At 37.5% G+C, this 71,166-nt stretch overlaps 6 protein-coding genes and 1 long non-coding RNA gene across 7 annotated transcripts; 4 read left to right on the forward strand and 3 right to left on the reverse strand.

Moving 5' to 3' along the window:
* Positions 1–14,891: 14,891 nt before the first annotated feature.
* Positions 14,892–17,620, forward strand: LOC137735506 (digalactosyldiacylglycerol synthase 2, chloroplastic-like). The gene is made up of 4 exons (XM_068474937.1): positions 14,892–15,275; positions 15,663–15,929; positions 16,205–16,554; positions 16,875–17,620. The coding sequence occupies exons 1-4, from the start codon at positions 14,994–14,996 to the stop codon at positions 17,383–17,385; spliced, it is 1,410 nt and encodes a 469-aa protein (XP_068331038.1). The 5' UTR covers positions 14,892–14,993; the 3' UTR covers positions 17,386–17,620.
* A 2,671-nt stretch (positions 17,621–20,291) lies between these two features.
* On the reverse strand, positions 20,292–22,377 carry LOC137735507 (uncharacterized). Its single transcript, XR_011068658.1, has 4 exons — positions 22,245–22,377; positions 21,610–21,664; positions 21,075–21,232; positions 20,292–20,625 (listed from the first exon to the last, which is right to left on the reverse strand). It is a non-coding gene; the product is annotated as an uncharacterized lncRNA (long non-coding RNA).
* Positions 22,378–24,254: 1,877 nt separating this feature from the next.
* LOC137735401 (uncharacterized) lies at positions 24,255–28,824 on the forward strand. Its single transcript, XM_068474828.1, has 5 exons — positions 24,255–24,336; positions 25,423–25,681; positions 27,651–27,752; positions 28,019–28,133; positions 28,496–28,824. The coding sequence occupies exons 2-5, from the start codon at positions 25,610–25,612 to the stop codon at positions 28,630–28,632; spliced, it is 426 nt and encodes a 141-aa protein (XP_068330929.1). The 5' UTR covers positions 24,255–24,336; positions 25,423–25,609; the 3' UTR covers positions 28,633–28,824.
* Positions 28,825–28,984: 160 nt separating this feature from the next.
* Positions 28,985–31,017, reverse strand: LOC137735400 (elicitor-responsive protein 3-like). Its single transcript, XM_068474827.1, has 5 exons — positions 30,808–31,017; positions 29,844–29,909; positions 29,636–29,762; positions 29,394–29,517; positions 28,985–29,281 (listed from the first exon to the last, which is right to left on the reverse strand). Exons 1-5 carry the CDS (start codon positions 30,872–30,874, stop codon positions 29,195–29,197), a joined length of 471 nt encoding a protein of 156 aa, XP_068330928.1. The 5' UTR covers positions 30,875–31,017; the 3' UTR covers positions 28,985–29,194.
* A 5,063-nt stretch (positions 31,018–36,080) lies between these two features.
* Positions 36,081–38,234, forward strand: LOC137735646 (uncharacterized). The gene is made up of 3 exons (XM_068475089.1): positions 36,081–36,430; positions 36,970–37,116; positions 37,939–38,234. Exons 1-3 carry the CDS (start codon positions 36,182–36,184, stop codon positions 38,080–38,082), a joined length of 540 nt encoding a protein of 179 aa, XP_068331190.1. The 5' UTR covers positions 36,081–36,181; the 3' UTR covers positions 38,083–38,234.
* Positions 38,235–38,339: 105 nt separating this feature from the next.
* Positions 38,340–42,116, reverse strand: LOC137734019 (cell division protein FtsY homolog, chloroplastic-like). Its single transcript, XM_068473260.1, has 10 exons — positions 41,781–42,116; positions 41,579–41,683; positions 41,322–41,392; positions 41,188–41,243; positions 40,861–40,898; positions 40,617–40,737; positions 40,444–40,526; positions 40,264–40,346; positions 39,571–39,639; positions 38,340–39,325 (listed from the first exon to the last, which is right to left on the reverse strand). Exons 1-7 carry the CDS (start codon positions 42,084–42,086, stop codon positions 40,513–40,515), a joined length of 711 nt encoding a protein of 236 aa, XP_068329361.1. The 5' UTR covers positions 42,087–42,116; the 3' UTR covers positions 38,340–39,325; positions 39,571–39,639; positions 40,264–40,346; positions 40,444–40,512.
* A 13,883-nt stretch (positions 42,117–55,999) lies between these two features.
* Positions 56,000–56,687, forward strand: LOC137733278 (BON1-associated protein 2-like). The gene has a single exon (XM_068472420.1). The coding sequence runs from the start codon at positions 56,044–56,046 to the stop codon at positions 56,581–56,583; it is 540 nt and encodes a 179-aa protein (XP_068328521.1). The 5' UTR covers positions 56,000–56,043; the 3' UTR covers positions 56,584–56,687.
* The last annotated feature ends 14,479 nt before the right edge of the window (positions 56,688–71,166 follow it).

Consider the following 71,166-nt stretch of genomic DNA (forward strand, 5'->3'; position numbering starts at 1 on the left):
TTTTCAAACGTGTCCAAAGGAACAAAACCAAATAAAGCGTATCAAAACTTAATACCGCACACAGATTTATGCCCATTGTTTTTTCGAAAACGATATTCTAAATCTTTCCTCTTCAATATAAAAGGGACCTAAGGCTAGTTTGTTTTGTACATGATGACAAACAAGAATACCATGATCTATAATTTCTTTAGATTTTGATATATGTAGAGAAAATGATGAAATTTTTTGAGGCATTTGATGACCAAGATGAAGCGGAATACGGTGATAGCTTTGAAGAACTTTGATCATTTGTAGTTCTAAATAATCGTATCCATGATTTATGAGAGGTATACTAATTTTTATCGCTCTTCTATTCACTTTTCACTTTAATATATTTAATTTTGATTTTCACAGTTACGGTTTATCTATTAACCTTCATAACTCTTTTATTCACTTTTCATTTGTATCTATTTGCTTTTTCTTTCAAGTTTTATTTATCCATAAAACTAGCACACTTGTTGGCATATTCACTGATATACACAAACCAATTTTTGGGAAAGCATTCGTAATTTCGAATCAGGTCTATTTTAGGTCCTCAAGTAGGCCTGGTAAACGAGTCATGTCTGTCGTGTTCGTGTTGTTTTCGTGTAACACCTGTTATCTTAACGAGTCACGTTATGTCACACCCGTTATCTTAACGAGTCCTTAATAGGTCTGGTCACTTTACCCGATGGGTAAAGTGATCAGACCCCTTATGACCCGCTAAAAAAAAATATTTTTTTTCCCTTAAATTTGCACATACCACACATTGCCACATAAATATTATTTCAAAACATTAAAACACAATTGTCGTTTAAGTACTACATCTGCACTCGAAAATAAAAGCCTAATAAACAAACATCCATACACTATTAGTGTATTACAAAATATTAAATGTGCAAAGATATGCAAAATGAAAGAGTTTTTGTTTTCAAGGTTGTGAAGCCTTTCTCAAAAGTTAAAACCTTGCCAATGGAACTCAAAGCTTGCATGTTATTCCTTTTATAAAATCCTCAATTGTCATCGATCATCATGACATAAGATTTTGTGGTATCCACTAGTGTAAATATTTTAAATTGAAGATCGAATTCATTCATTGTATTCATATAGGGTCAAGGAGTGTAGCTGTAAAAAATCATAAAAATCAGAGTTCAAATAGCCGTTAAATCGTGATTTTTCGTTGATAACCGTCGAAAAGTTTTGTCCCGTTACGTGATCTCTGAATGTTTTTTTTTTATGATTTTTGGCGTATGTGATCTTGAAGCATATACAAACAAGTTTGATGGTTGGATTGTTGAAATTAGTTTCATAGAATGCGTATCCCATCAAAACGATACTTGGAGTTTATTTATACTTTTCATTAAGTATAACATAAAATATTTTAAATTGAAGATCAAATTCATTCATTGTATTCATATAGGGTTAAGGAGTGTAGCTGTAAAAAAATCATCAAAATCGAAGTTAAAATAACCGTTAAATTGTGATTTTTCGTTGATAACCGTTGAAAAGTTTTGTCCCATCACTTGATCTCTAAATGTTTGTTTTTTTCGATTTTTAGCGTATGCGATCTCAAAGCATATACGAACAAGTTTGACGGTTGGATCGTTGAAATTAGTTTCGTAGAATGTGTATTCCATCAAAACGATAGATTCGCTAACACTTTCATTAAGTATAACATAAGATTTTGTGGTATTCACTAGTGTAAATATTTTTAATTGACGATTGAGTCCATTCATTGTATTCAAATAGGATCAAGGAGAAGAGTGTTAGAAAGAAATCAAAATCCTTTGCAATCAAGGTACAGAATAGGCAATGGCATGTATAACGTATATTGCAATTGTTTGATTGATTTTCTTTCCCTTTATTGTATAGCTGTAGAGAACTTAATTCCTAGTTTATAGTTTCTTTGCTATATATAACTATTCTATCATTAATAGAGTAAATTCTTGCTAAATACTTTCTTTGCCGATCCTAAATTTACATGGTATCAGAGCAGGGTTACTACTTACTCTGCTCTACCTATTTCTTCCGCTGTCGGATTCCCTCGTGCATATAAGGCGAACATGCTCTTCTATTCCATTGTGTGTCATTGGTTCCATCAATAGATGATGCAGTGCATAAGGAGTTTATTCAACAGGGCTTTTGGTATTTTGGTGTTTGGTCACTCCATTAATTATTAATTTGAGATTCATGTATCTTAGGCTGTGATTTAATATTTGTAGTAATTTTGATGCATTGTAAGTTGTGTTTTAAATTAAGTGGCTAGGTGGAACAATTGTCATTTAATATGCTTTGGTGGCTTAGGGAGTTGTATCTGCATTGATGGAGATGTTTTGGCACATTAGTATATTAGGGAGGGAGTTTGATATGTTAAAGGAAGATAATTGGAATTATAACTTTATGGTAATGAAGAATTGAGCATTGCTCTTCTATCATTTTTTCTGTCAAGCCTCATGTGTCTTTTGATATATCCTTTATCTCTTTGTCGTTCTGCATTATTTGGTACCAGAGCTTCGCTATGCTATTTGGGTTGCTTTCGTGTTATTTATCTAAATGGCAGCGATGGAGGTAGAGGAAGGTGTGGTAACCAAGAACCTGGAAATTTGAGAGTTGAAAGAGATGACAAGATTCAAGAGTTGAGACAAGAAATTGAGTTGCTTGCCTTGCGAATTGAATGCTTAGAAGCTCGTAGGAAGCATGGTGGATCAAAACGCAGGAAGCACAACCAACAATGGTGGGCTACCCAAATGTCAAGGTTTGGTAGTTGGCTTGAGGATGCTAGGTCTTGCACCATCGGATGTGAATCTGATGAGGTGAACCCAAATACTCATCAAAATGAACAAATGGTGATGCCTAAAGTTTCAGATTTGAAGGTAACCCCATTAGTACCAGTTATCTTTGACAATGAGTTTGATAATGATGAATTGGGCTATACTTATGATTGCACCTTACCACCTATCTATGATGAATATCATGAAGATGGAGATACATGTTAAAAAAAACAGGTCATTGATGAATCTCTTCATCACAACAAGATGGATTATTCATCAATTGATATATTTGATGTTGGCGAATCAATTTCTCTACACAATTTCGTGTCTTACTCAAAGGGGGATCTCGAAGTAAAACGTTTTGCCAATCCATCTAGTGGCTCTAATGACGTCTTCTTGGTTCATGGGAGAGATGGAACAATGAGTGCGGACCTGATTCCATATAATATTAGTTCGCTGGATGCTTCAAACATTACAAATTATATTACTTATTTGCCTACGGTTGAGGAAAATGCTCCTAACTTTCAGTTTTATGATTCCATTGGTATGACTTTATCTATGGATCCATCAACAACTATTTGAATGCAAGGAAAGTGTTAATCATGATTTTGAAGCCTTATATCTTTTGTGAAAAGTTATGTAGATTACTACAATTTTGGGAAAGAACGAATCTTTGTTTCTACCATGCAAGTAATATTTTTGTTAGTTCGAAGAAGAAAAGAAAGAGAAGTGAGGCAACATGGTTTCTGAACTCGGCGATTTGGAAATAGCTTGGCTTGAAATTAGTGAACTCGTGGATGAGTTCTTTCTCACCCGGAGAGTCTGATGCAGTGCATAATGAGTTTATTCAACGGGGCTTTTGGTATTTTGGTGTTTGGTCATTCCGTTAATTATTAATTTGAGATTCATGTATCTTATGTTGTGATTTAATATTTGTAGTAATTTTGATGCATTGTAAGTTGTGTTTTAAATTAAGTGGCTAGGTGGAACAATTGTCATTTAATATGCTTTGGTGGCTTAGGGAGTTGCATCTGCATTCATGAAGATGTTTTGGCACACTAGTACATTAGGGAGGGAGTTTGATATGTTAAAGGAAGACAATTGGAATTATAATTTTATGGTAATGAAGAATTGAGCATTGCTCTTCTATCATTTTTTTCTGTCAAGCCTCATGTGTCTTCTGATATCTCCTCTATCTCTTTGTCATTCTGCATTAATAGATAATGAACAAACCTCGAATGGAGGCAAGTCAAAAGCCTCTAGTCTATTTTTTTTTTTTATCCATACTGAGAATTTCAATTGGGACTCGAACACTTCCTGGAAATTCCTAGATTTTATAATATATTACTTTGTAGTTGTCTTATTTCTTGGAAGATACGTTTATTGTCTCTATGGTTTGGTCTATCCTTCATTAGGATTTTTTTACAAAGATATTACATTACATTTATGTATAGTATGTTAACTCTAAAATATGTCACATTTCATTTTTTTTTATTTGTCCTATTTTTTCGTGTACTGAATCTCTTTATGGAAAATGCATGTAAGATATATTCGTGAAAATTTCTTTCAACGTCTAGTAATTAATAGAAGATGAGGATGGATCATTTCGAAATGTGTCTAATGGAACAAAACCAAATAAAGCCTATCAAAATTTAATGTTGAAATATCTCACATCGACCTTATCTGTGAGACAAGAAGAGATTAAATGTCATAACCCTACTCCAACTAATACCGATGCCTTTTGTGATAAAACTTCACACCTCTAGTACTGTCTAGGTGGTAATTAACAAGTTGGGGACAAGAATGGTTTTGTTGGAAGTGGGTATTTGGCCCGTCTTTTTGATAATTCTACACTTAATACTGCACATAGATTTATGCCCATTGTTTTTTCAAAAACGATATTCTAGATCTTTCCTCTTAATTATTAAAGGGACCTAATGCTAGTTTGTTTAGTACATGATTACAAACAAGACATATCATGATCTAAAATTGCGTTGAATTTTGATTTATGTAGAGAAAATGATGCAAAGTTTTGAGCAATTTGATGACCAAGATGAAATGGAGTATGGTGATAGCTTTGAAGAGCTTGAATCATATACAGTTCTAAAGAATCATATCCATAATTTACAAGAGATATATACTAACTTTTATTGCTCTCCTATTCACTTTTCATTTTAATCTATTTAATTTTGATTTGCATGGTTATCAATTAACTTTCATAACTCTTTTATTCACATTTCATTTGTATCTATTTATTTTTGTTTTTCAAGTTTTATCTATCCATAAAACTAACACACTTGTTGAGATATTCATCAATATAAGTGAGTCTCACATACAATGGAATGGCCTACCTGTGGTAGCAAAAATCTGCCATCATCAGTCTTGACGAGTTTGTACCTACAAAACAATCAACACCTTTAATCAAATACCAAAGCCTCACACACCCACAAGAGGGGAGATGGGTTTGGCCAATGGATATCTGATGCCTAAGTTAGTTTATTTGAAAAGAGTGAATATGTGAAGTCTAGACTTTTAGGTTTGGCTTTCCTTATCAACATTATAATTGTACCATATGCTCAATCTTGCTTTAGGCTTTTCTCTGTTTATGAGCTGTCTGCTAGGAAGAAATGTTCAAGGATGTGGCATATCTCACTTCAAAGGTTTGTTCATGCATGTGCATTTCACGTCTACATTCCTATTACATTCTGACTAGCTTAGTTGTCTAGTCACTCATGTGCACGTATTTCCAGCAAGCTGGGTGAAGGAATAATTTGTGAAAACAAGTTCATTTAAGCAACATCTATGCATGCAAAGGCGGAATCATGCTTGTATGTACTCATAAAATAAAAAAATAAAAAATAAAAAATAAAAAATAAAAAAACTTTACCCATGAAATTCAAGGCGTAGTAGTTGCGGTGAACCAAGACTTAACTCAAATCTTAAAGAAAAGAGTTGAGAAACTTTTATACCTTTCAAGCACCTCTTTGCTTAGCAAAGGATATTCACCCATGTGAGGGCCTTCTTTCCTTAGTCTACTTGATCCTTGGCTCCATGGATGTCGATGGAGGAACTTTGCTTCTTGGCTCCATGACTTCTTGGATATGGATGAAGGCATGGATTCTCCAAGTTCCCAAGAAAGGGAACCTCTAAGTTTCCACACCAAGGAGAGCATTAAAGAAGAGATGAGTGACCTAGGAAGAAATGGATGCTAGTTCATTCTTCCTAGGGTGGTCGGCCTTCTAAGAGAAGAGAGAGCCTTTTATGTTTTTCTCTTTTCTCTCTGGAAAACCCTTAACGAGGGAATGAGTTATAATTTCCTTTCTATAGCCACTTACATTAAGTGGCATAATTGAAATTAAAACCAACTCTCCCTCACAATCTCTATGGCCAGCCATGTGGGTTCATTGGGCTTTTATGCCCTTTGTGTTTTCAAGTTGTCATACAACTTGAGTTATTGGACTTGACATTCGAAATTCAAGGCCCAAAACTAACCCGAGGTCTAAAACGAACTTATTCGTTTGATTAAGTGACATATTAATTAATCCTAGCCATAAATAATTAAACCATTTAATTATCCTTACTCATCTCTGTTGTTTCTTCAATCTCTACCTTACACGGTGTATGATCATTAAGTTCCTTTTAGTGAGGCAGTGGGCAATTAGAATTCGTCATTGATTGTGGATTGAAACTTACTTTTCAATTCTTCCTTTAGTGATTATACATTATCAGGGCTTCCACAAACCATGAGTGACACCTAGCAGTATCCCAACCATAAGACAACTATGTTGCCTCATGTCAAATGACTACTTTGCATTATCCCAACCATGATTTTTCATGTGACATGAGTATAAGAACTCTTTGTTGATCGTGTTCAGTGGACTCATTCTTTATTGAGCACTTACATGCTTATCTTGGTGTTAGTCACACCAATGACTCGAGACCAATCACTCTCTCTAAGAGAAGACATAACACGTACTGATCTTAACAAATTGTCAATGCCTAATTGGCAATCCTATGATCATGAACGTTTAGGATATGTATACGAAAGAGAATGGTCTCATGAATCTAACTTCTTTAAATCATATTTTCCCAATTACATATTCCTTGGACTTATCGTTTAAGCATATAACATTTATATGAGACGGCTTTAAACAAGATTAGTTTAACATGTGAAATGTCCATAAAGTATCATCATATGATGGGCTTTAGGGCACATTTCCAACACTGGGCACGAGATTTTTCGTTGTGCGCTCTTTTAAGGCTTGGTTGATGATTAGCTGAGAATCTGAATGGATTGCAAGCTTTTTTGCCGTTAAGTCATTCTCTAATAAAAGGTTATTGGTTAAAGCCTCGTGTTCTTCTTCGTCGTTGGATGCTTTGAAGCATATAGTGTCGCGGGCCTGGTCAGCGCGGTTGGGAGCTGCAGAACATAGGTTGGTGCAATGGGGAGCCGTGGTCTAAGATAAGCACAGTTGGGAACCGTAGAGCAGGCAAGTGAGGCTGTGAGCCTCGGAGCTGAGGCTGGCTTAAGCTAGGTTGGGCACAACAAGAAGAATTTGGCCACTAGGTCTATGGTGCTCGGTTGCTGGCGATATGCTGCTCTATTATTGAACCGTTATGGGTGATGAGGACAAGACTTGTTCCCGATCCCTGGTGGTTGGTAGAACTTTCCTATAGGTTGAGTTGTTGCATCCTTCTAGTATTCGTCTGCCCCCAGCACGCTATCAGGTTGAGTTGTTATGTTCGTGAGAACATAAGTAATCTTTGCATCTGTCAGTGTATTTAGGGTGGTTCCATCTGCTTGATCATGTCAATTAAAGGTAACCGGCTCATGTTGGCCACATTTCTCTAAAAAGCTTCATCAACGGTTTTTATATGCTGGAATCAGTGTTATTGCTCTATTACAAGCCTTTGTATTTCTTCCTGAATTTCCCCTAATGTGCTAGTGGAAACTCTAGCTTCCATTGGTGTTGACCAGCTGGTTTGTGTTGCGGTTGTAATGTATGTCATTCGTTTCTAGTTGGTAAGCGAGTTACTCACTGTTTCGCTTGGCGTGGGCTGCTAGTTGAACTTGGGTTAAACTGCTCTTATGCTTCCCTCTGTCTATCGTGCTGCCAACTCCAGTGCTTGATAGGAGAATCTCCTTGTGGGCCTACCCGCGAGTGGATGCTTCACTTTGAATATTCGGAATGCTCATCAGAGTACGGATCCAACCGCAAGTGACAACGACTCATGGGCTAAGTCGGGAATGAATGCTTGCGCACTGAGATAGGTGAAGACATTTTGAGTCGATTCTTGTTGGGACGTCATTGGAAAAAATCACGATCATTTGTGTTTATCCTGCTTCTAGACACTTCTTCGTTAACCAGAGTCGTCTGTTGCGCAATGACGCTGGTTAGATAGACGACTTGCCGGGAAAAGTGTATTTCGCCATTCGAGGTGAAAGATTACGGATGACGGTGGTCTCCATGAGTGGTGTAAGTGTAGTGAAATGCATGTGCAAAACTTAGGCCCGAAATGGGCAAACTTGGAAAATGAGGTGAAAACATCCTTGGTTCATCCGTGAAGTATTTTACTTGCTATGATACCAAGTTGAAAATCAGAGCATGCCACGAACAAACGAAATAGAAAACTTTATTAATCAAAAAAAAAAAAAAAAAAAAAAAGCCAAGAAAGCTACACAACCCAAAGAGACTACATATTGATTGAATTGGCAGCTTAGAAGGTTGTATCATTATATTCTTGGGAGTTTTAACGAAAAGCCCGTGGTACTGTTCACTTTAATGAAAAACCACATTTTTACACTAAAAAGTCAATCATGGTACTATTCATTTTACCCTTTATTTTGTCTTTATCATTAAAACTCAAAGTTTTCAAGCCCTTTTCATTGGTTTTCTTTATATTCTTTCCCTAAAATATAGGGACTTACCAGATACTTAATGTATGTACCCACATATAGGGATTGTATTAACGCGGGACCCACAACCTTATTTGTTGTTGTGCAGCTGAAGTTCAATCGCCTCCCATTCTCGGCTGCTGTCCCAGACTCCCAGCACACATGGCCTTTTACCAATGTGAAAAACACAAACTTGTATAATGACCAGCGTCTCCCCTTAAAATTTCAAACATTGTGGATTTTCTCAGGGGCTTGTTTGGTATTTGGCGATCATTTTCCAAGTTGTGGTAAAAAGACAAGCATAAATTTGGAAAGGGATCCTCTCCAGATCATTTCCACCAAATTCACCTAATCAATTAATCCGGGTTCTTAAAATTTGATCAAACGGCTACGAATAGGGGGCTTCTTTAAAAATTTTAATAACTTTAACTGTTGGATCAAATTTTAAGGTTTCAAATTAGGTGATTGGGTGGATTTGATGGAAGGGATCTAGAAAGGATCCCTTTCACATAAATTTAGGTTTTCAATGATGACCAAAAACAAAAACAAAAAATCTAAGTTTTGAATGTGTAGTGTTTTTGGTAACCTCGTCAAGAAGCGAAAAATAATACGATGTCAAAATTTGAATTTTTTTAGTCAAAATGTTTATAAAAATATTTTACGATAACATAATGTTAAATTAATTCAGACAAGGTTAATATAAATAAAAAAATGTGCATATAATCAAATTATCACATAACATGGTAAGAACCTCAAATTTAGGGTTTCTACTTACTCTCCCATTGGAGGCAATATTCCTTTAAGGACACAAATATTTCTTTATTTGTGTCGGTCCGGACAGTTACGGAGATGTTTTTATTGATGGGTTTTCGAGCATCCGGGAATTGGCTTCCATGGTGGATGAAGGGTGCGCGTAAGGTGTTGTGTTAGATTAGGGGAATTGTCAGAGGCGATGAGAGGAAATAGGCGTGGGTGGGGAGGGGTTATATAGGAGTGTTGAGGGAAGGGTGTGAGAAAAGAGAGAGAAACAGCCACCTGGTTTCTGTGGATTTCAAATTGGACTATTAAATAAAATACGCGCCGAAGTGTAGTTTGGTTACCGAGTTGACCTCGGCCCTTTAAATGGGATTTGAGTTATTCAGGAATCAGGAGAGAAGCTTTCATATAATTAACGGACGGTTCATGCCCCTTGTACCGACAGAGAAATTTCTCAGCAAATGGTTTTTACCTCTATTCTAAAAGCCCAATCTATGCTCTATCATGCATTTTCCATATTTTGTAAGCATCTGATTCAATTCCTGTAGAAGAACTACCAGAGCTAGAATTAACCTTAGAATTGCCTAAACCAGTGACAAGATACTGTGTAGGGCACGGATTCGAGCCATCCACAAAATTCATGGTTCTATGGCCCTCAAGTAACAACTGCATCGGAAAATTACATGGCAGATAATTGGAATTATCGAGCTTCAAGGTCATAGAAGTCGAAATTGATGAAATCAGAGAGGTAATTGGAGACTGTACAATCTATAATTGAGAAGCAGTCACCATTGTGATACCAAAACTTCAAATTCAACTCAGAAAATGAACTAACACAGCAATTACATTTGAGTTATATACTTGATTATGTTAAATGTTAGGAAATGGTTTTACTTTCATTAAGTTTCAGTAACTAACACAACAATTACATTTGAGTTATATACTTGATTATGTTAGCTTACAAGAGAAGCTAACATTCTAACAACTTATAACTAACTTCCTAATCTATTGACACTTGTCTTCATCACAACCTTACATTCATTTACTCCTAACATGCTATCCTATTTAATCGCCATTTTCGTTGCGGAAAAACCCTAGTACTTGCTTAGCAAGATATTGGAGATGGTTCTTGCTAGTACTAGTTTCGACGCGCTTTTGGTGATTGTCGTGTGGACAATGGTGACATTGTTTTAAAGATTTGCATTATTTTGATGAACGGTATTTGTCGTTATTGCCTGGAACTCGAGATAGATTGGCTAGATGGTACGTAATTTCTACCTGAACCTATAACGATAATTGTTTTGTAGCTGCCATATCCATGCTTCTGCTTATTGATGTTTTGTTCAAAGTTCAAACACATTGATTTGATATGCATTTTATTTGAGATGTTTTGGGAAATTTGAAGCGTTGTTCCTTCTTCAAATGTACGTCCAAATCCCAAGTCCTAGTGTGTTGCGATCCATTACTTATCTAACTCTTTACTTATGAAGAACAACTTACATGGAACGAATTCCCTACCATTATAGCATCTTGGACTATTCAAGAACAATGTTGAGACATTTAGGGAATAAGTGTCCGAGCATAATCCATAATTTCGTTATTTATGAATAGACGCAAAGACCACATCAGGAAGTAGCTCTCCAATTCTTCGGAACATGACTTGAGATTAAGAGTTGCAATGATCCTTTCCTGCATCAAGTTGTTACATTGGACGTTTTTAAAAGTTCATACGATAGGAGAGGAATAATGGGAATGTAGGGTGGGAGCATATATAATTACCTGCATCATATAGTCTTGCTTGACAATACTGTAAATGACCCCCATCACAACAGCATAATGAGTAGCTCCATGTCTTTTGGGATGGGAGGACGTGATTCCCACCTATAGAGTCAGGTGTCAGTAGTCTGATGTGTTGAAAATTATCAACCATAAGCAATCAGAATTTTGTGCTGTTGTAAGATTTTTTTCAGAGAAATATACAGATCTGAACTAGGACTGAATACTTGTGAGTAATGAAAACAACGACGAAGAGATTGCCAAACATCACACCACTATTCTGGAAGCAAAGTCTATGATTAATAAATTTTAAACTGTAGAGTTTTCAATTTTGTAGTGAATGACGACTTAAGCATGGCCCAAAATATTATATGTCAAGCATTTCAGTCCTAGTTCGACAGTCACAGAGTAATCAAATTTCACAAATTCCATAAAAAATGCATCCCACTTTTCAGTTTGTACATTTACACCTAACACCCACCATTCGGTTCGGGTTTTTGCTAAAACCTGAACCAAACCGAAATTATTGTTCAGTTCAGTTTTTAAGGGTAAAATCAAGGAAGGAGTTAATTTGGGATGTGTGAATATAATCTTTGAAGAAAAAAATTCAACAATCCCCTACATATTTGATACTCTCTCCTAGGGGTGGGTTCAGTACAGTTACTGTACCAAAACACTCATACCAATTACTATACCAAATTTTTTATTTAACAAAATTGATTACCATTACCGTACCAAACTTTCGGTATACCAAAGTTCAGTATTGTCAAATAGTTCAGTTGACATGGTATGACAATGGTAATTGCCACTTTCTTTTGGGACAAAATCTGTTTTTGTTTTTTTTAACACAATTCAAGTGCAAAACTTTTTTTTATTTTATTTTTATTTTTTTTTGGTACCTTTATCTCATACATTGTAGCCTAAATTCATCTGTTATTCATCATTCACAATTCACATGCACAATAATTCAAATGATGCATTAAGATTTATGATGAAAATTAAGTTTACAATCCAAGTAGAAGTTACTAACCAAAACAAATAGAAGTTAAAGTTTCTAACCAAATGAAAATTGGAACTAAACTTCAAAAAGTAAAATTCATTGATCAATTCTTCAAGTTTGAGATGTCGAAGCTTTTGGAGGAGGTATTGAACTTGTAGGAGATTAAGTTTGTGTCAAGCCTACATTACAAACAAAGAAAACATATTAGTAGCAAGAAGCATTAAAATTGAAAACCTTTTAATAACACTTTACTGAAAAAGTTAAAGCATATCTTACTTGTTTCCACTCATTCCATTTCCTTGTAAAATTAAAGCATATATTCCATTGGTTCCTTGTAAAAGTTTACTTCATCTGCCCTAAGCCAATCACTAGTACACACTAGTGCCTCTACCATTTTAGGAGTCAAGAATCCCTAAAAGGGTCCACAAACCTCCTCCTTACGCTAAATGTATTTTCACTAGCAATAGTAGAAGTGAGGATTGCGAAGATATCTTTGGCTATTTATGAAAGAATTGAGAACAGTTTTGTGTTTGATTTCCACCAACTCAAAAGATCAAAGTCACCAACAACAATGCTAATATAAATAGGGTTTTATTTTATATTTTTGGTATGGTACGGTAATACCGTGGTAATGGTATCGATTACCAATAACGTACCATAAAATTTCAGTACGGTACAATACCGTACCATTACCGATTGTCACAAAATCGATATGGTACGGTTGACACGACAATTTGGCAAAAAAATCCACCCCTACCCTCTCCTACAGAATAAACTCGCAATACCGACTCCATTTGTAATTCCATCAATTACTCGTCTAATAAAAAAATGAGTTAGTTCAGCCAATCTTCTTATACCTTAAGTTGAAAATGGTACATAAAAACCATCTATTTTTTCTTTTTCTGAGTTTCCAAATGTGTTATTGGATTCCAGACTGGGTTTTGGGCTGATGCTTGTTTCTTATTTACTCTTTCTATTTGGACCCTCTTGAATTTAAAATGCATTCTCATTGAAAAAAAAAAAAAAAAAAAGACAAAAACACTTTCAGGAAGAATAAAAAAAAAAAAAAAAAAAAAAAAAAAAAAAAAAAAGAAAGAAAGAAAGAAAAATAACTCCTGAAAAGAAAGCAACCTTGTAGCTGTTAAAATCAATATAAAAATGGCGCCAAACGCTTTACGACTACGAGGTTCAACGGCTCTTCGTAGTTAACGTTAACGTCCGGACCGAAGGTGGCGGCTTAGCCTCGTAATCTCCCAAGGTCAAACAGTGAAAGCTACCCTTTACGACATCGTATAACCAAACTATCCGCCCAAACAAACCGCGTAAAATTCCACAGACGGAAAACGTTTATTCGCTCTCCTCCTCCTCCATTTAACGTAGCCAACCAGGCAAGCATCTTTCCTCTTCCTCTCTCGTTCTCTGTGCCTGAAATTCCTTCAAAACCTGAGCTTCAATTCTTTCTCTTTTTTTTCCGGAAAATTTGTAAGGTACTGTTTTCTCAGAAACTTTTGAATTTATATACTTTTTACGGATTTAATATATGAAATTTGTATGTCTGTTTGTGATGTATCGTTCGAATTAGGTCACTTCGATATGCATTTTAAGTGTAAATCGATATTATAAAGGATGTGGTGTGTTAGATAGCTTTTACACGTATTGGATCTTTAAAATTTGGGTATATCGTCGAATTTTTGTATAATTTTATCAATCTATGGAAATTTAATTAAAAATTAACTGTAAATCTTAGTTTTAATTAAGGTTTAATGGGTTACTTTGATCAGGTCCAAGAATTCAAGAATTTGAGCTGTTGTTGGATTTAGTCCAGTTTTTCTATATTTCAATTTTAGTTAAATTTCTTGATTTATGCATGTTTAGTCAAATTTTTAATTTGAATATTTAAATATAAAAATTTAACCACTTTCATGAAAAATAATTAAAAGAAAATTTATATGTCATCATATATGATACCTATATCATAAGTTGATAAAATACATTTAACCTATAAATGAGATATGTACAAAGATGAATAAAAAGTTGATAAAAACGAGATATACATGATACCTATATATGCATTATAAATGCATACTAGTATATATGCTGATATATCTTCATCAAAAAAAAAAATATATATATATATATATATATATATATCTATAAGACTACAACATAGATTAGTTAACACATATAATCTGTGATGGAGTAGAAGAAAAAAATGAGATAAGAATTAGGTGCAAGAAAAAGGGGAAACAATATTTAATTATTATATTTAATCCTAACTTTAAGTAAAAGATAAACTATAAATAAAGAATGACATTTATCACAATTTTTTATAATAAAAAGAAATTGATGTGGATGATCAGTAAAGGGGCCTAACTCAACAAAATAGACAAAACCTAATACTGACTCACAAAATTGGAGCTAAATTAAGTTACTCATGATTTTTAATTGTCCCTTCCGCGTGCAAAAGAATCATTTAACTAGTCCTAATTCAAAATTAGTATCGAATTCGCAGGGAAGTGTCTACAAATTGTAGTTCTATAACGTTATTATTTGCATGTGTGCATTTGATATAAATTGTGTTTAATTACTTAGGTTGCTTCAATTTTAATGTGTTGCAACGGTCATAGTTCGTTATATAGTTTGACGGTTCCTTTTTGTTACTTACTGCAGTTTATTGAGGTTCCTTTTGTTCCCAATCTGTTTGATCCAAATTGTGAGAGGCTACCGTAGTAGTACACATAGCTGATTGCTTTTTGCATGCGTTTCTGTTGATTGGATGAATAAAAAGCGGCATTTTGCGATATTCACCACTGCAAGCCTTCCATGGATGACCGGCACTGCTGTCAACCCTCTATTTCGTGCAGCCTATCTTGCAAAAGATGGGGAGAGACTTGTCTCTTTGGTCATCCCTTGGTTATCGTTGAAAGATCAAAAACTAGTATATCCCAACAACATCACATTCAGCAGACCTACGGAGCAGGAGGCTTATGTCCGTCGCTGGCTTGACGAGAGGATTGGATTTAAATCTGATTTTAGTATACTTTTTTATCCTGCAAAGGTACATACACCTGCAGATTTAATACAATTACCACTGTACACACAAACCAGTTTACTTGCTAGTCAAGGGTTTCATTATATCAAAGGGAATAGCTCTATATGCCTTTCAAGGGTAGGATGCGTAGAGTGTCATTTATTTAATTTCCGTTTTGGGTCTTTCCTGTTCTGTTCAGCCCAATAAATTCTGAATTTAACAACTTTTAGCCTATCTGTTGATGGAAGCCCGTGGCGTGAGTCCACCTGGTGGACATCCAGGTTGAGCCATCTACCCCTGTGCCCTATCCAATATTCTCATTTTTTCTTCCCTTCGTACCTTCAAGGATGTGTGCTGTTTTTGTTTCCATTCCTTGTGTAGTAGTACCAACTTGTTACGTCAATTCTGTTGCAGTTTTCCTTAGATAAAAGGAGCATCCTTGCTGCTGGAGATATTTCAGAAGTAGTCCCTGACGAAAATGCAGATGTTGCCATCCTTGAGGAGCCTGAGCACCTTACATGGTTTCATCATGGGAAGAGATGGAAGATTAAATTCCGGCTGGTTGTAGGAATCATCCACACCAATTATTTGGAATATGTGAGAAGGGAGAGGAATGGAAGAATGCAAGCATTTCTTCTTAAATATCTAAATAATTGGGTTGTCGGAATATATTGTCACAAGGTACATCTTGATAAATATTAGATTTCTGGTAATATATCTTTTGCTTTCCATCACTTATTTTATGTAGCCTCTTCTAGCTTTTGCATTAGACTTGGTGAAATATGCTCTTCGAGTTGTTACTGTATGACAACAAAGCTGTACTGGTAGTTTGTTGGATACTTTTGATAACTCTTCTTATGATTGACGATGATGAAGTTTGAGAGAGATGAATGCGGATATCATTGTCATCGTCTTGCTATACCTGCTAACCAGATCTCAACTATGACGTATTGTAGGTAATCCGGTTATCTGCCGCCACCCAGGATTATCCTAAATCCATTGTTTGCAATGTTCACGGAGTCAACCCAAAATTTCTGGAGATCGGCAAGAAAAAGCTAGAGCAACAACGAAATGGAGTCCAGGCCTTCACCAAAGGTGCCTATTACATTGGGAAGATGGTATGGAGCAAAGGCTATAAGGAGCTACTCAAGCTTCTTCAGGATCATCAAAAGGAATTAACTGGACTTGAAGTTGATTTATATGGAAACGGGGAGGACTCTGATCAAGTTCAGGAAGCTGCCAAAAGATTGGAACTGGCCGTTCGAGTCCACCCTGGTTGTGACCATGCTGATCTTCAATTTCACGAGTAAGCTTCTACGTATCTGTCCAGCTTCATCATAAGATCAAATTCATTTTGTCCAAATTTTTAATGACATTCACTAATTGTCCAACATCGCATTATACCACCAATGTTTTGATGATACACTGATTTCTGTTTATACCAAGTACTCTAGTTTTCCGGGGGTTGAAAATTCAATTAGTCTCTATCAAGGGTTGGTCAAGGGTAGTATTATTACCAATTTGAACGTTTCTCCTTCCAAATATACCTCTATTCATTTCAGATTTTCTTTCATAGAGATGATCGGCCTGGTTGGATATTGACATATTATCCTGGTACTCTCTCAGTTATAAAGTATTCCTCAATCCAAGCACAACGGATGTGCTTTGCACAACAACGGCAGAAGCGTTGGCAATGGGTAAAATCGTTGTATGTGCCAATCACCCCTCAAATGAATTCTTCAAGCAGTTCCCGAATTGCCGCACATATGACAATGCTGATGGGTTTGTTAAGGTCACACAGCAGGCGCTTGCTGAAGAGCCTGCCCAGCTGACCGATGCACAGAGGCATAAGCTGTCATGGGAAGCTGCCACGGAAAGATTTCTACGGGTTGCTGAGCTAGACCAGGCATTTACAAGGAAACCGTCAAAAAGTAATTCGAAAAGATTTATGTCTACCTCATTAGGCCTTTGGAGTAGTGTGGAGGATGCATCGGCATATGTGCATCATGTGGCTTCTGGTTTTGAAACAACAAGAAAGATATTCGGTGCAATCCCGAAGAGTTTGCAACCAGATGAGGAACAATGTAAGGAGCTTGGGCTGGCCATACCTGCAGGTAAACGAGGTTCACGAAAATAATGTCGTCCTTTGTTTGCATGATAACATTATTCGGGACTCGGGAGTATCTTCATTATCAATTTCAGGACATGCTTGCTTGGCTACTGAGGTATCCAAATCAAAATGTGTAAATTGTTCCATTTTTCCTGCTACCTGAAGTTGAGAATTGGGTGGGAATCAAGGAATAATTTATACGAAAGACACGAGTCGAATAATGTTCATATACATTGTTGCCTGTAACAATGTGTTATATTGAGGGAGGGTAAATTTGCATTTGTAATTAAAACTGCAATGTACATATACATTGTTGTGGATTACCATTTACGTTTAATACGTGTGATTACTTTGTATTTTCCACCGCGCTCAACTGTTTATGCATCAAAAGAAATGCAGGTATGTACTAGTGCTTCAATGAAAGGCAACGTCGGAACGTAAGTATGCTTCTGATGGTTTCAATTCGTTTAAACTGGCGGGTTTTACTCAAGATACAAAACTAAAGTGGACAAAAATCGCATAAACAACTACAAACCCCGCACCCCTTAAATTAAGCAGGTCTCAAGCCAAGCCTAACAAATTTAAAACGTCCATGTTACACGCGCTTACATTTGGGTTTTTATGACGACTGTTCTATATGTTTGAGGCAGCTGCTCACAATGTTTGTAACAGCTGCTTGACAGTACAAAATGCTTCAACAGTGGAACATAAGTGCAGTTCCACCTTTGCTAGGCCACCCTGGTCAATAGGCAACTCAATCCCCTTAAATGAACAGTAACTGTTTGTAATAAACACTAATTGCACAAGTGCATCTCTACTCCTAAACTAAATAGCCCACACATTTTGTATTAAAATATTTTTTTATTTTATTTTATAAAATAATAAAAGGTAACTTTATTTTTAATTTCGGATAATAATAAAAGAATGACTGAAAGTTTTTGAAAATCTTGAAATGTAGTGTAAAGTGAAAGAACATGGTTAGTTATTTATAGAATTTTTTTTTTTATATTTTTAATTAATTTTTTAATGATTTTTATAATTTTTATAATATAAATTGTTGATGACATCATCTTTGCATGACATAGCTCAGGCCCTCGACCAGTGGATTATTGCCTAACTTCTCCATTGGGCTCCCCTTGAGCCCAATTGCCCGAGCGAGCTAAAGTAGTTTTGGGAGGAAAAAGTGGATTGAGTTGCCTGCAATTAGCAATGGTGGAGTTGCTCTAACAGATGCTTGAGTTTAGTAGGGACCTTAGTTGACATGATTTGTTTTCATGCAACAACTTGGTGCATATTTACTTATCATGAAAATGAATGGAGATATGAAGAATTGAGGAGGCAGTCTCCTCTCCTCACTACAGCACAACACCTCTTTCTTATACTTTTATTCTTCTTCCTTTTGAACTTAAAATAAAAATACAATGCCCGAGCTAATCCTTTATGATTTATCTTAGCCTGGACTCAATTTTTGGAAGCTTATTTATTATGACCCCAGTTATAAAACTACAACTTTAGCTCCACCATTGAAAAAAAATTTCAGTGAGCCGAAAACACGATAGGTACACCAAATGTCATAATATAAATGGTTGAAATTTTTTGTTTTTCAAATATCCAACCACTTATATTTTGACACATTGTATACCAGACTATGTCCCAGCAAACTAAAAAATCTCTCCCACAACTAACAATGTGCATTAACAATTTGGGTAATGCTAAGAGGACTAAATTTGTAGATAAAATGGAAACTAAAGGACATGGAAGTTGATGATTGATTTATTACTTGAGCGTTGATAAATGTGCTCATTATTACTGCTGACACATCATTTAGTTTGCAAATTTAGCCTCCCTAGCATTACCCTAAGAATTTCCGCTCTTGTGGGCCATTCTTTAGTAGCTCAATTAAAAGCGTGAAAGAGTTTCTTCAAACACCTTCCATCACCCTACATCTTAACTAATGTGTTTGGTTAATTAATAAACTAAATCAAAATGTGTTACACTATTAACTACATTGTATTTGATGCATTTTCACTGTTTTTGTTTCAATCGAATATGAATTATGCTTTCTCAGTTCATCTCAATTACGCTAACAAAAATGTACGCTAATAAGTAAATTACAAGCTGAGGCAATAGATGACCAACAATACCAAAATTTCCACAGTGCAAGTGGAAACATATTGACTTCACTTAGTCATGTTTAGTCGTGGAATTATGGGAATCGGACCTTTCAATTTGGTTCGAGATCAAATGTACTTTAAGGAAATATGCAAACTAGTCTGTCAAATTTGTAAATTTTTCTCCAAATTTTGTTGCGAGAGAGACTGGTAAATGTTGTGTTATGAGTGAAACCCCAATACCAACTTGGAAGGATGTTGGATATTCCAACAACATAAATATTAAGGCACAAATCTTGTTTTATGGGTCATGGCGTGCTATTATTTATATGGGATTAGATTGTACCGTGCTTTTTTTAAATAAGTCTTGCTTCGTGTCGGGCTTAGGGTGACTTGCCCGATTAGTGACACGACCCCTAACGTACCGTTTGGTATGCAAACGGGACGAGACGAAACAGAATGGGATGGAACGGGACAGGACAGAATGAAGATTATGTGTTATGTTTGGTATGCACAGGACGGTTGTTCCGTTCTGCATTTGGTAACACGCTGGATGGAACGGAACGGAACCAAAAGATTGAATGACTAACTTCCCTCTCTTCCGTTTGTTGTTTGGTACAATGTTTATGCGTGGGATGGGATGGGACATTTTTTTTTTTTTTTTGAACTTGTTCATATTTGAACACATATATGCTTATCTATGATATATTTTTTACAGTAGCACATGGCTGAAGATATGTTATGCCATTTCTTGACTGAAGACATGGCAGAAGAAGCAAAACAAAAAACAATGGCAAAGAATTTAGAGAGAGAAAGTGAATGACTAAAGATTGTATTCCTTGAACAATGAATGAATTACAGAGAGAGGTGTTTGTTATTTATACAAGTATTATTTGCTTCACTCATAAGCTACTAACCAATTAACTTCCTTATATCCTTACAAATCCCAACAGATAGCAGCCTTCCTACAATCTGATGTGTAACCTTCATGCTGATGTGTCTGTAGAGCCATACTAATGTGTACATATCAGTCAACAGACCCATGGCCTGAAGCAATAACTTCATGTTTCTTGAGTATTCATCTACTAAAAGGCTATTTGGGACAAGCCTAGATCTTTAAGATAATCTAATGTGCTGCAACAACATATATGGAGACCTATAAAACGAAAAGCAAAGAGCATTGGTAAGTAATCATAAAATAGAAAAACTACACAAATTTATCAACAAGCCATGAATGACCAATCTCGTGATAATTCCAAATCATGTTTTTTTTTTTTTTTTTTTAATTTATTTTTTTTTTTTTTGTTTTTTTCAAACGGTAATTCATTCAACACTTAAACGATAGAACTCCCATATACAAGGAGGAGAGATAAGCATATGAGAAAACCAAATAAACTTCAACAAACCATCTTTTACAATCACACACACTATTAAGACTGCTTGCAAGTCACAATCTTTCACATAGTTTTTCCTAAACCACATGCATGCTTCCCTCCTAGCAAAAGCAGTTACAAACTTCCATGATGTCTGACATGGTTAAAGACAAGGGCAACTTTTACAAAAGAGACCATTTAGGTTTGTGTGACTCAGGGTTCAGCTACCTACCTGTTCATTGGGGTACCTCTCGGAGTGTGAAGATATTGAACCTGAGCTGTCAGTTTCTCCAGAGCTCTTCTCAGAAGACTTCTTCTTCCACAACCACTTACGCTCCATCTACGGTTCAATTCTCCAACTCCTCAACTAGCACATCACAATGTGTTCATCTACAACGAATAATTACAATTTTACAGAGTCATCAAAAACCCACCTTGAATCCTCTTCAAAATTGCATGAAACATAAGATGAAAGCCTTAAATAGTTAGCCAACAACGAAATCCTTAGAGATTGTTGCTGCAGAACTATAACTCCAATTAATACAGCAAAGCCTGCAGAACTATAATTCCAACTAATACAGCAAAGCCTTTCAAATTCAGGAAGCAAATTCTTTCCACCAAATCTAAAGCATTTAAGCAAAAAACGAAAGACTTCGCTAATCACATTCTCTCACCTTTGCTTCAAATCCACTCCAAAAAACATCTAACCCAAAATATTATCACACTATATAAGAATCAAAACAAAATGGATCTACAAACTCGCTTACTCTGAAGACTCGACGGCAGCTTCAGCAGCATCACATCCAACTTAATCAGTTGCTTCTGAAATAGTGAAAAAACCATGACAATGTGCAATCACTAAATACCCGATTCTTGAAATCACAAAACAAGAACAACCCAATTCTCGAAATCACAAAAGAAGAACAACCCAATTGATAAATTGATGAAATTTTGCAGAATACCCAGTTTCAGAAGCCAAAATTGCATGAATGGAACAGTGCTTGCATCAGAAAATCAAGGGAAAAAAAAAAAACCAAAATATCCAACACGAAAGCTCCAATTTAAGAGCAACCCAAAAACTCAAATTCAAAAAATTATCAAAAAATTTGAAGTACTAAAATTGAACTTAGAAAGAATAAAAGGAGGAAGACCCAGATTAAAGAACCAACTTTTTCCATCATACAAAGCCAAGCTCACAACCGAACCCACTAAATCGCACAGCTCGGAACCAGATCCAATTCTTTACAAACCAAAATCATAATAAACCTTAAAAATCAGACTTTGTTCTTTTTCCCATGCATAAGTTAAGCCAGAGAAACCAAGAAAACTAACTTATTTTCTCATAAGCATCCTATTTTCCCAGAAAATTGAAATTTTCCATGGAAAGATCAAGAAAACAAACCTGGAGATGCAGCGGCTACGGGAGAAGATAGAGATCGAACCTGGAGATGCAGCGGCTACGGGAGAAGATCAAGATCGAACTTGGAGGTGCAGCTGCTACGAGAGAGGATGAGGAGGAAGGCTATGGGAAAAGGGTGGCAGGCAGAGAAGATGGAACGAACAAGATAGAATTTTAGGGTTTGTTTTTTGGATGGTGTAAATATTGATAAAGATAAGGGGTATTTTTGTCTTAAAATGTTATAATTTTGTGTTCTACGGATGTGGAACGAGTCGTTCCAGGGGGGTGAGGCGGAACCAAAATTCACCCAAAACTCATCCCATGGAACAGCGCATTCCACCCATTTTAGGCGCACCAAACTATACCTAAATGTGCTAGAGTTGTGGGCCGTCTTATACTTTCATGGTGTTCCTCTTCACTTATCTTGGGGGATTTTTAGGTCGAGGTGGACTTGGGTTTTGAGAACGACCTCTTGTCTCCCTTGGTTCGGTTTTGTACCAAGTCCTGGAATATCTCGAAAGAGTTAACTTGTCTTATGAAATATTTTGGTTATATCAATGCCTCGAAGATAGCATGAGTAAGCAAATAATGACTTTCTTAAGTGAGGCATAGTGTGAAAGCTAGAAGTTCATCAGTTTAGCATGTTGAGAGAGAGTGAGAGAGAAAGAGAGAGAGAGAGAGAGAGAGAGAGAGAGAGAGTTGGCATGGTTGCGTGGTGTTTTCTGGTAGATAATCTGGGTTTCCTAGGGTGATAACAAGGTTTAAGATGGCTGAGATTTTTAGTGGAATGTTGTGGGAAATACTAAGGTTGCATGGATGATGATTCTTGAGGTTTAAAGGATATTTTTGGGTTAATGGGGTTCTCTGGATATGTTTCCTGCGTGGTGCTTCTTGGTTCTGTCTATATTCTCCCTCATTCTGCTTAATGACTCATCCTTTCCTTTTGTAAGTGAAGGTTTTTTCTCTGGGCTTCAAATGGATCTCCTTTGTTGACTTAGTCTTCCCCTTCTTTTCTCCTTAGCTCTCCTACTATTTTCCTTTTGGTGTAAGTTAGCAATACTGTTGAAACCTGCATTATGCTTCTTTCGGAGGAGTGGCTTTCCCAGGCCAGCACTCCGTAGATGCTACTTCAAGTAGCGTATCTTATGGCTTTCGCACCTTGGTTTTCTGTGCAAGCTAAGAAGGGAAGGTCTGCATTAAATGCCTAACTTGATGGGCTTAGAGTGAATTTAATGCTGGAATCTAGTTTAGTCCTAACTAAGAGAGTTGGCTTGGTAGGGAAAGAGGCAAACTAGGCTAGTTCTCTCTCAAACCTACCCGCATGGAATACAAAGGTTATGGGCTTGGACTTTTGAGTTCCCAAGCAGCCCAAAGTCTTCCACAATCTTGACTCAACGTAGGCCTAATAAACTTCCGTAACCATTTACACCACGATTCACTTGATCAGCCCCCTGCCATGTGACTTGGACTTATCTCAACATGAATAGTGAGTAGCATGATAAATAGGCATGGGTGATTTGGTCTAATTATCGTAGCATGACATGTTTGTAAATATATTTCTTCCTCGATTCCGCACCTTTGCATGTATTTGGGCTTTAATAGAGGCTTGCATGACAATTGGGCTTCAAGGCTTGATGCCTTGCTTGTGACATTTATGGGCCTCAACAGCTTGAAAGTGAGAAGACTTAGGTTCGATTCTCGTGAAAGGAGAATTTGAATCATATTATTACTAGCTCATTCCCCTCCCATTTAGTGTAAAAAATATGGTTCATTAAGAAGAAAAGAAATCTGATAGATCAATCCGTCGTACTTATTAAGTTTGTTAGCCCAACACACGTGCTTTAAATGGGTAAGGCTGGGTTGGGCCGGTCCGTTTAACAACTCTACATCCAATGACTGCAGCTTAAAAACGACACCGTTTTACAAAGTGTGGCCCCACGCACCTTGCCTGATGCCAGTCCGACCTGACGGTGTCGTTTTTTCGTTTGTTTTGATACTCCACCGACCCAATATTTGACCGCTGTCGTTCAACTGGCAACAAAGCAAAGCTGCGGAGCAATCTCTGTAAGGAAGACGACGAAGAAGAACTCCGAAGGTAGAGCCGAACCCTTTCGATTTTATTTGTATTAGTTGTTATTTTTCTGTTTGGTTGCCGAGAAAATGGTGGCCAACGGCTTCTAATTGATCGAGAAAGAGAGGAAAAATTGTGTGGGGGAAAAATCTTAGTTACTATTTTAGTTTTGGTGTTTATTTTATTGTTAGAACATATTTACATATATGGAAGTTTGATGTATCTTTCATTCTGTTTGATTGCATGATGTATATGTTTTATTTTTCAAGTTGGGTCTATTTGTTGCCATTATTGGTAGGGTTTTATATTATTCCAATTGGAGGCAAAAGGTGTTTGAATTTAGGTTGTTAATCCGGATTCCGGACTTTAGTTCGCAATTCTGATCTTCTTTATGATGATGATGTATCTTCTTCTGGTGTTGTTCGATTCGTCGTTATTTCTCGGGACAAGGAATTTTAGTTTGTGCATTTATGTGGTGGAAGTTCAAAACAATGCAGCTATTATGGCGTGATTATTTCGTTTTGTGTTGTTTTTCGATGATATTGAGCTGCTAAGACTAATGGCAAGTAGCATTCAGAACTACTTCATATTAAAGGGTTTTGTATCTCCCCCAGTAGGTTATAGCTCTCTTGAGGGCAGAGATACGAAGGTGTGAGTTCATGTGTGCGTGGGCGTGTGTAAGAATTGCTATTGAAAAGAAAGTTTCTTATAAGAAATCAAATGTGTTTTGACATCGATGGATTCTATTGTTTTTGTGCACCAATTAAGCTACTCATATCTTCTAATTTTGTACTGGGCTCAAAGTGTCGGAATTTGATTCTTTTCGTTGTTGATAACCAGTTTAAGGTCAGAAATGTGCTTTGTTTTGTTTATATGCATATTTGGTACACAGCACATAAGTTGTCAGATTTCTGAAATCAAATGTCACAAGGAAAAAGTGTGGATGTTTCAAAATGGTTAATCGTTTTTGGTAGTACTTTCGCTGTTATCTTGCATCCATCCCCCCCTTTTAAATGTTTGAATTTTCTTGTGAATGGTATGCATTTTAGTTTGTCATTTCCAGTTGTTCTGATATATTCTTACAGAAAAATTAATTCTTTCTATTTTCAGTTACGTTTTGGACCCTCGTCGAAATACACTGAAAAGATGGGAACACATGGACTCGAAGGCATCTTTTTTGTTTATCAAATTGCCATCGCAATGCCTCGTTGTTATCAAAATCTTGGTTTAAAAGGACCCTCTAGCGGAGTGGAAGTAGAAGGGAGTTTATTCAGAGCACTGGTGAGTGGAAACATCAATGGAAGATAAGAATTTGGAAGAGCCAATTCCTGAAGGATGGGAGTTGAAGGATGAAGGCTCCAAAACCTCGGTAATTAAACACGTGATTCCCAGGCTCTCATTTACGCTGCTGATTATCTTATTCGGTTTTAGATCTGAATTTTTTACCAGTAATAAGAATCAATATCTCTATTACCGGCACTAGTTCCTTTACAGTTGCAATAGGTTTCATTTTTGGTAGTGGGTTGACAGCTGATGTAATTCAACTTTTGCACAATAGATCTATGAACTCCTAGTAGTTGAAACCTAATTTAATTTTCTATTTAACCAAAAGCGCATTTGCATTTTTACTGAACAAAAATCTCGTTTATATCTCTGATATTCTTGTTGTGATTTAGCATAGAATTTCATCTTCATAAGATTAGTAAATTTGGAAGTGAATTTTGTATTTGGTGTTAGATTGACTTAGCTAATTGGTTTAAATCTTACTGCACAATACTTTTATGCGTTAATTAAAACATGCATGTTGGATTGCTTCTTGAATGTTTGATGGCGCTGTATTTGGTTGTTTTTTCTTTGATGGACGTCTTGCCATTGTGCATTAATATCACTCTTCAAAGTTATGGAGTTTCAAGTAACTTATCTTTAGTCATATGGCGCTGGGCTTCTAAGCCATCAAATTTTTACGGGTTATTATACAAAATAGTCCCTGAGATTTGCATGATCAATAGAAATGGTCCCTGAGATTGTCCACCATCCATGATTTTGGTCCTTCCGTTAAAAACGATTTTAGGCAATTTTCAAAGCTTTGTAACTCAATCGTTTCTTAACCAAATTCGACCCATAATATATCAAAATGAAGATAGGAAAGTGTGGAATAAGATTATACCTATTTGGAAGCCCAATGGTTGCTGGAGATGACCGGAAAATAGCCTAAAAGGTGACTGATCCGCGGGAAAACTGGAAAACTTGCCGGTAACTGGGTAAACTTTAAATGTTCATAACTTCTTCAATACTCTACCAAATCAAGTGATTCAAAAACAAAAGTAATACTTCTTGATGAGACGAAGAGCATGATACCTTTTTCAAAGGCTAACTCGTTGTGGTTTGGTCGGACAACGGCTCGAAAGTGGCTAACCATTTTCGAGTTAGCCACTTTCGAGCAGTTTTCCGACCAAACCATGGCGAGTTAGCAGTAAAGAAAGATACCATTCTCTTCAATTCGTCGAGAAGTATGATTTTTGTTTTTGAATCACTCGATTTCGTTGAGTATTGAAGAAGTTATGAACGTTTAAAATTTACCAGTTTCCAGCGAGTTTTCCAGTTTTCTAGCAGACCAGTCACCTTTCAGGCTATTTTCCGGCCATCTCCGGCAATCATTGGGCTTCCAAATAGGTATAATCTTGTTCTATATATTATGGGTCGAATTTGGTTAAGAATCGATTGAGTTACGAAGCTTTGAAAATTGCCCAAAGAGTTTTTAACGGAAGGACCAAAATCATGGAAGGTGGACAATCTCAGGGACCATGTCTATTGATTTTCAATCTCAGGGACCATTTCTATTGATCATGCAAATCTCAGGGACCATTTTGTATAATAACCCATTTTTTACAGTTTGAACAGAAGCTTTATGTTACTGTTTTCATATAAATATCACAAGATCTTTTATCCATGTTGAAGGGAGTCTTTAATCTGGCATTTTCCATAACTGTGCATAATTGTTTTGATATTTCTTTCTGCGTCATCTTGTGTCCTTGTGCTTGTGAATAGATGACCATTTATTTAGCTTGCGGCCCATTTCTTAACATTGATGTTACAAATAAATATTGTTAGTCAAGGTATTTGGGTTATCTTTACCAGTTTATGTAGTCAGTAATTGATGTGGCATAGTTAGCCTTTCCACACCAGATGAAATGGCAGTATACAACGTTCTGCGTTCTTGGCTTAAAATATAAAAGTTATTTTACTTAGAATGGCATGCTATTTTTCTTAATGTTTGTGTCCGCCCTGGTGTTTCAACTGGTTTCAGAACTGAGTGATTGCTTGTTTGGATGTTATAGCACTACTTGTGTCCTACAACTGGTCAACATTTTTCAACATATGAAGATCTTATGAGATATGTGAACTATGCGAAGGAAAACAAGCTTTCAATATATGCGCCGGTGAGTTTTATCATTGTTGGTTTTATCATTGTTGCTTTGCTTCTATAAATATTTAGTCTTCTTTGTTCATATTTTCACGTCTTTCATATATTGTAATGATTGCTACCTTGAGAATCTTCATTGTACTGTTCATAATATATCTGTGGGACTTGATGGGCTTGCTTTTCTTTTGTTACTTACGGGAAACTTCCTCCCTTTGTACTGCATGAAATTATGTAGAAGCCCTATACTGTCGGACATCGACTTAGTCATATATCCTCTTGTAGGATTTTAAGATCAACAAACTAAAGAGGAAACGCATGAGGATGAGGAACAAACCTGGCTCTGCAGCTAGGGGGAACTCTGGCCATCAGAGCTCAAGGCCACCGCCTCTGAATCCGGGTAAATTTCTGAACTACACAATGTTTGAAACCTCCTCTCTCTGTAGTATGTTGTAGGAAATTGTTTAACTTTAATAGGATTGAACTGCAAGGACCCTTTAATTTGTTCCTAAGTTTTGCACATATCGTCAAAGTTGTCTTGCTCTTGCACTCAAACTTGAAGATATATATTAGTTAAAGAGCATGTGATAACATTAAAAAATAAATGCTTTTGCTTGTACATTACTCATTACATCGGTGTCTTTTAATTTCTACAGAAAATAAAATATTTTATCTAGAATGCATTGTTGCTGGACCATTAGTTTGCTTAGTAGCGTATCGCGTTTCTTCCTCATGATTTGTTAATTGCACCTTCTCCTCTAGGTAAAGAAAGCAATGGTTTAGAGGAAACCGCCAACCCTATGGAAAGCAATGATACCGGGGAGGACACCGAAGTTGGTGAGGCTGGGAAGAGCATTGAAGCTGGTGACCTTGAAGCATCAGAAGCTATGAAAGAATAAGCCTCCGAGGCTATTCATTCGTGTCTGCAAGGTGCGGAGGAGTATTAGCTTTTCTGTTGATTGTCGGATTGCTATTTACTCTGGTCTCTTCAGAATAATGCATTTTCCAGTTTGGTTAATCCTGAGTTTACTTTGGTTTGGTATTTTGATTTGAGTCTCGTATGCATTCAGCATGAGAGGCCGACTAGGCCGTTAAAAAAACGAATAAAATGGACAGATTGTTTCAATCTGATTCGATCCAAAGTGCTTTTGGATTAGTATTCAAACTAGTTTATGTTGTATGATAACATTAGGGTATTAAAGGATGATCCAAAATGTGTGACAACTTATTTGTTCAGAATTTTGTGCTGTGCTGACTAAGAATGTCGGCGAAAGAAAAAATTTGAAAGCAAGCAAACAACGAAACTACAAAAACAATGGAAATCAAAACCAACTTGACGGATGATTTCAGTCCATCAAACAAGTTGAGGCACATAAATATGTAGGTTTAAACACTGAAACACACCAAAAAACATAAACCTCCAACATCACTGAAGCTTCTCTTTCCTCATCCGATACAGCCCTACTCCTCCCCGTAAGACGATTGTTTCCATCCGCCATAGCTCTCCTCAGATTCACCATACCCTCCAGAAGGAACGTTGGTGCTTCTCTGCAACCAAGAATACAGTGAAGTAAAACACACTCCAGAGTCTGAAAAAAGTAAACGTGAATGCAGAAACGAAACAAATAGACGAAATGAGCAGACTGAGCAGTAGTAATACCTCAGGCTCAGGAGCGAATGTGAGTCCGATTTTGATCTCTCCGCAAAATTCTTTGTCCTTGTTGACAACATTGTATGCAGCGGGAGGAAGGCTTCCTTCACTGAACACTGGCTCCAAACAAATGCTGCATATACACCACACGTACGTTAACCAGACTCAGCCAGCACCAGACAGAACAGGGTGCAAACTTCTTTCGAGTGACGGTATACAAACTAAAGGATGAAAAAAAGGGAAACACTCACGTTGCTTCTCCGACAAAATCATCCGCGCTGAAGTTATCCTTCTCCATGATTTTCAAATGAAGTTCGGAAACATCATCTGAGACGGTGAATAGAAATGTTTCATTCCATTCTGGTGCAGATCCTTGCCCTGCAGCATGCACAAGTTTTTAATAACACAATCTTTACTGCAAGGAATGCGCTGAAAAGGTCACGAAGAATAGAACTTTACCTGAGGCCACAGTGCTTTGCTTCTCTTGGGTCTTTACAGTCAAAAGGACATAGGGATCCATGTCAGCTGCTCATCATAAAGCTTCAACCCATTAGTACATACATAACAAGCAGGTTCAGAAATTCAATGCAGACAGATTCTAAACATTCCAAAATCGCGTACAAAAATCTCGATCCAACTCAAGACAGTTAATCAGCTTTAACCGGATACATGTCTACTGATATGGAAATTGGCTAGCTAGAAGAGCACTCGTAAACAACCCCAAGGATGATACAAACCATGTTTTTGTTATGCTAACAATTGATGAATTATAGGACAAGTAAATCCAAATCACCCACATGTCAAAGAGGAAGGTAAATCAAGTAGACATAAATATTACTGACGAGAAAGAAAAACAGTGAAAAATAGATAGATCTTTTCTGCTTCACTTTAAAATTACGATGGATCTAAGAAAATGGATTAAGAACTTTCAGTAATTCTTTGTTTTGTGGTACTGCATCAAAGATTTAACAAATATACATATACATATATATATATATATATATATATATATATATATGTGTACATATTCACACACACACACACACTGATACACACACATGTATATATATAGGCGCACACAATGAGAACATGATCCAGAAACTTTCAGTAATTCTTTCTTTTGTGTTACGGCATCAAAGATTTAACAAATATACATATACCGATATACACACACGTATGGAAAAATCAGGCAAAAGCATTCATCCAGAAGTGCAAAACTGGGAAAAAGTAGAGATCCACAGATGCATCAGAAAGCAACCCAGAAATTATTTTCTCATATATATGTGTTTCTACATATACATACAGAAAAATGATCAGCATAAACTAAAGTGGAAGATGGAAGATTCAGGATATATAGCATGTAGAAATATATGAATAAAAATATTACACAAACATTGACAGAGTGGGGAGAGATAATAATTACCCATAAAGTCATTGTTGTCGAGGCCCTTGGCATCGACGAGAAGAACTTGAAGCGTTCCGAGAGGCATGTGTTTGGATCGGAGAAAGTTGAAATCCACAGAAAGAGAGAAGAGGGAGTAGAAAGTCTACGCGTTTGAATGCAGGTTTCTAAGCTGCAATAACTTTAGGAAGAAATCATTGGCCTGTCGTCACCTGTCAGCTATTTAAATCTGTTTGCCAATTTGCCAAGCCTGTATGGATCTGATTGGGAGTTGACTTTGTTGACTTGGATCGGTTTCTCGTACCACGTTATTATACTACAATCTCGTACCGCATTATTATACCAGAATCTTATATTACCCTATGTAACAGCTAAGTTGGACATGCTACGTTACTTGACTAGCATACTTCAATTTCCAAATAGGTTTTATTGACGAGAAATTATGTTCACATCTCTTATTTTTGTATTTTATTGATTGAAACTTAATTCTTTTTTAATATTTTACCAATGTTCTTTTATTTTTATCCACATCGTTATTTCCATAATAAAATAACTACGTTCAACATACAAATTTTATAATTAAAATACTTAACCATTTCCAAATAGATCCACCCAGCATTAGAAACAGTACATTTAATATATTTATATTTATAACTAAATTTTGTATCATATATTTCTATTTTAATGGCTTTTTCTATTAGTATCCCACATAATGTTGAATGTACCTTATATTAAAATTTAATATTAAATTAATTATATACCCTACCATGCAATGACACCTTTCACCTTATAAGGTTTTTTAAAATAATAAAAAAAAAATTCTAAATACACCTCAAATGCCTTTTAACGTATTACTTATTTTCTTCAACCCTCAAAACTTCTCTCACCTTTCGTTTTTGAATAAAATCCTAACTAATGAAACTAAAAACGCTTCCTAACCAATAAAACTACAAACATGTTAATTGAGAAAATTTATTTTGACGAATGAAACACGAGATTGATGTTTCAAAAACTTCTCATGAGATAAGACTTCATATTTTCATTGTTTTAGTGGATTTTTTATTTAAACCTGTTTTTGTTCCCATATACCTGCGTTATTTAAGCTATGAGCATATATTATTTAAGCTTCTCTAATGTACGTGCAAATATTTATGGGTTATGAAAACCCTGCGTTATTTAAGCCTGCCTTTAGCATGTTTCATAGGAGGCTTTTCTTTTGCTTTCCTTCTTTTGTCACCATTTTACGATGCTCCACTCCTCGGTGGACTGCCATTGCTTGACTGTGAAATGGTCTTCCTTTGACTCTGGGATGGCCATTACTTCAAGACTACAGAAATAATATTACGTCTGCTATAAATAGGTAAAAGTGAAGGGAGATAACATTTGTTAGAGATAGAAATGAAATGGAGGCAATGTATCATAATGTTTACTTTCGTAATTGTATCACACAAAGGATGTAGGTAAAGAGAGGGGAGGGATATTGGTATTATTACTTTTACTCTTGATCTTATGTGTTGTAATGAGGTTACACATTGTTTGGACCCAAAATGCACATACCTCTATATATAGGTGTTTAGATCCGACACAACCCTACATGCATGAAGGAAAATCACCACCCTAGGACTTTTCACCTAAGACTTTTAAAGGTTGCCACCAAAGTCTAATTTGGTTTGCTTCCTCATTTAATTACATATGTGGCATTACTAATTTACTAAGTTTCACAACATTCCCCCTTGGATGTCCACATATCAACATCATTTGCCTCATTAAACCTTGCTAGGAAAAACCCAATGGGAAAAAACCATAGCAAAGGAAAAAGAGTACAACTTTGCTTGGATAATTGATATAGTGTTAAGTATGTTTATGTTGCCTCGTCAAAACCTAGATAAGAGAAATCCAATGGGAAAAATCCTAGTCAAAAGAAAAAAAGTACAGCATGCATGTGTCCTAGATGTTTCCCCTGATGTGTATCTCCCTATGATTATGCATTCTTCAATTTGATTGATCGGTAAGCCGGCGTAATTCGATATCATACTCTGGCTTATGAAACGTACACAACGAATTTGTCTGACTTCAATAACCTTAGCCTTATGAAGCTTATGTGCACTGAAAAACTTTGGAGATATGTGTTTAGTCTTATCGCCCTTGATGAATCTGACCTTTATTTGGACAACAGCGTCTGTCTTTGAAGGTGGACAACGTGAATTCCAGATGTGATGGAGCATTGATTTTAACTAAGAGCATTCACGACTGGTTTCATGTAGAGCAAGTATTTTCGAGCGATTGGAAGATGTAGCAACTAATGTTTGCTTTGTTGAATGCCATTAAATTGCTGTAGTTTTATACGTGAACACATATCCAATTTGTGGGCGGGCTTTATGAGGATCGAGGAGAAAACCAGCATCTGTATATCTAACAAGATTCTAGTCATTTATGGGTTTCTCGAAGTAGAGGAGGCCCATGTTTGTTGTCCGACGAAGGTATCATAAAAAATCTTTAACTCCCTTCCAATGTCAAATTGTTGGAACAAAGCTATACCTTACTAAACAAGTTGACTGATAAAACTATATTTGGTCTAGTACATTGTGCTAAATACAATAAAGCACCTATTGCAATAAGATATAGTACTTTTGGACCAAGAACCATCTGATCATTTCTTTTTGGGCGAAATAAATCTTTCTTAATGTCAAGAGACCGAACAACCATTGGTGTGCTAAGTGGAAAAGCCTAGTCCATGCCAAATTGCTTTAGGACCTTTTCAATGTAATTTGATTGATGAACCAAATTTCCATTAGCACAAGCTCGATCTGCAGGCCGAGACAATATCTTGTTTTCCCAAGTTCTTTCATTTCAAATTTGCTTTTCAAATATTCAATAGTCTTGGTGAGCTCTTCAGGAGTTCCCACTAAGTTCATTGGTGAGCTTTGTAGGAGGTCCGACTAAGTTCATGCCATCGATATATACTGCCATTATAACAAATCCAGAGTTTGACTTCTTAATAAACAAACAATGACATTATTTGTATATCCTTCCTTGATCAAATGATCATTGAGACAATTATACCACATTCGTCCATATTATTTTAGCCCATATATATAATGATCGCCTTAATTTGATTGAGAGCATACCTCGTGGTTTGTTAGTCGTTTCAAGCAACTTAAGTCCTTCTAGGACTTTCATATAGATATCAATATCTAATTCTTCATATAGATATGCGGTGATAACATCTATAAGCTGCATATCAAGTTTTTCTAAAACTACCAAACTTATTAAATAACGGAATATAATTGCATCCATTACAGAAGAGTATGTCTCATCATAATCAATTCTAGGTTTTTGTGAATAAACTTTTGCAACAAGTTGTGCTTTATATCTTGGAATCTTGTTTTTTCTGATTGCACTTTCTTGTGAGTACCCATTTGTAACCTACAAGGTTCACGCCGGGCGGGGTTTGAACTATTGATCCAAAACACTTCACTTTTACAAGGAATTTAATTATGCCCAGATTGCATCTTTATACTTAGGTCAATCTTGTCTTTGTTTGCATTCATCAATAGAGCGGGGCTCAATATCATCGCTTAATATGATTTCAATGGCTATTGCGAATGCAAACATGTCATTAATGATTATTTCATTTTGATCCCACAATTCATTTTTACATGTATATCTAATGGAGATTTCTTTGCTTTCATGTACTTTTATCTATTCAGGGACGTGTGTCTCATCAAGGACATTTTCTTTTTTTTTTGGAAGTACAAATTCATGAATTGTGGATTCGTCATTCATTTCCTTTTCATGAATGATTTCATCTAGATTCAGGTGTGCCTTCTCTTCCTCTTTCAAGAAGCTGAATCTTTTGAACCTGGGGGTTTACCATGCTTCAGGCGTGCACCGAATAAATCATTTGCTACCCTCTGTTTCATGTTTAAACTTGGACATGTATGTCATGTGAACTGTTTTGGCTAATTGAGAAGTGGAATGCCTTTTTTGTTATAGGGTTTGTGGGACCATGATTTTCCAAGGCTGGAGTAAGGCTAATCCGAATACTGTTACCTTAGAAGTCCGGTCATGGACTCATCAGCTCTGCCCGGAGCTATATTAGATGAAGCAGGGTACCACTATCACTCTACTACGAGGTAATATGTGGAGTCTGCTAGATGACCATGCTTGTTCCACAAGACACACGGTCTGATCTGGATGTGGACACAATCAAGTCCTATAAGTCTTGAAGTCCCTACAATCTAAAGATAGGCGTGCGCTCCTAAGAGGATGCAATATCTACTTATTAGATATCCTTTAAGATTCTCCCGACCTAGAGCGAGGATTTTATCCTAAAAATGTCTCATTTCCACGGTATAAATACACACATCTAGGGTTCATCTATGGTAACGTAATCTATACACTTGAATTCTCTTACCTACTGCCTGAGTCTCAAATCATTCACAAACTTAACTGTCGGAGAGCCTTTGGCTGACACACCCCCTGACTTAAGGTTTGTTTATGGTTGTTTTATTGTTTTGCAGGTTGCTCAGGATTATGCGGATTTGTACTCAACCACCCCCACGGAGGTGCGCATATTTGATTTTGACAATCCTCTCAGTCAACAGAAGCCTTTTTAGACCCTATGAACCTAGAATATCATGCAACCGTGCAAAGTTCTCTCTCATGCTAAACTAATAAACTTCTAGTTTACACACCATGCCTCACTTGAGCAAGCCATTATTTACTTAATCATGCTATCTTTGAGTCATTGATCTAACTGGAATATTTCCTAAGACGTGTTAATTCTTTTGAAATATTCTGTGACTTGGTACAAAAACGAATCAAGAGAAGCAAAAGAGTACTCACAAAGCCCTAATCCACCTCAAACTAAAGTCCCCCAACAAATAAATTTATAAATTTGATTATTTTTTAAATTGAATCTGGACTGTTGGTGAACAAGTGGTCCAACCATGTAAGTCATCTGATTAATAAAATAGTCATTAGTCTTTCTGCAAGTGGTTGGCAACGTTAACAACTGGGACCTAGCCAACATTGGCTCATTTTCTAGGCTAAATTTGACAAAAAATAAGTTTAAACAAATTTTCTTTTTAGGGTTGTGTTATTCACATATCTTTTTTTACTTCTCCCACATCCGTTGTTAATTTTTATCATTTGATATTTTTCAATTTATCCAATGAGACGGTTAAGAATTAAAAAGGTAAAAAGGGATGGTGTGGATATATCACACCCTTTTTTTTTATATATATTAGCCCAACAATTGAACAAGTTTGGACGAGTTCAAACTTAAGTTTTGCGTCTTGACGATCCATTTGGTGTTGGTGTGAACATTTCTCCAATTGTTAACATGCAGTTGGTTCAATAGTTGCAGAGAGACAGGAGCAATAGGGCAAAAATGGTGAAACCCTCCATTGAAATCACAGAGGACTTCGCTTCCGCAGCAAAAATTGCAGACGACATTCCTCGGGAAGACGTAATCAGAGTTCTGAATTTTCTACAAGGAGTTGGGATCTCGGACCCTGTCCCAGATGAGTTCGATGCTAGAAAGGATACCTACTCCGACATCATTCGTGACCTCCTGAAGCCCCTTCACATATCCCGTGGTCGTGTCACCTGCCTCGTATCTGTGAAGCCTGCTGTCACTGTAATCTATCTTCCCCTCTTTTGTTTCAATTTTTAGTTTTCAGTGTTTCTGTTTGGTTGCTCAGAAAATTCTAGAAATGGGTTATTTATTCCCAAAAGTGGGAAAATTTGAGGGATAGGATTGGACCCTTTTGGGATTTATTTGATTTGAATTGGGTTTTGATTGTTTTTGGTAACGGGTTTGACTGAATTGAGCTGTGTGCTTGTTTGGTTGCTGAGAAAATTTAGGGAAGGAAGACAAAGTTGCTTGATTTAAAAGGGTGTTTGTGTAACCAAACTAATGATCGGCTTAGATCCATTCTATTAGCTTGTCTGATTGAGACTTTGATCTAAAGCAAAGCAAAGATGCTTTGTTAGACTCCATTTCAAAGCTATTAACTTCGTCATCGAATTCCGCCATTTTGCTCACTAATGTGCACTTGTATTTCAATTTGACGTCTGTTTCAATTGTTCTTGTATTTTGGGTTAATTTTCTTCTGTTTTGGTTTGTTGTCTTTGAAACCTAACAAACGTAATGATGTTTTATTGATGAATATGCAGAATTTCTATTCCGGATTTCATGGAGGAGCTATTGCTGCTGTTGCTGAGGTTGCGTCCGTAGCTTGTGCAAGAACTGTCGTGGCTAATGATAAGGAGCTTTTTCTGGGGGAACTGAGCATTTCTTACCTCTCTAGTGCAACAAAGAATGTAAGTCCCGTAGAATTTACATTTGTTTTTTTTTAAATGTCGCTATATAAAGTTTGATGCACATGCCACAATAGAGTGGAAATGAATTCAAAACTTTACTATAGATTATTTAGCTGTCTTCGTTGGAGATCGAATGGTCTTCTGAGGCATTTCAAATGGTAATTGTATTGGTATAGAATGTCAAAGGAAGAAATTAGGATTTTGGATCTTGTTGGCGCTTAAAACTTTTAAATTGTGATGAGGATTTGTACCTTCTGTGTGCAATTCCTTGAATGTCAAGGGTCTGCCTTTCGTGCATCTTGATGCAGAGAACTTATACTTCTGTCATTCTTGAGTCGTTTCTTCTTTTTGTTAATAAAATCTCTTACTAATTAAAAAAAGGTTGCTCGCTGTACTTTGAATCCACTTTCTGAAGATGCCAATGTGGAATTGTGTTATTACAGGCTGTGATACCAACTGAAATGGGCCAAACATTGGGATATACAGACGGTGCTAAGTTTCCAAACCTTAAACGACATAATCGTGGCCGTGTCATACTTGATTGACTCAGGCTGATAGTGGTTTTGAAACCCCCAAACTCTGTTTAGGTATAGGTTCCAAGAATAACTGCCCAAGTTGCACACAATGCTCCCAGACTTTGATGAAACTATTAAAAAAATTAAGCAGGTATTCAATTTGTTTTTGGACATCGGTTAAGGTGCAATCAGCTAACCACGACATTCATGCTGTTCATTTCTTTCTGTTTTGATTATAGTTTGCGTTATTCATGCTGTTCATTTCTTTCTGTTTCGATTTTTACTTTACCTGACGGGACTTTTACAGGAAGAGGTGATAGTTGATGCAACTGTTGTTCGGAGTGGAAGAAATCTGAGCGTGATAGCTCTTGAATTGAAACTCAAGAAAACCGGGCGCTTGGTTTACACTGCTCGTGCTACGTTCTACCATACGCCTGTTGCAAAATTATGATTCGCATGTCAAATCTCTCTATTTGTTTACCCAAATTTGTACCTCGTTGGCACATTTCTATTGCATATCTTGTAAAAATCTCTCTACGGATCTTATGTCCATATAACATTGGAGCTAATTATATGTACGCTTATGCGTACGAAAATAACGTTCTCTACATGAGTTTCATATCCCCCAACTCCGTATCTCTCTCCCCTCGCGCAAGAAAAGGTTGGGAGATGTGGGACGTGCAGCCGAGACACTACAGTTCACTGGTATGTAAACAATGTATCTTTCATTTCAAGCTTACGGATCTTAATTCGGCATTCCCTCGAAACAAAGTACAAAACTAATGCAACCAACAATTCCTGAGGACCTTCCTCAACATCTCTATATCCAAGTAACACTCGTACAAAACCACAAATCCTACGGGGGAGAGCTTCTTCCTTTACGAACCTCTTCAGCTGCCAGCCTTTGTTATTTCTGCCACGGGCTTGCAGGCCAGGTCCATCAATCGACGTTTATTGCAACGCGTGAAGCTCAAGAAATCTTCCTCACTTAGGTAAGCAGCAGCAGTATCAGAAGAAGACGATGCATGGGCAATTTTGACATACCGTAGTTTGAACTTGGAACAGAGTGGGGAGCACTTGCAGGGGTGTATACCGGTGTATGTCATGTCCAAAGACTAAATATTTGTCACCTATTGCACCTTTGAGGCTGCCATGTAATCACTTACCTCCCGATCGACGGGCTATATCATCCATACAATGAGTCTGAAGACGACTTGGAGAAGAAGATGAAAGTGGTTATCGTACAATTTGTGTATTGAAGTTGAGACGGCTTAGTCTTCAAATTAGTATTCAAAGAGTTGCTTCCTCCTGCGATAATGGAATACGATGCTAATCGGGGAGACTTTGCCGACTTGATTGGAGCTTTTTATGTTTAATGCTGCTGCTGCTTTGGAGAGAAGTGAAAGGTTGAATGGAGAGACCAATTCCTTAGTAGTTAAAGTCCCTGGCCAAACAGAGGGTCTTTGAACCTTTTGCACCAAAATAATATACACTGACAAAACATTGCAAGAGAAAACATGGCGGAAACCGCCCAGCAACCTAAGGCTTGGCAATTTTGCATCAACACTAAACCTTAGCTTTCATCCTACAGCACCAATATGGCGGAAAGTAGCACTACTTCATGACCAATAATAATCGTGATTGTCTGAAATCAAACCAGGTTTTGTCAAAATCAAACCAGTTATACCAACAATCTGTCACAATATGTACAAGGCAAACAATCAAAACACAAATGAAGTGGCACAAAGAATTAGAGTACAGATTAAGGGCAAGATATTCAATCAAATATCTAAGTTCTATTCTAACTGACAAAACTGGAATATAACATGCTGCACCGAAAACACAAAAGGGAACAAACTTAAACACTCCTGTGACAAACTAGATCATGCGAAGAATAATCAACCATCTTAATCCAGAAGGTAAACAATAAGAACATTACTTCATTGAATTCTCTTGATTGCGGAAGCATGTTTAAACCCGTGGTCCCATCGAGAACTTGTAGGATCTCCTGCATGTATTAAAAGAAATATAGACAGGCACATATAGAAAAAGGTGTCACAAGACAGATTGTATGGATTTGGAAAAGTTACTAGATATCTCACAGAATAAACTGGGCACATACAAATCAAAGAATACACGGATGGATATGGTAGTGGCAGGCATGAATAGATAGATTCACAAATCAAAGAAATGAAAGTATGAAGTGTTAATAATAGCACAAACAGGTTATTTGAAATATGGCATAAAAAGGTAAGATTTTCAGAGGCACGGTTACATATCACCAATAAACACTACGCAAAAGGTTTGAGAGCATGACAAAGTAGTTAAAAGATGTTCCTTGTTTTAATACAATAGAAGGTCTCTGGTAAATACAATATCTCTAACATTTTCCTCAGCTATCACTTTACCAGACTTGATTTTACCATTCACAGTATCCTATTCATGGACCCATATTGGTTCCAAGGACGCAACTGCATCATCTTGCAAGAACTATTTTTCGACATGATACACTATCAAAGAACATACTATACTCAGAATTATTCTGTTCAAGGGGAAGTATATGCGCTCACATGCCTAGATTTTCAAACTGGATTATAGAAAGATGATAAAAGTGTCCAACGGCTGAGCTTACATTAGGAGCACCAGGCATGACTTTGGTCACAGCTTTCTTGCATGCAATCAACTCTTCCATCAAGCTGTAATTAGTGTGCAGACCTGAAGTTATATACATTAAGTGCAGATGAATCAGCTAAGCTCACAAATTTACATAAACAGTTCAACAGACGTATGAAAGGTTCTCGAACAAACTTACATCCAGAGGTGTCTCATAAGACAATATCATACCCTTGTTCTTTCCCTCTCTTCACAGCCTGAGAAATAACTATTCAGAAAGCACTTTAACACTATATGTCAGTAGTTATACCATGTCAACTGAAAAAGAAAATAAAATTTCATCTGTCTGTCCAATCCAAGTTGTCTACCTACCTGATGCTGCTTTGGCCTTCTCTCTCTCAGCCACAACAATCTCACACCCTGTCCTCTCGGCCCATATCTCCAGCTGGTCACATGCAGCTGCTCGAAAGGTATCCCCTGCAGCCATTAATACCTGGCCAATTTGAAATCACAAATGGATTTAGACCACAAAGCCACTGAAATAAGAATGTTTTACTCGCAAAGGACGAAGCCAACTCCTTGCAGCCAGGACAATCAACAGATGAAAATGTCACACCTTTGCCCCTCCAATCTTCAATCTATAAGCGAGCTTTCCTGCATGAGGAGAGTTGATCAGATCATTATCAATCTTAATGGGTCCTCGATCACTTAAACCACAGATAGCTGAGAGTATATTAAAGAAAACAGTCCGCAAATATTGGATTTTTGTAGTGATGTGTCACTGACTCACTATGAAGTTCGGATTAAAGGTTTCTTAAACTTGAGTTCATGTCCACTAAGTTTTCCCAAATATGCATGCCGTCAGATTAAATAGGCTGGAAATCAAAATGTGTCTTAAGACATCAGCAGAGAGCACATGATACGAGCCTAGTTCTATTCTTACCAAGAGATGTTTTCCCGCGTCCATTAACGCCAACAATCATAACCACAGCCGGTTTCCTGATAACACAACAAATAATAACCACAACTAAACTCTAAGGCTGGACACAACATCTAAAACTCGAGAAAGCTCATCACCTGTATCCGAGTTGAAGTTCGGTTTTCCCTTTAATAGTTAACAAATCGAGCACACTCTTCTTCAACACATCCTACAAACATCCCGATCCCGATACCACATTATTACATTTTACGTGCATACCAATTAACTTACGTTTAACAAGCGCTCCATTCGATTGATCAACCAAATTCATATACCTAACTCCTATATAATTGGAAGAATTTCGGTACTTTTCGGAGAGACAATGTTAATGTTCTTGTCAGCTGTTAGGATTTACCTTAAGTTCACTGCCAGATTTCAGCTTCCCAGCAACTATATCCTCCCTCAAACTCTCCACAATCTTAATCGTGATTTTCAGCCCGAAATCGGATACCAGCAGAGCCTGAAACCTAAAAGAACACACTTAATAGTTAATACATTTTCCCCGGAAAATTGAGGGGAACTTTTTCCCGAGAAACAAACAGGGATAAAAAGAAAACCTCTTCGAGTTTGTCGAGGACTCGATCGGTGTCGGCGAGGTACCAGTAGAGCAAGAGCTCGTCAACGACAGCGAGATTATCGCGAGTCTTTGAGAATCCCGAGAAGAGCTTCTCCACGTCGCTGTTGGCCTTCTCCTTGATAAGCCTGCCGAGCCGGGTGAAGAACCCGGTCTGCCCCGCCCGGCATTCGAACCGGAAATGGTCGGGTCGGCACGGGGAAAGGAGAAGGCGGTGGTACTGAGGCGGTGAAGTTTTGGAGAGGAGTGAGAGACGAGGAGGGTGAGAGGACGGCAAAGGCGACGCCATTGCTGTTGAGCCCTCGGAGCTGAGGTTGGATTGTTTTTCAGATACCAGATAATGTGGTAAATTTTGCAGTGGGTCATCTCTTCTGTGTTGGCGCTTTCGGAAACGGCGTCGTGTTAGGCGGGAAATAATTTTAAAAGTATATATCAAATTAAATAAAAGTCACAGAGTAGACCGCTTTGCAGGCGTTTGCCTGAACTATTTCCTCCGACTATGCTGTTGTTTCGCTTTATCTTTGCTTCCCCGACTATCTAATAAAATGATATGGGTTTTTATCATAAATGGTCCTTAAAATTGACCCATCTTATCAAGATGGTCCTTGAAATTCAAAATCGATAAGTGTAATCCTTGAAAATAGACGTCGCAAAACAATGTGGTTCTTCCGTCACAATTCTGTCAAAAATTCTGTTATGTGCTGATGTGGCACATAAGTGGATTCCACAAGTCTAATTAAATATTATAATGTGGAAAAAAACAAAAGAAAAACAGAAGTTGGCTGTCGTAAAGAACAAAGCAAGAAGCCTCTGCAGCTGCCCAGAACCCACCAAATCAAGTTGAGGGATTTTTTTCTGTAGAACTTGTCACCTGTTTCCAATTTTCACAACAATCCAGTTGGGAACTTCAATTTTAAAATCCTAACACAATCTTTGAAGGAAAAATTCTTTAATTTCAGAGGAAGAATATAGCTCTATTTTTGTTTATTGTGAAATTACTAAGAAGGAAGAGTAGAGCTTTAGTTTTTCTTTTGTGAAACCTAATCAGATCACTGCCCCTCCCTAATGGATCCTTCCCCAACCCGTTGCTGCAAACCCACTCTCACGGATCTCACCCCTCTTCTCCCTTTATGCAAGCCCAATACCCCAACCTTGATTACTTGTTTAATTTTGTCTGATGGTAGTGATATTTGGGTTTCGATTCCGCACGAGAATAGATGAGAGAGATAAATGAGTTGCATGAGCAGCGAGGTGGGTTAGGGTGCTAGGTTCAGATCTCTGACATTCATCCTTTTTTCTGTTTTTGCTTGCTCTGGAAGCGGGCAAGGTGGTGTAGGCTTGATGCAACGAGGTGGGATGGGGATTAGAAGAAGATGGATCTTCTTTGTTTTTAGGGGGTGTGATATTCACACACCCCTTTTGTCACATCTCGGCCCGGGCCCCCATCACATCCTGGGCTCGACTCCACCGTAACATGATATTGTCCGCTTTGGGCCTCGACCACGCCCTCACGGTTTTATTTCTAGGAACTCACATTAGAACTTCCCAGTGGGTCACCCATCCTGAGATTGCTTTCGCGCGAACTCGCTTAACTTCGGAGTTCCTACGGAACCCGAAGCTAGTGAGCTCCCAAAAGGCCTCGTGCTAGGTAGAGATGAGAATATATATATAAGGCTTACATGATCCACTCCCCTGGGCGATGTGGATGTTACAATCCACCCCTCTTAGGGGCTCGACGTCCTCGTTGGCACACTTCCGGCCAGGGATTAGCTTTGATACCAAATTGTCACATTCCGGCCTGGGCCCCCACCACATCCCGGGCTCGATTCCACCGTAGCACGATATTGTCCGCTTTAGACCCCGACCACTCCTTCACGGTTTTGTTTCTGGGAACTCACACGAGAACTTCCCAGTGGATCATCCATCCTGGGATTGCTCTTGCACGAACTCGCTTAACTTCGGAGTTCCTACGGAACCCGAAGTCAGTGAGCTCCCAAAAGGCCTCGTGCTAGGTAGAGATGAGAATATACATATAAGGCTTACATGATCCACTCCCCTGGACGATGTGAGATGTTACACCTTTTTACTTCTCACACACTTTTCTAATTTTTAGCCGTCGGATCGGATGAAGTGAAGAAGATCAAATGACAGAAATTAACAAGAGGTGTGTGAGAAGTCAAAAAGGGTGTGTGGATATCACACCTTTTTTTTTATGTTTTATTTTTTATAAGTTTTGTTTTATATAAATATTAATAATATAGATGATATGTTGATAGTTTGATAACATGTCGATACTAGGTGGTCAGACATGTCACGTTAATCGTGATCAAGCGGCATGAAATAATATTTTTCCCGATAAAAGATGCACTGGCTTATCTATAATATGAGGGCTTGTTTGGTGGGCTGGTAGAGATAGGTTGTGACCAATTAAAATGGACTTAAGTCCAGTCCGTTGTTTGTTGTGTTACAATATGAGATGGACAAGATTGGACATGATGGGCTATGAATCCACAATAGAATGGGTTTTTTTTAACCTATCCTTATACATGAGTTATAAGTCAGTTCTTACATGTCCCTGCCAATCCAATCTCATCCCGAAGACCTTGTTCGGTCTTAAGTGTGTCTCACACAACTTCCCCTTGTCTACATTGCAATTTCCTAGATTAGTTTTGAAATGTGCCTTTGCAAACCCTTTGGCAGGCTCTCTATGAAAGCTAAGGAATGTTCGGCGTGCCATTGTTGGCATAGACCAACAAATTGAAGTTATTTAGTCATGAATAGATTGAATACTTACACCACAAGTTACTTAAATTCCTTTGTTCAAGGGATTATTTATGGATGGGTTAAATCCATCAAGAGTTATTTTCTCTACCTTGTGATCAAGGACTTTTAATTTGTATTGTACGCCAATTCTTGAGAAAGTCTTAAGTTTTTCATTCAAGGGATTATTTATGGATGGGTTAAATCCATCAAGAGCTCACACTTGATCCTTCTTTATTTACGAGTTTTTGCCATTGAAAAACACATTTCTTCTGCCTAATCCTCGTTCCGAAATCCTTCTAGCCTAACCATTGTAGACTCGTCGGCCACTAACTGCCACATCATAATATTTAAAAATGTTTAGTACACAACACTGTGCACTTTAGCCAAAATTAAATACCAAACAAGAGTTTAGTGCTTTCCGAAATGACTGGGCCTAATTAAACCAAGCCCAAGAATTATCAGTCCAAACAGACCCAATCCCACCCAACCCACCAAATAGGCTTTGAGGGATTTGGAGATGGATTTGCGGTGATTAATGCTTGGCACTAAGGGTGAATTTGTTGCATCGAACTATCTGACTGGACTAGCTTCAAGGACTATGCTAAACTGACTTAGAATAAACTAAGCTAGACTCAACGTTTGGTGTAATGTTGGACTAAACTGGACTAGCGATTGTAAATATTACATCTTCTCCAAATTTTATGGGAATCATCCGATGTGATATGAATTAATGGCATTGGAACTTGAAAATTTTGAACTTTGATCAAAAGTCATTAACTTTATCATGAATTCTTTTGAAGAAACAATCATCCCATCACTAAAAATAAATAAAACCATTGAAAATTGACGTCGCAATAGAAGCACAAAAAGAGCCATCAGAATAATACCCAGAAGAAGCAATCGCAGATTCACAATAATATCTAGAAGAAGCCATTGCAATAATAGTCCATGAGCCACCCCACCCTCAACCAAAGAAAAACAACACAAACCCATAAGATTTCCTAATTCCCTGAATCACCGAACTCTCGCCCTATTTCTCTCTCAACTTTGTTTGGTGTCGAACGACAGAGCTTATGGACTTCATCGGAAGACACAAAAACTCTAACACTCCAAGAGTGTTGTTTTCTACATGGACTGAGGGAACTAGATTGGAGTTGTACTAAAAGATGGCGACAATGGTGGATTTGAGTGTCGGTGGAGATTGGTGGTTGTTTGGGAGCGGGATCTTCCTTGGAGGTGAATTGGAGGAAAGGAACATGGGAGCTTTGAACAGTCGTAGTGCGCTGCTTGAACTTTCAGGGATGCTAACTTGCACATGAGACTATCTGAGAAGTCTGCCCATTTAATGAAGGCAATCTTGTCTTTCTTGAGTAAAAGTCCACGTGTCGCCTTGTAGATTTTTAGGATTATTTTCGGCTTTGTACCCACACCATATTGAACTTTAACGATCCAAACAGTTTATGTTTTAAGTTGCACCTCATATATCATCCTTGCAAAATATTAGTCAAATTGAAAATATTTGAGGCATCTAATTGAGTTCAAAGAAATGACGAACACTGTGTTCTAAGAAAACATTGAAATTACATCGTGATAATTAAATAGGTAAATGGTTTCGAATTGAATTGAAGTTTTGTAAGTATGATCTATGAATCGAGGCTTACAAAATAGATGGCTCGGATTGTTGAAGTCCCATGTAGAGTGAGTCCCATAACTAATCCCTATTTTTTAAATAAAATTGAGATATCTTCCTTTAAAGGGTTTGTGTGTGTGTGTGGAACTGGGAGCAAATGAGGCTCATATGTGGGATCAAATAAAGCATGAAACCAATTGTGATAAATGAATAAAAGAAAGATATGAAAGACTGATTTGTGTTAACCTTAAACTTGAGATATTCGATGAATTGACTAGGAGTAAGAATTCTATGCCAATTGAAATCTTCTGTTTGGTGAAGAAAGATATTAGTCCAGGCATCAATGCAATCAAAACAATTGTAGTGAATATTGGGCAACTGGATGTGTTGGGTGTGAAGGGGTTTACTTTTGTAAAGAAGTATTCCCCAATTTGACTCAGTTAAAAATCTACCAATGCAAAGGGAATGACAGAGGATTTTGTTTTCATTGGTTTTACTGTAAAGTGGTTTGTTGGAAATTGACTCGGTTTCCCTAAGAATATCTTGATAGAATTTCAATGTTTTGTATGACTCTGTGGGTTGATAATGGAAGTTGGGTGGAAAGACATTTTTGACTAGTTTTTCTGGTATTTGTTCATTTCTGAGATTAAAAAGAACACTAAAAAGGTATTGATTAGTAATTGGGACGTGGTGAGTGGTAGTTTGGTCAGGGGTTTCCTATTGTGGAACCTAAGGGAGTGAAACGGTTGGTTATGGCTAGGGCTAATGAAGAATTTGGGTTTGATTCTTGTTTTACTGGTGGTGGTGGTAGAGAGGCTGGAAGCTTTCTTCGATTAGGTTTTCGTTCTATCATTATTTCCCAGCACAAATTCTTTAGTTAGGAAATCAGGAATGCAATTTTGGCTACCTTTGATGTATTCAATTTCAAAATAAAAAAAAAATACTTAATATAGCTTGCCATTGTGCAAAAATCTATTTTGATGCAATGTTTTGAACATATGCTTTGCAGATTTGCAATTGACTCTGACTAAATCGTCGATGTAAACGATTGAGAAATGATTGTATTGATTAAATATTTCATTCTTGATATTCTAAAACTCACTAGGTGCATTCTTAAGACCAAATGACATTACATTCCACTCATAATCACCAAAAGGAGTGAGAAAAGCTATTTTATATTTATCATCCTCATGAATTTGAATTTGCCAAAATCCAGACTTCATGTCAAACTTTGAGAAGATTACTGCTTAACTAAGTCTCTTAATTAAATCTCTTTTGTTAGGAATTGGATACTGTATCCATTCCAAGACTTCATTAAGAGGTTTGTAATTAATGACTAACCTAGGTGTTCCTTTTTCTAATTTAGCATTTTTCTGGACATAGAAAATAGGGTAAGACCAGGGTGATTTACTCTTTATGACTATTCCTTTATTGAGAAGTTCTTCAATTTCTGTTTTTTAGAATTCCATAACTTATTGACTCATTTGAATTGGCTTGGCTTTCGTTGGTATTTTCTTCTTACTGTGCCAAAAACCGTTGGGAATGTCAGAACAAATTTCATTAGCAAGTTTCTTTTGGAAGTTGTCAATGTTTTGTAATAAAGATTTGTTTGTTAATTGTTCTTCAATTCTTTTGTAATCAATTTCTTCATTTAAGAAATTAATTTGTTGTGATTTTTTGGTAACTAGATTGATGGTTTTTGAAATACTATCTTTTTGTAATTGTCTTAATTTCTGGAGATCTGTTTTCGTGCAGAACTCAAATGTGATTTTTTGTCCTAACATTTTCGTGGTTATGTGATGCGGTGTACTTTGAAAGGATATAATAGAGCTATGAAGGGTAGCCCTAAGATAACTGGATCTGATATATTTTTCATCAGAACGAATGGTGTTTTAAATCAAACATTATTTTGACAAACATGTGCTTTCGAAATTTAATATTTTAACTACATTGGTGATTGGTTTGATGCACTAAGGATTTCTGTTGATTTATGAAAATATGTAGTAGGAATTAAACCTTCCTGGATACAATTTAAATCCGCACCTGAATCAATTAAGGCGATTATTTCTAACTGGAAATCTTCAATTATTATTTTTACTTTAGAATACCATTTCTGGATTCTAATCTTTTGCAGTAATCCTAATACTAAGTTTTGTATTGGATTATTTACGGACTTGGATTATGATTCTTGAGAATTATTTTGTTCTTCATTTGTTGGGGATTGGATTTCATTGTTCCCAAGAAATTCTAGTGTTTGAATGTTACTAAGATGTGAACGAATTTTTAGGTTTTCTGATTCTAGAAACTTAATCTCTTATTTGATCTTATTGACTTCTCTTTGTAGATCCTTGATTGTAACTTCTTTTTTAGTTTTACTAAACTTTTCCAGGGTGTACTAAGACAGATTTTTGGAGTTATATGTGGTTGACTACTACTGAACTCTCATTGGGAAACTAATTTCTTAAGATTTTTTAAGTAAAATGATTTTAGCTCAGGGTTATCTATTTGACTGATTAACTCGATAAGAAGATATTCTTGTTCTTCTTGTTTATTGAGGATTGGAATTTTCTTACAGCAAGTATCCGTGCATCTTATCTTGATGTCAGGAGATGAAAGGCTACTTGAGGAGTGACTGGAAGAAGATGAATTAAATTGTAAATCATCTTTAGATTGACTATGGTTAGTGTCTCTTAATTCTAAGACTTGGATTAACTGGACTTTCTCTTCTTTAGAGATCTTTAACTGGTTGATTGCTTTCAGACTCTACATTTGTTTGCATAGTGACCGAATTTGCCACACTTGCAGCAATTTACTTTTTGTTCTTGGTTTTGGAGTGGAATTTTCTTCAGGTCTTCCTCTTTCACTTTTTGCTGGACTTGGGTTTCTTGTAAAAATTGTTTGTTTCAAAATTCTTATTTTTGAATTTGTATTTATTGTATTTAGGGTTCCTCCTATTTGGGTATAGTTTCTCATTTCTTCTTTTTGTTGGACGGAGCAATATGAGGTAATCCATATTGTTCACAGAATGTTCCTAATTTGTATTTGGCTATTTACTTGTCTTTGTTGACTTGTTTTGTGATTTTCATATCAATACACATTTTTAATCATTCATTCTGGATAATATTAATAATATTTCCATAAGTAAGGGTATTATATGGTATGATACCTTCTTAATTGACTAAAACTTGTCTAATTTTATGGGTAAACAAGTTTGGCAAGCCATTAATGAATTTTTCTTTCCAAAATGGTTGATTACTGCATTCTCTAAGCATGACTCTAGACATAAAAACGTCTTTGTATCATCTAAAATTGTTTAAGGTTGGACATCTTAAATTGCTAAGTTGGTCATGAATTCTTGAGGTGACATTAATGGGTGTTCCCATGAAATGTTCTATGATTGTGAAAAGTAACGCATTGACTGCGTCTGGGACTCCTATTCCAATTCGTTCATCAAAAATAGGTGTTCCTTCTTCGTCTTGTTTTACTGCATTTCTAATTTCATTCTTGGATTGTTCAATGAGATGTTTCTCCTATCAGGAATGGAGCATTCCTGTAAAACTAGTAACTAAAAGGTCGACAACTTGGGCATGATTGAGATTATGGTTGGTAACATAACTATTAGCAACCATGGAGATGTGTTGTAATTTGTTTAAAAGTTCTTGTTCTGATAACCCATATATGTTCCATTCATAGAGTTTATTAGCTAAGACTAAAAATTGGTTCTGGATATTTCTTTCCTCAAATTGAATATCCGAAGGTGTTAGCTTTGGATACCAATTCTTTGTAAGAGTTGTTGGATTGATTTCTTTTTCTTTTTCTTTTTTCTTTCTTGATTCATTTTAGTTCAAGGTTCTGAAAAGCTTTTTTTACTTTTTTGATTGAACTTGTTTCACTCTTATCTTTTAAATCCCATATTACGTAAGTTGTTTCTAGTTGAAATTCATCGGGGTGTTGTAAGACATTGATTGTTTTTTCTTGTTTTAACTCTTGTAACATTTGATCTATTTTTTGACAAGTGGAGATCTTCTTTAAAGCTATTGTGCTAGACGAGGCTGCTAGGAAGTTGACTAAGGGTTTTTCTTTAATTGTTGGTTTGGGATGTGAAAGTCTATCTATTTTGGTTTCTATTTTATACAGCTGTTTTCCCATGGTGTGTAGACTTTGGTTTGTGAAATTGTTTTGTTCAATGACTGGCTTAACTCCTGCATCTTCTTTGGAAAGTTTGAAAGGAGTTGGCTGATATTTGTGTGTTTGCGGTCGTAATTAAAATTGTTTCTTATGGAGGGTGACCAGAAGAGACTATGGTTTTATCTTCTTTAACCCAATTTTCTTTGGTGATGACTTCTAGCTTTTTTTCAGACTCGTAATATTTTTTTCAACAAAATCAAAGAAAAATTCTTCAAATTTGTGTCTTTTCATGAAATTTGTCCATTTATTGTAAATGCCCAATTTTTGTTCATTTGTATATTTTTCCCTAAAGGTGTTTCTTTTGGGAATGTTTTCCGTTGCTTCGATGTTAGCATTGAGTTTCTTCCATCGAATTTTGAATTGTTTATTCAGGACTAGCAATTGGTGATTAACTTGATTTGCTTCGAAATCAGATTCTGTTGGGGAGGTTTGTTCTTCTTGGTTCTGGGTGTTAGTTTGGAACCGTGGATGTGTCACTTGAGAGGTTGTTTCTACTAATTTTAACTTCATGTTGATTAAATTATTAATCAATTCTTGCTGGGTGACTACTGAGCTAGTTTCTACTAATTTTAATTTCTTATTAACTAGGGAATTGATTAGATCTTGATATTGACCCACCATATCAGCTGATGTGGATCCAGAAAAAGAATTCCTAGTTGGTTCTCTAAACTTATGTGATTGGGCTAACTAGTGTAGGTGGACGCGTAGCATGGCTAGATGGAGGATTGAAGTTGATTTTAACTGTTCCGTCAAATTATTGTTCTATGTTGTCTAGGTTGACTACGCTATTTTGTATGCTTACTGGTTTACTTTCATTGATCAAGCACCGGTCTAAAGGTAGACTAATATCTGACCATTTGATGGTTTTGGGTAGTTTGATGTTGGCATTCTCTTGATTGGTTTGTATCAAGAGTGTGTGGTCTCTAGGGCTTTTGACTAAGGTTTTGAAATTCATGTTTGTTCCTGTAACTTTGTAATAAACTCTAAAGATTAAGGCTAATGGTTGGACTCATTCAAGGGCTTGATATCTTGAAGTTTTGATGTTTAATGTGAGTGCTTTCAACATATGAGGATCTGAAAGGCTTACTGTGAGATTTGATAAGCAATCAGAATGAATTGAACCATTGTAAAGGTTTGACTCGATCATTCCAAGAATGCTATCACTGAAGTCAGTGAATCTTGCATCTCAAAGACATAACAAAATAGAGGTATTGAGGTCTCTTCTTGTTAAAAGCTTGATTGCAATCTGAACTAGACGTATGTGAATGTAATTGTGACCATCTTTTCTATGGGCTTTGATTTGTTATGGTGTGAATAATTGACAAGTCTCATGTTTATTACTGAGAGCATAAGCTTTCTCGACTGTTTTAACATGATGTTCACTTCTGAAAGAAGCTACTGACCATTTATTTTTGTAAATATTTTTACTGGATATTTTGGGGATGTTCCAATCTCCAAAATCAATGCTTTCATCTGTTTGAAATTTTAAATTTTGATCCTCATATACTATGTATGGAATCCTACTCAAAGCGGATTTGGAGCTAGTGTTGGTAGTTGAATTAGAGCTAAATAATCTACTCATTGTTCAAAAATCAAGTCTTGTAATTATAGAGATCTTACCGGTTTTCCTTTCTTCGCGTATTTGCTAAACTCTCTCTCTGCTCATGCCAATCCTATAGACTTATTGTTTGGAACACGCCTTACTGTTTGGTTTGATAGCAAACAATCCTACTTAAGAAAGCTAATAGATAGGACCTACTGGAATGAACAAAAACCGATAGGTGAGCAAATGAATAAACTATTAAGATTACTAATTCAACTACCACTCACTTGGCTCTGATACCAAATGGGGCGGAACTGGGAGCAAATGAGGCTCATATGTGGGATTAATAAAGCATGAAACCAATTGTGTTAAATGAATAAAAAGAAAGATATGAAAGACTGACATGTGTATACCTTGAATTTGAGATATTCGATGAATTGACTGTGAGTAAGAATTGTATGCCAATTGAAATCAGTTGTTATGAAAATATTCATAATGAAAATAATGATGTAGATATAATTTGAAAAAAAGTTTTATTGCAAGACATATATTGGGACTTACAATTAATTTACTGACGATTAAGTCAGCAAATAAGAAAGTGACTGATGAAAAGTGACACACCCCAACCTAGATCAAGGTGTGCCCGAGCCCCCCCCACCACATCCCGGGCCGGGATGTGACAAAAAAGATATTGGTGCACGCAGGCATCCTTAACATTTGAAAATTAAGGTGCTTACAATTTTTGATTTTTTTGAATATAGTGTGAACTAAAAAAAAAAAAAAAAAAAAAAAAAATTAGAACTAAGGAAATGATGTGAAAATTAACTCATGATGTGAAAATTAACTCTATATATATGGTTTTGGTCATCGGTAAAAAATTTCTCCCAAGTCATAGGACAAGATTATAGTCTATTTTAGTTAAATATACTATAGTCTTGGATAATGGTTGAGTACAAAATAATAAAATATATGGTGTAGCATTAGAGCAAGTCTAATGGAAAAGGCAAGGATGAGGGGCTAGAGGCTTTATTTGGCCTTTCAAAATGTCATTATTTATGAAATCTAGCCATTCAAAATTTTGTTATTCTAATAGTGCGAGAGGCTAAGTTTTGTAATTTCTTTTAAAAGTTGACCATAGTCAAAGATAAACTTTCTCGTGAAGAGTTGTGGATTATTTTAACCTGGACTAGACATGTCCCTTTAAAAATTGAATTTTGTCTTTTGGTGCTAAATAACACGTTTACCTAGACTAGTTTGCATGCATTAGATATAATCATAGAAGCGTGAAAAAGATGACGATAATTTCACTTTTCAAATACTTGGTTGCAAGAATGCTAGATTAAATTACCCAACATATTACTTTACTCATAGAAACTTCAATGTCATTCCCCGCCAATTTCCAGTCAACATTTACATACATAAAGAAGAGAGTTACTTTCCAAATATTTTACAAAACAAACCATGAAAATTCAATTCCATGCATGACTTGAGAAAATTTTGTAACCACGCCACATGTCACAATGAATTTCCTCCACAATTAATTGCAAGTTTCCAACTCTTATTCACCGCGTGATAAGTCAAGAAACGAGAAATGTGTGAATTTGTCTTTGACAGTACGATATGTATTCCTACCATGAAACTTGGTCGCTTGTCAGAGATCTGTCATATTCTGCATTCATTAACGTTTTACATATTGTTAAATATACATTACATACTTAATACACTTTATATTTATTTTTTCACTTACAATTTATCTTTACACTCTACATACTTTTCTATAATATCTTTATACTTCACAGTCCCAATATACACTTTACATTTTCTACACATACCCCACATTTTTTACATACACCCCACTCTTTACAATACGTTTTTTCTTTTTTTTTTCCCTTGTCTTTGCCATGCATACAAAATCATTTATGTCATTCAAAGATTTGCTCAACTTTTTTCTAACAAAATGAATATCTCAAAAATGACAATTTAGAAAGTATAAGATGATGATGTGAGGACCTTAGGCTCCATAGGTCAATTTGATCATTCAGACTGGTATATTATTTTGGTAGTTAAATAAATAAATTCGGCAGTATGAAGTATTGTCCTTGGCTGGGATGCACACGGAATGATATTTTTTTTATGCATTGCATATCATACTCAAATATTATGCTGTGATGTTACTCAATACTACAATCTGGGGTATTTATCTTCACTTGTAATTGAGAAGTGTCTTAGGTTCGAATCTCGTGGATGACAAATTAGATACCAAATTAGGCTATCTATTGTGTGATTTAACCAAGCTCCCCCTCTCCTTATTATAAACTATATTGGTCCAATAAGTTTTTATTTTATTTTATATTTTATACTTTTTTTTTATGTAGAATTACAGTAACGGTATCGCTTTATTGACCAGGGTATTAAAATTCATTTAAGTTTACATGAACTGTTGGAGGGCATGGCTATAAATGCAAAAATTGTCAAGGCACAAATGCAATTTAGTATTATATCATCGTCAGATTATTATTTTTTAATACATGGCTTTGAAAGAAAGCGATGACTGTAATCTAACACCAATCAAGTTTAACTTTCCTCCACTTGTGATGGTACATTTTGAACAAGGTGGAGCTTCAAGTTTCATTCATCAATTTTTTTCTTTCTTAATTAACGTGTTTGTAGTTGTATTGGTTAAAATTTTGCTCTACAATTGAGGGTGAGCAGGGCCGACCCTGAGAACTAGGGGGTCCTAAAGTTCTCTAATTCCCGGTTCTTTGTATATTGATATATATATATATATATATATATATATATATATATAAGAATTCCCTAAATATATAAAAAGGTAGATATACAAATATTATTTAAATATTACACGACTCATGCTTTTAGACGCAAATGTACTAAATGTTTGAAGTCAAGAAACTAAGAATGTGAGTGAAGAACAATAAAACTTGATTGACAAGTATAATAAATTCAACAACGCCAATTGTTTCTCATGTGTTTTTTATAAAATCAACATCACACTAACGAATCAAACATTAAAATAATCCATTGAATAATAAATTGTTGAAAAACAAAATATAAATTCAAAGTTTTGATTACCTTAAATACAATCTTCAAAACATGTGATAGTTGATTTAAACATTCAATAGAAATGGAGAGATTGAGAAGTTGAGAGAAAACAAAATTGCAAAGGGACTTGAGTTTTGTAACTTTGTATGCACTTGGAGAGATGGATTGGGAGTAAATTTGAAAAACAAGAAAAAACTAGTGACTAAAAATGCACCTCTATGTTTTGAACTCAACACCTCAAAGAAAAAAGAAGTCGAACATTTCCACTGCACCAAAAAATAAAGTATAATATATCTTACTTTTCTGTATTTATATTTATTTACAGGATGGTATCTGTTTATTGTATATCGTGCAATCAGTTTTTGTTAGGTACTGTTTGTGTTCAATTTTAAATAAAAAATTTAAAATAATTTCTGACTGCACAATATACGATGAACATATATGATTAAAGATCACTAGGGTCCTCACAAATAGGATCTGGAGAGGATCCTCATTCTTTGAAGGGGGCTCTAGGGGGTGCCTACATGGTCATGGACTACCCTTAGGGCCGGCCTTGGGTAAGATTGATTTAGAGAGTTGGGGAAGACAAATAATTTTCGGATATACGTGTTAAAGTGATTAGGGGTTTATTTAAAATTTTATTTTATTTTTTAAAACCCTTATAAAATATAAATTGTCATTGCAATTAGGGTATGTAAGTAATTTAATATTAAATTTTAATGTTGCATGCTAATAAAAAAAACATTTTTCAAAACATTAGCCCCGCAATAAGAGGTGTGAATCCGTTAATTACATGAAAGTTTCTATCCTGAACAACTCAGAAACCCATTTTAAGGGCCAAAGTCAACTTGGAAAACCAAAGTGTACTTCGGCGCGTATATTTAGTTTATTAGTCCAATTTGAAATCCACGGAAACCAGGTGGCTGTTTCTCTCTCTTTTCCCACATCCTTCCCTCAACACTCCTATATAACCCCTCCCCACCCACACCCGTTTCCTCTCATCGGCTCTCACAATTCCCCTAATCTAACACAACACCTTACGCGCACCCTTCATCCACCATGGCAGCCAATTTCCGGACGCTCGAAATCACGGTGATCTCCGCTGAGAACCTGCAATTAAATCGAAAACCCATCAGCAAAAACACCTCCGTGACCGTCCGGACCGACACCAACAGCCAGTTTCGCACCACGGACATGGACACCGAAGGCGGCGCCTACCCACGGTGGAACGAGAAGCTCGTGCTCGACTTGCCAACGCACTCCAAGTCCATCACGGTGGAGGTCCAATGCCAAACTTCGTACGGCGTCAGGACGTTCGGGACGGCGACTATTCCGGCATCGGATTTTGTTGGCGGGTACGTGCCGGAGGGTTACCTGCATTTTCTGAGTTACAGGCTGAGAGATTACAAGGGGGAGAGGAACGGGATTATTAATATTTCTGTGAGGATGAAGGTTCCGGAGATGTACAGCTCTTGTGCAAGTTCAACGACGTCGTCTCCCTCGAGGATGGGGTTTCCGGCGGCTGGGAACAATAGTTTTGGTGGCAACATTGCGATCGGAGTTCCGGTTTGGTATGATGCCTATCAGAAAAATTATTGAAGATCCTACTCACAATTTTTTGTGCGTAATATTAGAGGATTTAGACTTTTGGTTACGGAGAATGCAAACTCAACGTCTTTCGTGTTCTTGAAGAAAATTTTATGCAACCATCGTTTTATTTAATTTTTTATTTAATTCATTGTTTTATTTAAATTTTTTTTTTTGAGAGAAAAAATTGATTGTCACAAAACTTTATTTTTGTATGACGATGAGTAAAGAAAATTTATATTTGGCAAAAGAGCGTTGCCTCAGTTGGTAAGGTTATTTCAAAATATATTTGTCTTTTGTTAATGGAAAATTTTATTTAAACCCATGTAACATCTTTCTACACCTAATGTCACATCCTGACCCGAGCCCCCATCACATCCCGGGCTCGACTCCACTGTAGCACGATATTGTTTGTTTTGGGCCTCGACCATACCCTCACGGTTTTGTTTCTGGGAACTCACACGCGCTTTGGGCCCCGACCACGCCCTCACGGATTTGTTTCTGTCCTACGAAACCCGAAGCCAGTGAGCTCCTAAAAGGCCTTGTGCTAGGTAGAGATGAGAATATACATATAAGGTTTACAGGATCCATTCTCTTGGGCGATGTGGGATCTAACAATCCACCACCTTAGGGGCCCGACGTCCTCGTCGGCACACATCCGGCCAGGGATTGGCTCTAATACCAAATTGTCACATCCTGGACCGGGCCCCCACCACATCCCAGGCTCAACTCCACCGTAGCACGATATTGTCCGCTTTGGGCCCCAACCACACCCTCACGGTTTTGTTTCTGGGAACTTACACGAGAACTTCCCAAGATGGGTGACCCACTCGGAAGTTCTCGTGTAAGTTCCCAGAAACAAAACCGTGAAGGTGTGGTTGGGGTCCAAAGAAGACAATATCGTGCTACGGTGGAGTTGAGCCTGGGATGAGGTGGGCGCCCGGGCCGGGATGTGACACCCAACTTAAATTTTAAATGAAATTGTCATTTTTACCTTATTGCATAATTACTATCAAGTACAAGATGATTTAAAAATAAAGCTAAAGTTTATCAATAAACCCACCCACTATGATTAAACATACATCACTCCTTGTTATCCTACGTTCATTTTAGCTAAAATCCTAATAGCTCTTATAGAGAAAAATAAGTTTTTTTATCGATGAATGGTGATTTTGAAGTTTTGATTTCTCCAACTAAGGTATGACTTGATTTGTTGCCATGCTTGTTTGTCAATTTGTTACTGTGCTTGTTTGACAGCTTGTCGCGCTGGTTTGGTTGGTCTTATGGCTCTTTTTACACTTGCATCTGTAAGCACTTGGTTTTGCAGCTTCTAATGGTTGCAGCTTCTCTTAGAATTTATAATTATGTTCTTTAGCCATTTAAACGATCAATTAACTCGTTGATTATAATCCAACAAATTGCAGAAACAAATTGATCAGAAAGTAAGGAAAAGATGAATTGCTTAATCCCAGATAATTAGTTCCAGAAGTAGGAGTGCTTCAAATTTTTGAGAAAACAATTGATCAGGCAAACAATGACAACTTACATGCGGTAGAGTTGTTTTTTTTTTTTTTTTTTTTTTTTTTTTCCGAAAGAACAAAAATTTGGAGAGAGGAAAGTTGGTTTGATAAGAGAAGGTGATGGGGGTTATTTATTGTGGTGGTGTTGATAGCAACCCACGTAACTAGTTTGGTTGAGAGAGAGAGCATGTGTCATGGTTTGGTAAAGAGAGCAAATATCTTGGTTTTGTAGCAGAAAAAAACAGTAGCCATAGGAAATGCTAGAAAAGGAGGGGGAGGGGGAGGGGGAGGGGTGGTGGGCAAAGGATGCGTAATGTTTTTATTTTTGAGCCTCTTTGAAAAAAAATTATTCAATTAGAAATTTTTTATAATTAGGTGAAAAGACAACTTTACATTTTGAATTGGGTTTAAAAATGTAGTTTAGATAATAAATTTGGGTTTAAAGAGATATTAATTCTTTAATAAAAAATAATATGGGTGTAGATAGTAAGTTAAGTGTAGAAAAAGATTACATGTGTTCAAATAAAATTTCCCTTCGTTAATTTTATTGTCATTGTAATTCTATATAATCAAATCTTGCATGCAATTGCTTTGGAGAAAGACTGTAATGATACAAGATTCTAAGTACAAGCAAATTCTTCTTGGCAATTCTTTGCTTTCAATTAATAAAGTTTTTTTATTTTATTTGGTCGTGGTGTGCATTTTCAACTTGGTATTAGAGTGATAAACATGATACCCATTCGGCTCCAGAGATCAATGGCTTCATGCTTTTTGGTTCAGGGTTTTTGAATGGATCATAGTAGGCCTGCCAAAAAAAAAAGTATTTAATTAAAAATAAATACATAAAGCCACTTTGTAAAGAAAACAAACTAAACTTTATCGAGAGAAGATAAATTAAATACAGTAACCGCACAAGCTACCTAATTATTTTTCCCCAAAAGCGATAGCAAGTTCCCTACGCAATCCCTTAATTTTAAAAAATTGCTTCAAAATCCTTTAGTTTCAGAAGATTCTCATTACATTTCTTTAAGGGCACTTATGTTTGGCCTCTTTAAGTTTCATTAGACTGAACTGCTTTAGATAAGAGTTATAGTCTGTGTTTGGTGCAAATAAAGACTGCCTTTAATGAGACTAAGTCAGACTCGCTCCAACTAAAATTTTCACTAGCTGTTCTTAGCAAGTCCCCTCGAAAATTGGCAGATTGCAAATCCCGTTTCTAGCGCCCGGGTCATTTGCAAGCATACGTTCCCGATCTCCTTCCGTGAACCTAGTCACCAAATCATGCCTTCCACCCCCTTTTCTGGTTTCCAAATTTGAAATGGCTCTCACCAATCTCCGTCCTGCGTACCTAACCCCTTCTTGCTTCAGCGATGAATTCATTTAGTTAAGCTTCCAATAAGCTTAATCCACACCATAAACAACACTTCAATTCGAAGATTAAAACTTATAAATCCCAAATATAAAAAATATCAAAATCTGTAATAAATCCAGAAATCTATTACCTTGGGTTGCTATGCTTTTCTCCAGAAATCCCAAAAAAACTAAAGACCTCCAGAAATCTACGGTGTTCTTATCCAAAAACCCAAAAATCTATTACTTTGATTTGGGATTTTTGTGAAAAAGGAGCTATCTTTGCTTCGAGGAACAAGAAGAAAGACCTATGGGTCTTTCGATCCAAATTAGGTGCAAAATGCAAGGCTTCCTCCTTTGAAGAAGAAATCAGGGAGAAAAAGAGTGAGGAGAGGGACACGTTGTGTCGGAGAAAAAATGGGAGAAAACAAGGGAGAGGGGTGGGAAGTAGAAAAATGGTGGACGTTTCCAGAAAGAGGAAGATTACAAAAAAAGAAGAGGATAAATTAATAATAAAATACATAAAATATTAATTGATACAAATTATATAATATAATATTATAATTTATTAATTATTTTGATTCTTAGTCCGACACTACATTAAACGCTTCACTAAGTCAGTCTAGCTTAGTCTAGACTAAGTGATCTAGCTTCGTCCCTGAAACTAGTCCAGTCCAAGATAATCTGGTACAATTAACGCACCTTAAATTTTCGGAAACAATCTATGACAGCCCGTCCCGAAGGTGTATATTATTTTATCCTCGATGACGTGAAATGACTAAATTGCCCTTGGGCGTTAGTTGGTGTCGTGGGTGATATGTTTTGGTGGTGGTCCAAATATGTTAAGTCCTAATGGTTTGGACCCAATTAGAACTTGGATTTTATTTGTTTTAGGTTGGCTGCAACCTGGACCACACACTCATACACACACATCAAACTGTTGACCTTTCTCTTTTCTTCCCTCTCGGATTTTCTTCCATTTCCGTACAACTGTATGGATAACTCTTAAACTAACACTTGCATGCACGAATCGACGTCGAGGAGGTTGTTTTTGTGTTCCTTGTGAGCCTAGAAGCTCATCCATATAGTTAGTTCGACGTGAAGACTTCATTTACTCGAGAACTAGAAATCCCAAATTTTGAGCACTGTTCATGTGATCATGATCGTGGAATTTTCAGTGAGTTTTAAGGTTCTAGGAAGCTTTAAGACGTCTCCACAAAGCTCGGGGAGTAATTTTGAAGTGTTTTGGATGTCGGGAAGCTTAAGTTCATCGAGTTGTAGAGGTTGCCAGAGTGTTTGAGGTTTCTCTGGCGAGATCCCATGGATTTCAAGGCTTGAAAGTGGTAAGAATGTGTTCTACTCACTCTAAGCTTCATTTTGAGACAAATTTCATGGATTTTGGTTAAGAAATGAGAAAGATATGAAGTTTTAAAGTTTTTCCAGAAACCGGCAAAAATTCAAGTTGTAGACAGCGGCGCTGATGGTAGCGACTAGCAAGGCTAGCCGGAGAAGGAAAAGAATATTCCATCAAAGTTGACGGAATATTCTAACGACGTCAGGTAACACCATTAATTTCTGTTAGGGTTTTAACAGAATATTCCAAACGGCAGTTAAGTTTCTGTTTGGGTTGGCTGCGCGTGGGGGCATGTCTAGCCATGCCTTGGCCGGCACGTGGGTGGTCGGAAATTTTTTTTAAAAATATGGAGATGTTCGTGGTGTTGAGTAGATCACGTTGGTATATTCAAACACCCCATTTGAGTAATGTATGATAAGTTATTAGCTAGTTTTGTTTATGTGCTTTAAAGTAGCGTTTATATAGTTGTTTTGCATATAGGTGAGACCTATCCTCAGGACGAGCGCAGTCAATCAAGGTTTGGGGGCTACGACCCTTCCACATACCAGTGAGTGGGCTTTTGGTTTTCAGTATATACTTATATACTTGTTATTTTCCTAGAAAATGTGTTTAAATGAAATTATGTTTGAAATGCCATGCCTATTGATTTATGCTTAGACTATGAATTTGTATGGTATGCATAAATGTGATTTGACACGGTGGACACTCAGGTAAGTGCCATATGAGTTGTAGATTGGTTATGTGAATTGATGATTATGTGAGATGTGTTGAGCGCTCATAAACCTGCACCCCGGTGTTAGTGCTCCCGCCCATGGTTAGGGCACTGTCCTTCACGTGATGTTCACCTCCCGCACCATACGCTCACCTTGGATCCAAGTTAGGTGCACAGTTCTGTCGTACATACCACTATAGGTGGTTCTGACTCGTAGGTAACCCGCGATTATTCGCACAGTCTTCATGTGATTGTAGCAGTTGAGCGTATTTATTTACACCAGTCATGTCGTACAGATCACTTTAGGTGGTTTCGACTCGTGTGCAGGTATATTTGTTGAGATGTGGATTTGAGCCATACAGGTCACATTAGGTGACTCCGGCTAGATGGATGAGCTCTAGATTCAGCCGTACAGGTCACGTTAGGTGACTTCGGCTGACATATCATTTGCATTGATTTATATCACCTGGCTTACATATTTTTATGCTGATATATTCGACATGGCATATTTGTGAATTTTGCTATTCTGGGCATGGTTGTGGTATAGATATGTACTCTATTTTATGGGAAATTATTTTGCACTAAGGCTCCCCGTTGCACCGACTTTTGCCTTGCAGCTTTCAACTGCACCGACCAAGCCCACGACACTCTAGTCTTCAAAGCATCTAATGACGAAGTAGAATACAAGGCTTTAACAAGCAACCCTCTGCTAGCGAAAGATTTAGCGATGAAGAAGCTTGCAATCCATTCAGATTCTCAGCTAATCACCAACAAAGCCTCAGAAAAGCACACGAAAAAAATTATAAGAATAATGCAATACTTGGAGAAGGTCTAGAAGCAGCTCACTGCACTCCCCATTTACATCTTTACGGGGGTTCCACAAGCAGTTCAAAGTCGAAAGCAGATCGCGGAACAATACGTCACAAGTTAAGGATTATTTTAATTGTTCAGCAGTTCATCATTCCTCAGTTGTATTCACAATGACTTTCATGCTCTCTAATGCAAGAGGGTAAACCAATCCCCAACACCCATCTGGGTAAGCTCTCCAGTGCGAAAAGGGAAATTAATTCCTCGACATACATCTGGGTCTATTCTCCAGTACGAAAGGGTAAACTAATTCCGTGACACGGTGACACTTATCTAGGTATGCTCTCTAATGAGAGAGGATAAACTAATCCCCGACACCCATATGAGTAAGCTCTTTAGTGCGAGAGAGTAAACTAATTCCCCGACACCTATCTGGGTCTGCTCACCCATGTGAGATGATAAATTAGTTCCCCAACACTCATCTGGGTAAGCTCTCCAGTTTAAGAGGGTAAACTAATTCCTCGACGCCTATTTAGGTATTCTCTCTAGTGCGAGAGAATAAACTCATTTCTCGACACCCATCTGGGTAAGCTCTCTAGTGCGAGAGGGTAAGCTAATTTTCCAACACCCATCTGGATCTGCTCTGCAGTAGGAGAGGGCAAACTGCCCACGAAATTCCACACATAGCCCTACTACCTAACTTTCTAGCACCTCACTATCAGTTGTTTTATCATATAGCCCTACCACGAATTCTCGATAACTTTTGTCCCACACATTAAAAGTTGATAACAACACGCGACACAACCGGCACTACTCATAGTCCTACCACTTAGCTCTCTAACACCTCACTGTCAGTTGTTGATAATTTTTTATGCATTTGTTGACCACTATGGCCTTGTTTGGCAGATCGGATAAAGGATCGGATATGATTAGTTATACGGACTCGGGTGTTTGGCGTTCATTCGTACTAAATAAGCACCGGATTAATTTAACCGGTTGGATAGGATAACACGGTATACACCCGCTTAATAAAACCAACCAAAATGCCCGAATTATTTAGTCGGGGAAGAAGAATATGGGAGAGAAAGGGAGGGAGTTTGGGGGGTGTGGCGGAGAGAGCTGGGGAACAATAATTTGGGATTCTTCTGCAGTCAGGGAAGAAGAAGGGAGAGAGAGGGAGGGTGTTTGGGGGGTGCGGAGAGATCTGGGAACAAAAAAATGATTTCACTTTTTAAATTTTTTTTTTTTTTTTAAGTTTGATTCCTCCTATCTAGTATAATACCAAACATAGTATAAATAATACGGTTACTAGTCCGATACTGCATCAAACACCCGACTAATTTAGTCAGTACTATCCGGTGACTATTTATCCTATCCGACAGAAATAGTCAGTACAGTTCGAGCTGCCAAACGAGGCCTATGCCTTCTCCCCTTACCCATATATATATATATATATATTTGGCTATTAAGTATATAAGAAAAGAATGAAGGACTGTGACATTAGACCACTCCAAATTCAAATTTTATGAGCTATATGATGTGGTTATTGATAATGGGGTTATGAGTTATGATCTATATGTTGATTAATGTCATTACTTCTTATTGGTGAAACATCACATGATTTGCAAATTTTTTTTCAAAAATTTTGTCTAGAATTTAGACAGAAAAGTAAAAGATGAAAAATAAAATGTCTCACGCCATGTTGGATCAATCGGGGCCGAGCAAAATGTACCAACCTTTCGCCAGCTAATAGACAAAGTGGTTTTTTTTGCAAATGAGTAAGTTTGGACTGGATATAATTGAAACTGTCAGTGACATTACTTAATCCGTAAGTTAAGTTTAAGTTTTAACTCATGTGCAAAACACCACCAGGTTCTATCTTGTCTCCTTGCTTGTTGCTTTTCAAAAGAAAATCACTATTATGAGCTTCTGTATCTCAAAAGATGGCACTTTCTTAATTATTCAAAAACGGGGGGATGATCAAGTTTTCATCCTTACAAGTTAACATGCAATGTCATGTGTCTTCAATCCCATCTCTATTGTTATAAATAGTTCAAAAGTGTCTTAGGGTGCTTATCTTGCATCAACCATATGAAATGACTTGGAGGGTTTAATTTTTTTATTTTTTACTTCAATGTGCCATCTTAAAGTTCCTTTTGGCTATAACTTCCCTAATGTGTAGTTTTGTGTTTTTTTTTTTCCTTGCTCAATTTATCTTGAAAGCGTTGGCTCTTAAACTTAATGGATTATTAAAAGTTTGAGTAGCTTTCCTAAATGTCTTTGAGCCTTGTTGGGTAAGGCAAGTTTTTTCTTCGCTGCGACCATTGCAACTACTTCAGCACGTTCGATCGAACGGCTAGTTGGATAAACTGATGAGAAATTAGTTGCGGAGGCAATCAATTGAATGCATTGAAATATGTAAGAACTGAGAAATACCTTGAGCCACCTCCTTGGATTTCAGAGCAGGGGTTTTCTTCGGCCGGTCACCAAAGACATTTTTTGTTGCCTCCTCGACTGGTTTGCCGAAAAAGTCCTTTGTATAAATTGTCCACTAGTCAATGAAGTACTAGTACTATAAGTTTCATGGGCGTATGGTTGAAGGCGGAATTTAGCGCACCGTCTTTCAAATTCCTTCTCTTCTTCGTTACACTCCCTTTCTGAGGAGCCAGAAAGTCGTTCTCGACTCAAGAGTGAGTGAGAAGTGAGTAAAGGCAAGGGGCAGCCCTGGAGATAACCAAACTGTCGAGCCAAGAAGTGAGGATGGTATACTTCTTAACAAGCTCAACGTGCATTGCAACCAAATGGAAGGTCACGAACCAGTAGAAAAGATCCTTAGTTTTGCCAAAGGGCTGCATCTTCTGTTTCTCCCCAAGCCGATGTTAAGAGATAGATGAAGGAGGAATAGCTTCTTTGACCCAGTGGGTTGGGGTTGGTCGAGAGGCCAGGTGGAGACCTTTTGCTTCGAAAGAATCAAAGCCGAGACATTATGGCCAGAGCTGGAATACCTAAAGTCAGTCGTTCTAGTATGGGTTGATTTTCTCGAATGTGGCTTTGGCAAGGCAACATGTGAGATTGGCGAGAATGGTGGGGTTGAGTGCCAATTGGTGACTACTAGCCAAGGCTTCGGCAAACGGCACGTTCTTGGCGAGGCACTTGTTTGATTTGGTACAAAAGATGAACTCATTGTACCAATAAAACAAGAAGGCCTCATGTTTTCCTTTCTTAAGCCTGCTTTTTTCTTGACCAGTAAAGTGGGTGATGAAAGTGTTGTAATTGAAGAAATTTTTGTGAAGTGTGTTCACCTCATCTTTTGGCACTTCTTGGTCATTTTTCTTTAGAACATCATAAGGGTGTTATTCGAAGACCATCTTCAGGTCCTAGTCAAACTGATACCTAGAGAGGGCGATATCAATTGGAAGGCCAGATAGGGAGGTGCCCAAGATAGTTGTCACATCGAATACAATTGACTTCATAAGGCCGAAAGGAATTACCATGGTGTTGGTGGCTATACACCAAAAACTTAGAGCGGTCATCAAGAGCTCTCGGCCTATGCTAATCTCTGTGGTCGAGAGTTCGATGGCGTCAAAGATACCGAGCTCTTTCCAGGTGGCGCCAAAGTGAGGTTCCATTCAATCGACCTAAGCAGCCTAAGTTACGGGGCCCCTTGGGGTTTCGCTGAATCCCATTTTGACCAATTGTGGCCTTGGAGGAGAGGATTCAGGCAATGGGTCTTTAACAACTCGGTGATAGGTATGGAGCCAAATATAATCAAGAGGCGACACATGGATTTTTGGGCAAAAAGGACAAAATTACCCTTGAGGAACACAGGAATTCCTACATGCAAGCAGTGGGCAAACATCCCACAATTAAGTCAAAAGTGCCCAAAATAGGTATTTATTCAAAACCTATTTCATCCATTTTCTCCACAAGGTAACCCCCAAAACATTCTTTATAAATTATGTTAATTGGCTAATTAATGGATTTATTACCTAATTAATCTATTAATGACCAATTAAATTACCAATTACACCCAAAAAACACATAAGAGGCCGGTCACCTTCTCTCCCAAGGGAACCGGCCATGCCATATATATTCTTCCTCATTTTCTCTAAAAAGCTAAGTTTTCACTCTTGCTAAAGACTCAAAAAAATTCTCCAAACACTTTTCCCTCAAAATTCTAACTTTGACATCGAAAGTTCTTTAGCCAAAGCCCACCCCCCCCCCCCCCCCAAAAAAGAAAAAATTATCGTGGGTTGGCGAGGCTTTTAGCCTTAACCTAAGGTGTTATTTGTTTTGTAGGTGCAATTTTGTCCAAGAACAAGGAGGAAGAAATTTGCATCCACAAATTGGTGCTTTCATTGAGAGTTGAGTCTCACACTCGTAGAAGACTCTCGCATCCAAGGTTTTCTATTTTCTTGTCCATTTGTAGATCATTCATATGTTTTTATTATTAGAATTTTTATTTTCAAAAATTCTTTGATAAAACGTAAAAGAGAAGTACAATAGCTAGAAATTTAGAGAATTCAACAAGTGAAAATTCCAATATTCAAGAGATAGGACCGCGGTGATCCATGAGGCTGAATGTGACAATAAGTGGAGAGGCATCACCACCACGAGTTTCCACCATGGGAACCACCATGATGGCCACCACGGTAGCCACCCGCGGCGAGGTTCATGGTGTCACCACCACGACTTGAGCCGTGCCATCTAAGCAAGCCCAAGCCGTGTCATCCAAAGCTCATGGTACCAAGGCCACAACCTAAACCATGTCACTCCACGCCCAACGTGAGCCCAACATGTTGCCAAGTTAAGCACAAACTTCGCACCCGCGTGCATCACACGTCGAGCAGCCTGTTCTTTTGGCCTAGCCTGCTCTCATGGTTTCCCAAGCAGCCTAAGTCAGCCTTTCTCAACTATCCAAACTAACCATCGAGCCGGGGATATTTTCATCACATTTCTCTACGGATTTGACATTTCCCAACTCAAATCTCACGCCCGGAGTCTACCACTTTTCCATTGCTCAATGAGGCACATTCATTCCAAGCTCTTCCAATCCGAATGGCGAACAACACTTGTCCTGACAAGTCATAGAGTTGACGCGCGCCCTTGCACAATAGATGACCTTGGTGAATCAGCTCTTGCAACGCATCGAGATCTAACGTGCCCTAGAGAGGTGTCCCGGTGTAGGACAAGGGTAGACGAGGAACCTCTCCAGTAGTGTCCCGGCAAACAGCCACTCAACCAGCCACCAACTGAGCATTCGGGCAACATGCACTCCCAGTTGGGCTGCCAAGATAGCGTATACACCCGTCTTAGCATGCAGAGAAGCATGCACTTTCGACTAGGCCCAAGGGCAAGTATACACTCACGGTTGGGACCACACACTGATGATTCACATCTCATCGAAGTAGACAGCACAACGGACGGAGAGAAGCAGTAACTCAATCCGGCTCAAGTTCAACAGGCAGCCTACAAAGAATTCCTTTGCCTGCTAGGAATATACCACATGCACCGTCGTTGAGGCATGGACAAGCAAGTTAAGACCGGGGGCAGCCGAAGGCTTTGCTACTCCAACAAAAACAAATCCAAGAAGAGGTAAAGATTCTCCTTAAAAAATGATTTTGTGATTTCCAACGTAACGAAGTGACTGATGAAGCAATACGACGGGATATAACCAACATGAGCAGGTCACCTTTCACGGATGAGATCGAGCAGGCAGAGCCTTCACTAAAGTTTAGCATGCCACACTTCACATCTTTCAAAGGAGATGGAGATTCGGAGAGGCACTTGAAGCATTACTGAAGTGCGATGGCCCTTTATCGAAACAATGATGCCTTAATGTGCAAAATATTCACCACCACTCTACAAGGCGAGGCGCAAGATTGGTTTCACATCTTGCCATCACAATCCATCTGGAATTTTGATGATCTTTCCTTGGTTTTCACCAAAGAATACTCATCCTACCGCTCGATCAAGAAAAAGTCCGACAACTTGTTCAATATGAAGAAAAACCCAAAGGAGTCGCTCTGCGACTACGTAAGGAGGTTCAAAGTAAAGAAGGCAAAGATCGTTGGATGTGACAACTCAATAGCAAGTGCAGCCTTCCAAAAATGACTCATAGCAGACCACCCACTGTTTGGAGAAATGATCATGAAAGAAGACTTAACTCTAGTGTGTTCTTTTGCTCTGGCACAGAAGCGTGTACTTTGGGATGAGGCTCGACGAGCAGAAAAGGCTCCCGAGTAGCCTCGAAAAAAGTTGGCAGTGGTTTAAAGGAAGGAGGATAAGAAGCAGTCCAGCAAGGGCAGGCAGAAGGCCAATCGTAGGGACCGACCCACGACCAAAGAAGGCTCGATGACCAAGAACTATTCTAAATTCTCAATTATGATCCATCAAATCCTTCACAACATCAAGAATGAGCCATGGTTCAAATTGTTGAAATAATCAAAAGGAGATACTTCCAAGTTGGACCACACCAAGTATTGCACATTCCACCGAGGTCTTGGTCACACAACCGACGGCTGCTACACTTAGAAGAACTACCTAAAAAAGCTCATGAAAGAAGACAAGGTCGACATATACTTGGACAAGCCAGTTGCGCAACCAAGAAGGAATGCAAACAACGACGAAGAGCCATTAACTAAGACGGTTCGAATTAATGGTATCTTCGTCAAGTCCGAGCACTTAGGGGCCACCATCTACTCTAAGAAGAGGAAGATCTAGTAGGCTCTACTAGTCTCACAAGTCCAAGCAGTTGACACACAACCTGGCCCCATTTTTGGCTTCACTGAGTAGGATGCAGAAGAAGTCGATTTCCCACACGAGGACGCACTAGTAGTATCTGTCTAACTAGCCCATGCTATAGTTAATAGAATGATGGTTAACAATGGAAGTGTAATCAACCTACTTCAGCTATCAGTCATTTAGAATATGGGCCTAGAAAGCACAATCATACGCCGAGCAGAGGTACTCACCAGATTCAACAAGCACACTTTAACTACCATCAGCCAATTGTCTCGAAACAGACGTTCACGATCGTAAGCGACCCATCTCCCTACAATGGGATTCTTGGGAGACCTTGGTTGATCAAGTTGGATGCCATCACTTCCGTCAATTGTCGGAGAAATCAAGTATGACCAGGCCACATCTCAACGATGCACTGTGCAAGTGTTGAATGAGTAAAAAAAGAAGACCTTTACCCCTGTGGAGACTACAACAGTCCAAAGGGACACAGAGGCTACCAAATAGCAATTATAGTAAGCGGATTGAGAAGATGGCGCCTAAGTAGATGATATAGGATGGAAACCCGAAAACGACATCGAAGACATCATTCTTGATCCTCAACATTCAGAATAGATGGCTAGAATTGGCTCACGTTTAAGCCCAGCTGAGAAGTAAGAACTCACGGCTTTCCTTAAGAAAATCGAGATGTTTTTGCATGGTCACCGTCCGACATCCCCGTTATCAATCCTGAGGTAGCCTGCCACAAGCTGTACGTCGACCTCACCTAACAAACCGGTATTCTAAAAGAGAAGACATTTCGTACTCGAGTAAGTAGCGATCATTGAAGTAGAAATTGACAAGCTACTAGAGGCCGGATTTATAGAAGAAGTAGCACACTCAGCATGGCTTGCCAACATTGTGCTAGTGATGAAAAAGAAGAATGGCAAATGAAGGGTTTACGTAGATTACATCGACCTCAACAAAGCATGCCCAAAAGATCCTTATCCAGTCCCTCGGATCGATCTATTGGTAGATTCAACTTCTGGGAACTAACTGCTCAGCTTCTTGGGCGCATACCCAGGCTACAACCAAATAGCCATGTACGAGCACGACAAGGAGAAAACCGCGTTCAAGACCGAGCGAGGAACCTACTGCTACAAGGTCATGCCCTTTGGCCTCAAGAACGCGGGAGCCACTTACCAAAGGTTAGTAAACATGATGTTCAAAAAGCAAATCGGGGTAACCATGGAGGTCTATGTCGACGAGATCATGGTAAAAGGCAAGTAGCGAACAAACTGTATTTGCAACTTGGCGGAAACTTTCAACATCCTCAAAAAGTACAAGATGAAGGTCAACCCCACCAAATGCACGTTTGAAGTATCTTCAGGCCAATTCTTAGGGTACTTAGTAACCGAACGAGGAATTGAAGCACATCCCAAACAAATTTGAGTGATCCTAGAGATAAAGTCTCCAACTACCTTGAAGGAGATCCAAAGCTTGACCGGACGAGTAGCTGCCTTCAAACGCTTTTTCTCGCGGTCCACCGATCGATGTAAGCCTTTTTTTAAGGCTATTAAAAGGGCATAACGAGACAAATGGGATGAAGAGTGCGAAATAGGCTTCTAAGACCTGAAGAAGTATTTTACATCACCTCCGTTACTATCTAAGCCAGAAGCAGCGAAGGATTTATATATCTACCTGGCAATCTCCGAGGTAGCAGTGAGCTCTGCCCTCATATGAGAAGAGCTAGGGGCCCAACTGCAAGTATTCTACACTTCTAAAGCTCTTCTCGATGCGGAAACAAGATATCTGAAGACAGAAAAGTTATTTTTGGCGGTAGTTGTTGAGGCTTGAAAGCTCAGACCATACTTTGAAGCTCATACAGTCATCGTTATGACTCAGTATCCTCTATGATCAATCTTACATGGTCTGGACGCTTCTCAATGAGTGATGAAGTGGGCGTTGGAACTTGGCCAATACAACTTAGTTTTCCGACCCCGCACGACGATAACGGCCCAGCAACGCCCCAAAAGCAGCCGAGCACACCTTAGCCGCCCCTTTTCCCCCTAACGAAGATTTTTGGCATTTGCATGTTGACAACGCATCCAATTATAAAGTCTCAGGAGCAG

Source organism: Pyrus communis, chromosome 5, assembly GCF_963583255.1.
Source record: "Pyrus communis chromosome 5, drPyrComm1.1, whole genome shotgun sequence".
Classification (NCBI taxonomy): domain Eukaryota; kingdom Viridiplantae; phylum Streptophyta; class Magnoliopsida; order Rosales; family Rosaceae; genus Pyrus; species Pyrus communis.

Bases quoted from the DNA above. Each gene is read 5' to 3' on its own strand.
- LOC137735506 (XM_068474937.1), top strand. From the start codon at position 14,994: ATGAATAAAAAGCGGCATTTTGCGATATTCACCACTGCAAGCCTTCCA. The intron at 15,276-15,662 runs GTACATACACCT...ATTCTGTTGCAG, and splicing joins TACTTTTTTATCCTGCAAAG to TTTTCCTTAGATAAAAGGAG. The intron at 15,930-16,204 runs GTACATCTTGAT...GACGTATTGTAG, and splicing joins TCGGAATATATTGTCACAAG to GTAATCCGGTTATCTGCCGC.
- LOC137735401 (XM_068474828.1), top strand. From the start codon at position 25,610: ATGGAAGATAAGAATTTGGAAGAGCCAATTCCTGAAGGATGGGAGTTG. The intron at 27,753-28,018 runs GTGAGTTTTATC...ATCCTCTTGTAG, and splicing joins AGCTTTCAATATATGCGCCG to GATTTTAAGATCAACAAACT. The intron at 28,134-28,495 runs GTAAATTTCTGA...CTTCTCCTCTAG, and splicing joins GCCACCGCCTCTGAATCCGG to GTAAAGAAAGCAATGGTTTA.
- LOC137735400 (XM_068474827.1), bottom strand. From the start codon at position 30,874: ATGCCTCTCGGAACGCTTCAAGTTCTTCTCGTCGATGCCAAGGGCCTC. The intron at 29,763-29,843 runs GTAAAGTTCTAT...TGCATGCTGCAG, and splicing joins GCAAAGCACTGTGGCCTCAG to GGCAAGGATCTGCACCAGAA. The intron at 29,518-29,635 runs GTGAGTGTTTCC...GTGTATATGCAG, and splicing joins GATTTTGTCGGAGAAGCAAC to CATTTGTTTGGAGCCAGTGT.
- LOC137735646 (XM_068475089.1), top strand. From the start codon at position 36,182: ATGGTGAAACCCTCCATTGAAATCACAGAGGACTTCGCTTCCGCAGCA. The intron at 36,431-36,969 runs GTAATCTATCTT...ATGAATATGCAG, and splicing joins CTGTGAAGCCTGCTGTCACT to AATTTCTATTCCGGATTTCA. The intron at 37,117-37,938 runs GTAAGTCCCGTA...GGACTTTTACAG, and splicing joins TCTCTAGTGCAACAAAGAAT to GAAGAGGTGATAGTTGATGC.
- LOC137734019 (XM_068473260.1), bottom strand. From the start codon at position 42,086: ATGGCGTCGCCTTTGCCGTCCTCTCACCCTCCTCGTCTCTCACTCCTC. The intron at 40,899-41,187 runs GTAAGAATAGAA...CTCCTCATGCAG, and splicing joins ACGCGGGAAAACATCTCTTG to GAAAGCTCGCTTATAGATTG. The intron at 40,738-40,860 runs GTGTGACATTTT...CAAATTGGCCAG, and splicing joins TGAAGATTGGAGGGGCAAAG to GTATTAATGGCTGCAGGGGA.
- LOC137733278 (XM_068472420.1), top strand. From the start codon at position 56,044: ATGGCAGCCAATTTCCGGACGCTCGAAATCACGGTGATCTCCGCTGAG.